The sequence below is a fragment of the Populus nigra genome, chromosome 12, assembly GCF_951802175.1.
Source record: "Populus nigra chromosome 12, ddPopNigr1.1, whole genome shotgun sequence".
Taxonomy (NCBI): Eukaryota; Viridiplantae; Streptophyta; class Magnoliopsida; order Malpighiales; family Salicaceae; genus Populus; species Populus nigra.
The window spans coordinates 14,665,000-14,731,117 of NC_084863.1; the positions used below are offsets into that span (position 1 = coordinate 14,665,000).

The window sequence follows — 66,118 nt, forward strand, 5'->3', positions numbered from 1 at the left end:
GCTTGGGAAGGACGAGCATGTGGGTTTTCTAAAAGCTAAAACCTATGTGTTTGATTTTTTTTTTGTGGTCATGCTGTTTTTTTTTTAATTCTTGAATATTTTTAATTTTTTTAGTATTTTTAAATTTAATAAGTTGATATTAAAAATAATTTTTTAATATAAAATATATATTATTATAATATATTTTCAAATAAAAAATCTTTCTAAAAAACAATTGTAACACTACCTCTCTTCCCGTGTGTCCGCGAACTGTAATAAAACTTTTCTGTGGAAGCACGAGTCCATTCTTACTATCATAAAAAGGCTTGATCTTTGTACTCATAAAGAACCCGCCTCTCTCTTTCTCTCCGAAAGTTCTTTCCTTAAACAATTCTCTACAATCTTTACTAGCTACAAACCGATTTCCATGCTTAACAAAGCAAGTGTTAAAACCCTATGACACCCTGAAAGAAACAGGCAACTGAGTTTGCTTTGGTTTCTCTCTTTCTTCAATGAGAGAGGAGAAGGTAGAGAAAGAGTGAATTTCACTTAACATTTTGGTTCTAATGGGTGTAGGAGATAGTTGGGATACAGTAGTGTCACCACCACCAACATCAGTGGTGCCCTTGAATTTAGAAAGAGATTATCATTGGAGACATTTTGATAATTCAATGAATGCTGTGTCTTTTGGGTTTGTAGCTACTGCTATATTAATATCTATGTTCCTTGTAATAGCCATCTTCGAAAGGTTCTTAAGGCCAAGATCATTGTCTTCCTCAGCTGGTGCTAATGGCAGTTCTTCTCCTAATGATCTTGAAGCACAAGTTGTTTTCCATGGAAAGCTTGATTTCCCATCTCCAAAAGTACTCTCTCTCTCTCTCTCTCTCACACACACACACACACACAATTTGATTACATTTTTGTTTTTGGATTCTGAGAAGGAAGGGATGCTATTTTCTTTTTTTTCTATTTTTGTTTTTATTGATTAAGAGATTGGAAATTAATTATTGTAGTTACAAAAGAAGCATTGATTTTTCGTTCTTTTTCTTGTTCTGTTTATGTCTTGATTCTTTTTGGGATGACCTGCAAAGTGTAATGAGTATACCTGCAAGCATGACTGTGACTGCTCCTTTTGCTTTCTTTTTGTTTGTAATGATAATTAATCTTTGGCAGTTTGACTGGCCATTATGCAAATTGCAATTTTTGTGTGTATGTGTTGAAAGCTTTCTCTCTTTTATGCTTTCTTGAACTTGTCTTTCTGAAATCACTTTTTGGTTTTGGTTTATTGTAGTAACCATTGAGATATCTTTTATCTGTGTTTAAGCTCTCAAATTCTGTTTATATTTACTTCTTTTGACAGTGATTAACATGAAAGATTAAGTCTTTATGTATAGATAAAGTATCAATTTCTTCTTGTTCCTTATTTCATTAGCATTTGAGGGAGTTCCTGTTTGAAAGAATATTATACCAAGTCACACGAGACAAAGAGGGCGATAGCTGGGACCTATTGATATGCATATGCACCGTCCAATTGATAGCTCTATCTATATGAGGACTGCCCATGTGTTGGCATGTCCTTCAGGTTCCTGCTGATTGAATGATCCCTTTCAACTTTTGATACCTGGGATTTTTCTCTTCCACTCAGTGGTAGGAGCCATCAGTTTTCATTATGTAACTACCTTCCAATTATTACTTAGCCTGCCAGTAAGTTTTCATTTTAGTTTAACTTAACCTCAAGTAGTAAATTATCTTTAGTTCCTAGTCTCAGTGAGTGATTTTCAAATCCATGATTGCATTTGGCATATGTGATTTTAGATTATGATTAAAGATGATCATTATGAAAATTTATAATTAAGCTTTAGCTAATTGAAGTTCAGTGGCTTAATTTGTGGACAGATCATGCAAATTTGGAAGATTAGTGGAATTATATGGGAGCTTCTGTAGCGGGCGGAATTATGTTAAATAATTCATCATTTGCATTATAATATAATATTACGACGGCTCTTTAACGCAACCTCATTTGATTGTAAACATATTAGAATAATAGATATTATTATCCTAATGCATATGTATTGTCATTTGAGTCTTATAATAATATTACTTTTTGTACCATTCTTATTTGTTATTTACAACAAGCAGGGTATTGCTTTCCTTGTTCATGTGTTCATTATAGAGGATTTGATACAGTTAACATTCTTTGGTGAACCTTTTGCTTACTTCATGTTGTACAAGGCAGTCATCTTGGCCAGAAACAATCATGTTTATGCTTCAAATCTACTACACCAAAGTCCAAATCTAATCTTCTAGATTTGTAATTTATGAGCAGCCAATGTTGTTGATATGGCTGTGTTATTATTCTGATATAGCTCTGTCTACTATATTATTGATCAATTTAGGTGTCTATTAAACAATCTGATGCACTTTCTGCGTGGTTAATTATGTTTAAAGCACACATGGGAAGACATTAATTACATGAATGTGTTTATCCATGCTAGTTTATCAGGCTAAAGGGTCCATTATATCTTACCAGCATGTGATTTTTGTCTTTATTGCTTCACACCATTATAGTATCAATGAGTGCTGAAGATTGAATCGTGTAAGAAAATGATCTTGCCTTGTTTACTTACAGAGAAGAATATAACAAATGATGTATGAAATTCTAATATGCATGGTGAGTTGTGTGAAGCCTTGTTAGAAGGTCTTTAGAGATTAGGGTGGCCCGAAGCTGTCAAAGAAAAATATTTATCACTGACAATCTCCCATTTTCGCCATCCCGAGATTTGTCCTATGCCATTTAAGGCAACTAAACATGTCTAGACACAATGGCCAAGTTTTTCTCTTCTGGGTTTGTTGTTTAGCTTCAACTTACAGTAGGCCAGCATATTATCATATTCACCTGATGTGATGCTGCAAGTGAGAAAATGTCCTTAGAAATATGCCTGATATCTATATTATGTGCCCATTGGTTGGTTTGCCATGTCTCATTGCTCCTTTCCTTCTACAGCTAAGACATGGTAGACCAGCTTTCTTTTTGTATCTTGGCATAGCTAGCTAATTATTTACCTTTCATATATCAACTTGTTTCAATGATATCACATTTTTTCCACACTAGATGTTAACACAGTAATTTGATTATTAATTAATCGAGACCCTTGATTTATGGAAAAGTAAATCAATGGGGATAATGTGGTAGGTATTCGTGCTTGTTAAGAAATCATTCTACTCCACTATTCCATGTCTTTATACTTGTATCTTAAGAATGATTAAAGTAAACCCTTTTGTCTCTTCTTGCATGGCTTCTATTTGCAGCTTCTCCCCGCTTGAATTCCTTTGAAAATATTATTAACCTGCGTTAGTTGCTGGACCTGTCACACTTTCCATGGCTGGAAAACTCCTATACTTATTACATTAAAGTATGTCTTGGAACTTGCACATGAGACCTTCCGCTAATATCTTGTTTCGTACTTTCGTTGTTCTAATGATTGAAAATATATGATGCCTGAAGAGTGATTCTTCAGTTTTACTTGTATCTAGTTAGTGCCAAATTTGCAGCAATCTTTGATTGCCTGTACATGTTTTCTTTGCTGACTTCTTGTTTCATATGCAGATGACAGTTTATGCGGAAGGGGTATCGGTCATCATGCCCGGTGACGATGTTCCTACCTTCCTTGCACATCCAGCTCCTGCACCCCTGCCCTCCAGAGCGCATCATTAGGCCACTTCACCATCAGAGTCTATGCTACAGCTTCACCTCAGCCTCAACTTCAAGCTAAAAAAGAAACCTAACATGACCTCAAAATAACTAACCAGAGCAACCGATTTTGCCAAAACTTTTCAATCATTGTCATCAACCAAACTTGATTTGAGCTGTGAACATTACTGATGATGAATTAGTGTACATTTGAATTCAATGATTAAATGCAAGTTGTCTTTGCTTCTGCAAGGTCTAAATCAACACAGCCAATTGTGCCACTCCTTTTAAACTCCTTGTTTTGTTGCGAAAACGATCTGGAATGTGCTTTCACTGTCATCAAATTTATATCTTTATACATGCATTGTTACATTTCCTTCCTCGAATTTGTACCAAGATGTGTATAAATATCTTGTTTTCTTTTCTTTTCTTTTGGTTTTAGCTTGAAGGGTATTTTCTCTCCTCTCTCAAAAGACCGAAACCAACAAGCCTAAAAACAACAATAGCCAAATATAGAAAGAAAAAAAAAACCTCAAGGACTAGAGTATAAAAAAACTTCGGAAACCAAATGGTAAAACACTATAGCTACAATGTTTTACCATATTCTTTCAATATTACTTATAATTATAATATAGTTGATATTTTTAAGCAAGGTATGAACCTAGTATTATACAGCTTAAGATCCTTTGGGCTTCGATATATATATATATATATAAAAGGAAAACAGAAACAGAAAAAGGATACAATTATGGCCTAGAAAACAGTCCGATGTGCTAAAATAGGTTAAGAATCGCCATGGCCCTCGGTCCATTTAAATCAATAGGCACTAGGGTCGATGCAGCTCAAATTCAATAGGTCCCGTGTAGATGGCCCAGAAAGCTTTTTGCCTATCCAAAATTGTTTCGATAAAGAGGCTGAATTCGAAGGGCTACGTGGCTTAATGGACTTGGGTGGCACAAATCTCTCTGCCAATATTGTTTTAACTTCTAGCCTTCTCAGGTCATATGCTGAAGGTGGATATCACTATTTAGTTATTTTAGATGTTTTATTTAAAATAAATTAGCTCTTTTTCTAGGTAATTTATTCTAAAAATAGATTTTATTCCTCACTTCTTTAGTTAAGGGTGATTAACTTCTGTTTTTTTATAATTAGTGATGAATTAAAATAGAAAAATAAATAAAACAACCCTCACTTTCTACTTCCATTAGACCAATTTATCCCATTTTCTTTGTTGAAAGAGTAAAATGTTAATTACATTATTTTTAGTTTTTTTCGTTCTTGTAATTGTAATTTGTTATATGGAAAACAACCCTCACTTTCTACTTCCATAATGATATCGAGTCACCTATTGAAATCATGGTTCTAACTAAAATCTAATTTAAAAAGGAACCTAAATAATTGAGTTATTGGGTTAAAGTGGATCATCGGATCAATATAAATTTATTATTTTTTTCAAAATAATATCTCTAATTTTTTTATTTTTTTTATTCTTTAATTTTGATTTAAATTAGATTTAATTAGGTTAGAGCAAGTCAATCATAAAATCACCAGAATATAACCATATCAATACGAGGACCAGTTCAAATTGAATCTCGGCACAAATTAAATTCTAAAATCGGAGGTGAGTCAACTGAACAATTTAATAACTAAGTCAAACAAGACACAGGACGTTATTTAATTACCACTTGAATTTAACTTGCAATCACTTACGTCCTTGTTGAATTTGCAACGTCAAACAAGACACCAGGCTCCACCATGTACTAAATTCTAGCCCATCTTGAAATTTCAAATCACCTATTTCTCTTTAAAAAATTCTGTTGCAGAATATTTTATCCGGTTAGTTTTTACGCTTTAAAATATTTTAGAAAAAAATTAATTTTTTATACTTTTTTATTATTTTAATATGCTAATATCAAAAATATTTTTTTAAAAATACAAAAAATATTAGTTTGAAATATTTTCTAATAAGAAATATTAATTTTCGTGTTTGACATGCGGTGAGAAAGTGTTTTTGAAAAATTTTAAATTTTTTTTTTATTATTTTGCTTTAAATTAATATATTTTTAATGTTTTCATACTATTTTGATGTGCTGGTGTAAAAAATAATTTTAAAAAAATAAAAAAATATTATTTTAACATGTTAGAATAAAAAAACTTTAAAAAATAACTGTTATTATATTTTCAAACACCTGTACGGGTCTTCGCTTTTCCTTCTCAGCAATGTAAGGTGCATCCTTTCTTATGGTCCCTAATTTGAATCACCATTGCTTGTCCAGTAAGTATGATCTGTCTGCCAGGATTGTTATAACTTCAAGTCTTCTCAAAAGTTTAAAGGCAAGAAAACCACCATCTCTTTAATTGATTGCTTTTAATTGCTGATAATTATGCTGTCCTCCATGAGATACTACAGTGGTTTTGCATGTTCAAACCAAGGATGGATGCAGGTTGAATGATATGATTTGCCATGAATCGTGTGAATGAGATTAAAGGGCTCTCTAAAGAAGAAGCATTGCACTGGAAATTGTTTAATTGTTTGTTTGTGATTAAAATGTTTTTGGTTTAGAAAGATATTAAAATAAAATATTTTTAATTTTTTAAAAACTATTTTTAACATCAGTATATCAAAACAATTTAAAAATATAAAAAAATATTTTTTAATAAAAATAAAAAATTTTAAAATTTCAAGATTGTTTTTTTAGAATACGGTTTAATCTGTATTCTCAATAAATTTAATTTTTTTATTTTAAATTAATTTTTAAATTTTTTTAATGTGTAAATATTAAAAATAATTTTATTAAAATAAAAAATATTTTTAAAAACAATATAACCGTACTCATTCTCGAAATTGTTAATTCAATTGTTTTTTTCTCAGTTTCATACACTATTCATTACGTGAAGGAAAGATGTCAGCTAAGCCACGTGCAGCAGCAGAGCAGAAGTGACCTGACGTTGGGCTAACTTGCACTTTGTGTTCACACGAAGTCCCGAGTGGAAATAGTAATGCTTTTCTTGTCTTCAGTCACTGTAACATGGAAGGAAGGAGGTGGACGCATGGTCCCGAGGGACAAACATCCAACTCTTAAATACTCCGAAAGAAGATAGTCGTGTCCTCACTTGCATTCGAAAAATTAAGGACAAAAATATTCATTACATTATTGTAATAAATAGTAGTTTATGTCTTGGGGGTACAGTAATATCACCACGGGGAGTAGTTTTTTATATAAATTCCACTACATCTCAGCTCTGCTATAGCCCACTATAAAAAAAAAAAATAGAGTTGATTTACGAGGCCTAATTGTGTCTATACCCTCGTATAATTTTATCGTTTATAAAATCCATCCAATAAAAACTATAATTTTTTTGATTTTGTAAACATGTAACAACATCAAGTAAAATATCATCAAAAATAAAATTAAGATTGCGATTAAATTCTGTAAATGTTACGTCATCAAACGATTTTCTTCTAATTTTTCAAATAAAACACGATTAAAAATAATAATAACAATTGAATTTTTTTAACCAGGTAGGACCCGGTTCAATGCATTTATCTTTAAACTAGACCCGGTCCGGTCAGAACAGTGTAGTAGAGTGACTTCAATATTCATGTGAATAGTGGAGTTTCACTCTTATTTATATGGTTTCTATATAAACAGTAAAATGTGTTTTATCATTATCAAACATTCAACATGTGCGGTTTGCTTTAAAAGTAAAAGCTACCACGTAAACAAACGGACACTAAAAAGTTCTTTATGTTGTTTTAGGTGAAAATAAATTAAAAAAATATGTTTTATGGTTTAAAATAATGAATCCTAATTTTTTAGTTATAGAAAGTGATTAAAGTCATGTTTGTTTTCCGGAAAATGGTATTCGAGAAACAATTTTCCAAACTTTCATGTGTTTACTTGCCATTAGAAAAGTTGGTCAACGGAAACACTTTTCAGTCAAGGGAAAATTTAGCTTGGTTTTCAGGAAAGTGTTTTCCTGAAAAATTTAGGCGGAAACACTTTTCGGAAGTTATGAAAATTTTAAAAATATCATATTATTTGCTGATTATATATATATATATTGATTTTAATATTTATTTTTCAATTTCATCTCTTAAAATTTAATTTTTATATTAACTTTGGTCTTCATTTTTATAATTATTATTTACTTTTCTCTTATTATTTTTTTATTAAAAATTTTATCTATCAAATTTGATCCTTATTCTTTTTATTGTTACTTATTTTATTTGAAATAATTTATGAAATGTTTATTATTATTATTTTAATTTCTTCATCTTTTATTATTTTATTATTTAGATTTGATATATATTATTTTAATTATTATTTATTTTATTTAAGATAATTTATGAAAAAAAATTTCTTCAATTTCATTTTCATTCAACTTTTTTAATTTGTAAGATTTGTTACTCATTATTTTAATAAACTACTGAATATCAGAAAATAATTCAATTTTTCAGAATTTATTTTTTTAAAATTTACTTTTCAAAAACAATTCTTTTTAATAAATAAACAGTGCAATGGGTGACAAATTATCTGCTGCAGTAGTCAACTTGTGGTCCAACTATAAAAAAAATAGAGTTGATTTACGAGGCCTAATAGTGTCTAGCCTCGTTTTTTCCAGTATTTGTTTCTACTTAAATATTGCTTAATACCATCTCTTTTAATTTTTTAAAAAAATTAGTATTTTTTAAATAGTAATTGATATTTTAAAATGTTTTTCTAATTACATACCGCTTCATAGAAATAAATGAAATGTGCAGAAAACAAATGGACACCTGGTGTCAAACAATTATTATTGCGTCTATCTTTTGTTTTTTTTGTAGAAATGCAAGCTTTTCATTTTATTATTCAGTTAACATTAACAATTTTTATTTATTTATCATTTTAATTTTTATTATTAATCATACATGTATTTTTTAATTAAAAAAATCATAATATTTAAAAATACATTCATAGCACAAAAGCTTTATTTTATTGTGTTAACTGAGTTAGAACATGTTTAAGAGTGTTGTTATGGTTGCTTTTTAAAGTGTATTTTATTTAGAAATATATTAAAATAATTTTTTTTTTATTTTTTAAAAATTATTTTTGATATCAATATATTAAAATAATTTAAAAACATCAAAAATATTAATATATTATTAAAATAAACAGGCACTAATATATAAAAAAAATAATTCTTAGAATAAAAAAAGCCAAAAATTCTTTTAAAAAAAATCCTATCTTCTCATAATTTATTTAAATAATATCAGTTAAATAAATTTCTAGATATTTTCTTCGGGAGGGGCACCAGATGGGATACCTAACAGAAGGAATTGTTAACCTCTTTTTTAATTATCGATGTCATGTCATATGAAAATTGAGGCATGCAAGCTTTAATTAAGGATGTGACTGATGTCCATAAAACCCTGTTAGTCGTGACTGGTGTGACTCTGTGGCAACCCCACCCTGGTGAGACCCAGAGGCGAGTGATGGTCCCATATGGCATCAAGTGGTTCAAGTCTGTGCATGGTGATGCTGCCTGAGCAAAGCACCGATCTGTTCTCAAGCTCCTGGCATCAAGTGGTTCAAGTCTTCTTGTTCAAGAATTCTGTCCATGGTGATGCTGCCATAGCGAAGCACCGATCTTTCCATCAGAATCACTCAGAGGCAGTTCTTGTTGGTGCAAGTTCTTGGCATGTACTTTTCAAATTAATTTGTGGTGGATGATTCTTTCCATCAGAATCACTCAGAGGCAGTTCTTGTTAGTGCGAGTTCTTGGCATGTACTTTTCTGAGTGCCCCCACAAGAATTATATATATATATATAAGCAAAAATAAATATTTATAATTTCAAGATGCAACGTATAGAAAAACACGTCTCATTATCTCTGTTCTTTCTATTCCAAGAGACTAGTCAAACACCATCCTCCTATGTTTGAAAATGGTGGACTAGAAACCCTAAAGGACATGAGATTGATTTCGAGTTTCATCACTGGACCACTCTCTTGCGGCTTGTTGTGCAATGATGTGAAACATCATGGCCATTTAAAATATATTTTTTCCAAGTCACTCTCATGTTCTTGAAAAAAATCCGAGAATACAACTACAAGTCTTCTAAATATATCCAAAAACGTTTCCTGGTCCTAATGAGAGTGACTAAGAACAGTTCTTGCTTGTTGATTTTTTGAACCCCATTGCCATTAGCAGGTTGCTATCCTTGTCTTTCTTGTGTGATTTCCACGAGCTCCCTCAATTTTCAATGAACTCTTTTCTCATGAAAATGATTTCTCGGGAAAATAATGAAATACTTCTCGGTGCAATCCTTGATACTTTTGTCTAGACGTCAAGAAAATTGTTCCAATCCATGATATTCTGAGTTTCTTATAACGATTAAATACTATTTATCAATTTTTTAAAAGAAAAATATAATTTACACGATTTAAAAAAAATTGGCTCTCCTGTTTTTTTTCTTAAGATCAAGTTCTATTTACGAAATGGTTTCTTCTGCCGAGATTAAATTTGTTAATCATGTCAATTTTAAGAAATGTTAGTCTATGTATTTATATATAAAATGAATTATTCAGTATACCGAGAACTGTATTCCTTCCTCTCGCAGAAACATGGGATACATACGTTAATTATTTTTGTAATAATTCCTTTATTTTATGAAAGGATGGAATGATATAATTAATAATTCCATCATTTAATATTAAAAAAATTTAAAATAATTTTTATTTTTATTTATTTATTTATTTATGAAGTCATTTAGTTTTATAATCCGAACTATAAATTTGATGGGTTAACTCAATTAACTTAATTTTTTTTAATTAATATTTTTTAATTTTATCTTTTAACATTTGGTTGATTGAAAATTAGACATTGTTATTTTTTTATGAGATTATCTTTATTTTATGACTCTCGGTCACAGGTTAACTTGAGTTGTTTTTTATGTTATTTTTTTAAATAATTTTTTTTTCAATTTCACCCTCTAATCAAGGATAATATTTGTTTTGTATTTCAATTTTAATTCCTATTCTTTTAACTGCTATTTTTTTTTGTTTTGAATCTTTTTGTATAATTTTTTTTTCTGTTTTATCCATTAATATTTGATTAGTCAATAATTGATTTTTATGGTTTTTTTAAATATAACACTTTTAATTTAATGACCTAAGTTTTGGTTTTTCCATCCATCAACATAATTTTTAATCAAAAAATTATAAACACCCATTTTTAAAAAAAAAAACATAAAATTTAAATCTATATCTCATTGACTAAGAGGCTCTCTTAAATGAAACCAAAATTAATTGCTAAAAAATGACTAATCAACAACTAATCGATCCCATTTTCGTCCCATCCAGTAGCATCATGGATACATGTCAAGCACTCAAGGTCTCACCGAGTCATTATAAAGTACTAATTACAAGTAAAACGTGAAGCTAATTACTTTAATTAATTAATTAATCTGGTGGTGGCGGTGATAACGAAATATAACGAATAAGAAATTAAAGCCATCATCCTTAATAATAAGGTCGGTGACTATCAAATAGATTCTTGGTAGATGACACGTTTGGTAGGGCTCCAATTGGGATAAAAAAAGAGATAAGGACTGTTTGCCTCCTTTTATTATTAATATATATACACACCAATTTTTCTCAATACTTTCTTCCTTTTGGCCGTTGGAAGAGATAATAAAAAGAAAGAAAAAATGCTTTTCCAAAAGCAGCTTTTGCTGCCAGGAATTTTCTTATGTGACGACAAACGGTGCCGTAACGGTCCTTAACCAATAACCTCTGCTGGGATTTTTTTATTTGGGTATTATTTGACTATATTTTCTTATTATTTTTAATGGGTGTATAAGAAAAAAGAAAAAGAAATTGGTGGCTTGCAAGTTACTACGAGTAGTCACCCTCGACCCACTCGATCATCGTTGGACTTGGTCAAGGTGTATGAGCAAATAGAGGCTACTTTCATTATAAAAATACATAAAAATAAAATAAAAATAAAGGCCTCTTTCAGAAATGGAAAGTTGGAAACTATAGGACAACAACAAAGAAATTATAAATTGAAATGTTTTTTTTTCTTCTAATTGGGTTCCGTTGTCATAATGAGATATTTTCGGTTTAAAGATGAAAAGGTTGCATGTAAATACATTTTTTGAAGTATATTGTTTTATATAAAATTTATGAAGATAATTAAACCTTTACATATAAAAAATAATCCAAATATATTTAATATTAAAAATCTTTACCTTTCATTTTACCAAAAAAAAAATTCATTTTAGGCATTCACAAGATATAGTTTTTTAGATAAAAATAATAAAAATAAGTTAAAGAATTATATCAATTCTAAAACTTAAGTTATAAAATGAAGTTTTAAGATATAATTTATATTATTTTTTAAAATATTATTTCAAGTGAAAGTTTTCTGGGTTTGAAACTTGCATGTGCTCATATTATTTTATACTTGATTTTTATTAAATAAATAAAAATAATTACTTTGTTATTGTCTAAAAAAAGATAAAAAAATACACGAATAACAAGAATAAAAACATGTTTATAACTGAAAAATATAAAACTAAAAATTTTTTAAATAATAATTTTAAAATGAATTTGAATAGACAAAACAGAGGAGAGGAGGATGGGTACGATGTTGCCTTCATTTGACGGGCTAGTTGCAGATTGCAAATGGGAAGATTGAAAATTTTGTCATGCTCCTTTTCTTTTTCTCAAAAATTAAGAATTTTTCAATGACAATTACCCCACATCACTCTTCTTTATGTCCTTTGTCCAGGGATACCAAGGCAAAGAACAAAGCTAGGAGGGACCATTAGCTTCATGACATCGAGATGCTTCCTTGCATTATTTTTTTTGTCCGATTGCTATAATTTTCTACTATGTTATTAAACCTCACTCCAACCCGATGCATACTAATATAAGAAATGGTATAAATCTGTAATTTAGTTAATTGAGTGAGAGTTGAATTTAGCGTGTTTAAAAATGTACTTGTGATTGTTTTTTAAAGTATTTTTCACTTGAAAATATATTAAAATAATATTTTTTTTATTTTTTAAAAATTATTTTTAACATCAGTATATCAAAATATAAGCTTTCTTATAACAATAATACAATTAGTATGGTAATAATACAATTCCCCTGTGAATTATATCATATAGTCAAAAATCCTATTCTTACTAGTATGTGTTTGAAACGTTTTAATTAGGCAATTAGGCAGTCGATTGTTGTCAAAGGTGACTCCAGCTTGCTAGGAGCCTAGGATTAAGATACTTGGTATAGGAAATAAATGGTGTGGATGATTTATTCAATATCATAGAAGATCTGATTAATATCGAATAAAAAATTAATTTTAATATGTGGAAATTGAAAACTTGGTATGAGCACGTCCTTGACTACCTTGTAAGAAAATTGTAAGTACGACCTTGACTAGGAAACCAAAAAAGAATGAAGACCTTGACTATTTCTCTTAAAACCTGATAGTTTCGGCGCCTATTTAGGCACCGTTTGGGAACGCGGCTACGGCCGCGTTCCTAAAAAATTTGAATTTTTTTTTTTTTTTTGTTAAAATTTAATATGGTTTGTACGTTTTGAATCGTTTTGATGTGCTGATGTCAAAAATGATTTTTAAAAAATGAAAAAACATCATTGGCATGTATTTTAGCACAAAAAATTATTTGAAAAGCACCCGCAACCACACTGCCAAACACGCTCTTAATATTACGATAGTTTTTATAGTCGTTATAAAAAATTAGATTTTTTAAAATATTATTAATTGTAATTTTTAAAAATATAGATCTAAAAACTATTTGTTTGTATAAAATTATTGTGAGATTGATTTTTACATGTAAAATAAATAAATAAAACATATCACTCACTGTGAATTAAAAGCATGTCTTTTTCAATAAAAACATATTATTTTAGCTTTTATGTGTGTGTTTGATACCGTGGAGCAAAATAATTTTCACTTAAAAAGTATAAAATAAATAAATAAATAAATATATATATATATATATTAATACTGATACAGCATGTTAACATTATTAAAAAACACTAAAAAAAATATCAATTTAATATATTTTTCAAGTGAAACATGTTTTTAAATGAATTAAAAAACATAAGCTATCATACAAAACTAATGTTTAAAACGCAATTACGCATAAGGCTCAATAGAGAAAAATAAAATTATTTGAATAATCAAATAACATTTTTTTTCTATAGTTATAAAAAAACATAATTTACCATCTCATAAGAAAAAAACCAATTCCTACTCATGTTTTGGTAAGAATGGATATAATTGCTACGATTAAATATGGGGCTTAGTGCATAAAAACAAAAATAATTTGATTATTAAAATAATTTTGTTTATTATTGAATAAAAAAGTAAAATAATTATAATATCAAATAATATCCTAGTCTTGACAACAAGGAAAAATAAAATAAAATCATAGTCAAGTTTTGGCGAGAATGGATATAATAGCCACGTAAGACTAGTGTCCAAATCAAACGTAACATTCTTCGCCAGGATTGGCGAATGAAGAAATACGCATAGACAAAATAAATTAATAAAAAGAATATCAACTTGATGCATGTTGAATTAGCCGGATTCATGTAATAGTGTGGTGCCCGCAAACCATTTTCTTGTAGAACATGATTGGAGTTTTGGATTGAAACTTGAAAGGAGTGATGGCATGCATCATCGTAGATGATGGGTAACAAAATTTAATATCTAATTCCACAAATTTAATTATTTGAGATAAATAATTCTTGCTTGAGAACCAGTTCGGAAATACGGGTTTTTTAAAAAATTAACTTTTTTATTAAAAATTAATTTTTTATATATTTTATATATTAATCTAAAATATATCTTTTTAAAATATAAAAAATATTTTAAAAAATAATTATAATCACGTTCACAAATATAAATCATAAATATAAATCATGTATAAGAATTAGAATTCTAACAATTATAGAATAATTATTGATTAAAATTTAAGTATTGTTGGATTTAAAATATTTTATTTTTAATTTAATAATTAGTTTTTTTATATTTTAAAAGTATTTTTAAAATAAAAAATCTTTTAATATATATTTAAAATAAAAATATTTTAAAAACAACAAATAACACCCTCTAAAAACTATGTATTATCAAGCCTGCTAAAAATAGCCTGACCTGTACCTAATTTTTCACAATCATAAAGCCTATCCTTACTTCCAAGCTACACAGATTGAAACACTCATGCACGCGCAAGTAAAGCGCGTGAAACAATATTAATGATGCCTTGTCAGCAGTTCTAGTCGCCACGCAAGACATGGTTGATGGTGCATTTGGGTTCTTCTACTCTCAATTTTAACCTATTTGGTATCTCTACTATTCTTTGTTTCAATATCACCCCTATTTTATTTATTTATGCAATTATTTGAACCTTTTGTTATTTATGACAAGAAATTGCATTAAATCCACAAACTCTAGTTGGTGCCATGTAGAATCAATGTCACAGGACTACATTTAACAAGGTATTTAAGATCATTCTTTTAAGGGTAATTAATGAAAAGATCAAATGATTACTAAAATTATACTTTTTTCTTTCGCATTAAAAAAATTGATATGATCAGTTATTAACCTCACCAATGAAATCCATAAAAAATTTTAAAAATATACATACTTCAGTTCTTATCATTTCTAAAATTAAGTTTTCTTATGTATATTTGAATAGGGTTTTCTAAGTTCGTTAAAATGTATATTTTTAGATTATTTTGATAGTTATTTTATACCAAATCCTCTTTTAAATGATTTTATAATACATCATCGCATCATCCATGCAAAAGGATAAGTTTCTTTGGATTCTAACCTTAAGGTTGGAACTTGTAAGTTAAGTGTGTTTGGTACTATTGTGCAAAGTGTTTTATAAAAATATTTTTCGCTTTAAAATATATTAAAATAATTTTTTTTGATTTTTTATATTAATATATTATAATCATTAAAAAAAATATTAGTTTGATATTTTTTCAAGTCAAATACATTTTCAAAACGTATCCAAATACATTTTCAAACACAAAATCAAATGGTGTCAAAGGGACAAACCCTTTTAATCCAATCCCTTGCACTTAGGATTTGATGGAAGAATTGGGCTAAACTAATGGCCACTTGAGCAATGATCCAAGACCCCAATTTAACAAAAGATTTAAAAAATAAATAAAGTATATTTTTTAATTATATTTCATGAAATGAAAATTACCCCGCTTAACAAAAAGCTCAAAGTACGAAATGAAAATTACCTAAAAACTTTATTTATAGTTTTGTCTGAGGCTCCCATTCACCTTAAGCCGGCTATCATTGAATATGAAAGGATCTGAATCATAAAAATCGGAAATATAGGGATAATATTAGAGCACAAAAAAGGTAGGTAAACTAAACTAAGTAAAAGTCCAGGAAGTTCCATATTACACTCTCTCACACGCACAAAGACTGTTCAACTTCAACTTATGCACAGTACTCCTCTTCTAGCTGCCTAGTTTGTATTTTTACAGAAAGAAAAACAAGAAAAGAGCCTCCCTCTCTGTCTCTCCCTCTCTCTCTATATATTATTTTTTTCTCTCCGCGTTTCGTGGTTAAAACTCTCTTTCTGCAACTTTCTCAACTGTTCTTTACAGGAGTCAGTTCCTTTTCTCCTCTCGGTTCCGTAAAAATTGTGATGTAATATCTGCTTACGTCCATTTCTGGCTCTCTATCTCCTAATTCATTGATTCTTAGCACTTAAGTTTCTTTGCGTTACTTTTAGAAAGAGCTACAAAAAAGTAAAACAGAAACTTTCTTTCGTTTGTTGGTGTCAGCAATTTGCTTCATTTAAGCTTGACATTTGTCAAGATTGTGTTTTTTGGTGCTCATTACTTGTTTTTTTGTTGTTGGGTTTTTATGCTGTCGAGTTCTCGAGCTTTGATAAGATCACTAACTGTGTGTTTCCGTGGGTATTCTTTTGAGGGGTCTGGTTGGTTTTTTTCAGATTGGAAGTGGGTTTATGGTTGGTGGTGTATAGAAAGAAGAGATAATCGAGTTCGAGAGGTTCAATGGGAGTCAAGAGATCTGGTAAAAGAGTGTGCTTGAATTTGGAGATCTATGGAAAGTTCGTTATTGGGTTTGTTTTGATTTGCACAGCAAGAATTTCTGTTGGTGTTACTAATCCAAGTGATGGTAATTAAGCTTGAACTTTTTTTTTCTTTTGCTCTTTCTTGTTTTGGGTTTCTCTCTGCTGTTTGGTTTGTGAGAAAATGTGGGATATAAAAGTAAAGTTATTAGTTAAAATTAAAATGATATAAGCTATCAAACCTAGATGGAAGAAATGCTTGGTTGGGTTTGTAAATTTCCTTTCTTGTTTAAACTTTTCTTTTTCAGCAACCAAATTCGGATTTTTACTAGTTGTTATTGTATAATTTTAAGCTGGAATAGTAGTGTTGCTTATTAATTTTGTTTTATAGTACATGGAATTTTGAATCTTATCACCTGCATTGTTTTGATTGACTTAGTTACTGCAATTAATAGCTTATACATTTCACTGGGCTCTCCTGTACTGCCCGGGTGGGTCGGCACCGGGGGAGATCCATGCGGCGAAGGGTGGCAAGGCATTGTATGTAATGTTTCAGAAATTCAATCCATGTATGGAGCTCTGCTGTGGTCTCATCATATTTATTGCCATTTGTCGGCATTGATAATGTAAAGCCTTTTAAAATGTGCTGTTTTGCAGAGTTCTTAATGGTGCGAATTTGGGAGGAGAACTTGGTGATAATCTGGGAATGTTTGCTTCTATCATATCGATGTAAGTGGCAGTCTCTCAATCTTTCCCTCTCTCCCCTCCCTGTCTCTATACGTGCATATGCCCATGGGGGTGAGCATGTGAATGATGTTTACACGTTGACTAATGGAAACATCTTTCCTTCCATCCTAAAGAGCTTTTTCACCTATTCCTTTGCTGCCATTAGAAACGCTGTTTTGGTTTTCATTTCATGTGAGAGGAACAGAACGGGCATTCTATGTGTGCCTTTTGACAGTTATTGACTACAAGAGGCATTGAAAAAATTACATGGGATTGTTTTATATTTACAGGGGCTCTTAGAAAGTGAGACGGGGTTGCTCCAGCCAACTTGGAAGACATTGCATTGTTTGAGTAAAATGCCAATGATGTGTTGCATTGTTCCGGGACATGATTTTGAAAATTTCATTTATCTACCCTACCCTTAAATGAATGGTCCAAACTTCCTGATACCCCAAGTTTCGATTTCTAGTTGTGTGCTTCACACATTAGATGAAATAGGAGGAAGTATAACCAAAGTACATAAATTGCATTTGTTTGGATTCCAGGCAATAATCTTTCTTGTGATTTTTGTGGATTCTGACATTAATCTTTGTGCACTTATTCTTCTCTTCTTCCTGTTTTTTAGAGATCTGAGCAACAACCACATAGGGGGGAGTATTCCATCGAATCTGCCTGTTACTATGCAAAACCTGTACGCATCCTGTTACATGAGATAATCTACGGGTTTTATTTTTCCCTCCATGTATTCTATTCCTGATAACTTTTTATGCAACAGCTTATGATAGTCTTTACCTTTGACAGTTTCCTTGCAGACAATAACTTCACTGGAAGCATCCCTGATTCCCTGTCCACTTTAACCTTACTGAAAGCCATGTAAGTTTTGTCTCCTCTTTTGCCGATGTTGATGCCTGCTTAGTCTCATTTTTATAATTTTTATGCTTGTATCTTAACTTTGTATGCCTTGTAGGTCTCTTAACGATAATTTTTTAAGTGGAGAGATACCGGATGCCTTTCAAGCTCTTCCTGGGTTGATCAACTTGTAGGTTATTTTTTCAAAAGCTGGCATACTTTTCCAGTTTCATTAATGTTGCATTATGGTTAGTGTAACAACTTATGCTTTTTGCAGAGACTTGTCCAATAACAATTTGAGTGGGCAGTTGCCTTCTTCTTTCATAGATTTGGCTAGTCTTACAACCCTGTAAGTTGTCACAGCAAGTCCATTTATATTGCATTCACTTCATCTCCTCAAATAATACTAACCACTTAGTTGGCAGACGTTTGCAGGACAATCAGCTATCTGGGACCCTTGATGTTCTACAAGATCTTCCCCTGAGAGATTTGTACTATTCCCAACCATGTCTCTTTCAATTTTAAATGACAGTACCTTTTTACCTCTTTCAGGAATTTCTATCTAGTTTTGTGTCCTGAAGTTTGTTGAATGATTCTTTCCCTTGTTTTGTTGTCCTTTTTGCTCCTCATAAAACAGGAATGTAGAGAATAACCTGTTCTCAGGACCCATACCTGACAAGCTGCTGGCTATCCCAAATTTCAGGTAGGAATGAAAATGTCTTTCATTTGAAATAGAACTTGATGTTTTTTCAAAAGCATTCATTTATCTCTATGAATTATGCTGTCATGATGACTTAAATTGATGAATATTATGTCAATTATACGTCATGTTCACTCAATTTAGGAATTTCTGGTATTTAATACTTATTGACAGTTGTATGAAAACTCCATTAAGCTTAAATCTTTGAGTAGACTAGTTAAGGATGATGATAATTATTATGCATTTCCATTGTGTTATTCTGACCAGAGCATGAGCAACCATTTGCAGTGTCCTTGAAAACAAGCAGGTCTTGGAAATCATACCATATTGATGTGACCAAACGATTCAGACCAATCATGTTCTTGAAGGGTTCTATTAAGAATGCATGGTTTTTTTTAAGCAGGGATTTTTTCTGGATATAATATACATGTGAAGAAACCTCTAATCCTCTGTTGGAACTTATGGGGAAGAATACATCCAATTCGTGTTAAATGTGGTGAAACACATAATTATTAGACATATTTATACCTTACAGAAATCGGAGCTGAATAATTTCTTGAATGCAAGCTAGGAATTTGCTCAATAGTATGGAAATCATTCCATGGGGACTTTCTGGTCTCCACATTCTGATGCACCAAGTTAACAACACCATGTGCTTACTATGGCTCCTACCAGAAAAAAAAATCAAATATTCTTAAATAGGATGGAGGCATTTCCTTTTACTTGCATCTGCTCTGTTTGGCATCTAAGTCCATAAACCTTTGCAATATGCTGTTTGAAATGAATAGGAAGCACTGTTCTTTGCAGTTTGGAAGATTTAGTTATCTCTACGCTCATTTGTTTGCTAATATTGATACTTGTTGCAGAAATGATGGCAATCCGTTCAATACTTCCTCTGCTCCATTACCTGCACCCACATCCCAATCCCCATCCCCACCAACACCTACACCACCACTTTCTGGGTCTCCACCATCACCGTCTTCTCGGAGAACACCCGGGAAGCAGGCTGATGGGCCGTCTTCATCAGAGAAATCGAGTTCTGGAGGAAGAAAAAAGAGAGTAGTTTGGATATCCATTGCAGGTGTATTGTTGTTTGTAATACTGGCATTAGCACTCGTGCTTTTGATTCCAAGATGTAGCAGAAGAAGGTGGGAGGATAGCAGAATTTTCAAGCGGCATCAAGTTGGAGAGAACCCAAGGGACAATGGATCCTTGGTCCAACCAACTAATCAAAATGAAAAAGGCAAGCAACTATTTAACTTGAATCATCTGCTTCCATGCAAGATTTCAATTCTTTTGATCGCTGACATGCTCTAAAATTTTTCAAACAGTTCCAAAGGAGACCACACAGAAGCCCAAAGAGGACCATCCAAAGCCACAAAATATGCATATGAGAAATGAACCCAAAATGAACCCAGCACCAAATAGGGACAATCACTTGATGGGCATTGGCAGAGCAGATCTAGATTTCATGGCTCCTCCCCCACCCCCACCCCCACCACCTCCTCCTCCTCCACCACCACCCCCTGTTGAGAATGTCATTGTTAAGCCAATTGTGCCTGTTGAAGTAAGCTCAGGGAAGCCTTCTCGTAAATCTCAGATCCCTCTCACTTCTGCTAGGTCCTTCAATATTGCATCACTTCAGCAATACACAAGCAGCTTTTCTCAAGAAAATCTTATAGGAGGAGGCATGCTGGGAAGTGTTTATAGGGCACAGCTTCCTAATGGAAAGGTGCGGTCTTTTACCATGATTGGTGTTAGTTTTGGCAATTTATTTATGGTGATTGACGACGAGCCACAATATTCTATCTGGAGATTTGCTGTATTATTATATTAATTTTGTTAGTTTTATAGCTTTGTTTCTTCTCTCTCAAGTACTTTTTTAACCAGTTTCCTTTCCTTGTGTGCTCCTTTCCACAATTGTCCAAAACTCTGGTTTTTAACTGTTGACCATTACTGCAAATCCTTAAACAGAACATATCAATGAGCTTTGAAAGGTGAAAACTTATGGTGGTTCAGTGCATTTATCTCAAACTTCTCTATTATATGGTGCCATCTATCTGATCAAGCAAGTCAATTTTGTTGTAAGAAAATTATATAGCAGAATGTCTGGCTTCTGATATTTGATGTAATTGGTTGCTTTTTTAGCTTCTTGCTGTCAAGAAACTCGATAAGAGGACTGCAGAGCAGCAGAAGGACGTGGAGTTTATTGAATTGGTTAACAATATTGATCGGATCCGACATGCTAATGTTGTTGAGCTCATGGGATACTGTGCAGAGCATGGTCAGAGGCTTCTGATCTATGAGTATTGCAGTAATGGCTCTTTGCAAGATGCACTACACTCAGACGATGAATTTAAAAAGAAACTTTCCTGGAATGCCCGCATTAAGATGGCACTTGGAGCTGCTAGAGCCTTAGAGTAAGTGAACTAGCCACTGAGATGAAACCACTTTTCCAACTTGAAAAAAAATCTTAACTAGTAAGCAACACGAATACAAAGAGTTTGCGTGCATGTATGGAGAGAGATTTGAATAGCCGACAAATACAAGCTGTCCGAAGGTATATGGGTTAAAAAGATATAACTAGGTGTCCAATATGCTAGAAATGGTTTGTAGATTCAGGTCTATAAAATGGTCAATCATTCACCAACATATTTCAATGGGGTGAAGGTGGGAGGCACGCTTCTGCACACTGATTTTGTTGTTCTATGTGTGAAGGTATTTGCACGAGGTCTGTCAGCCACCTGTTATACACAGAAATTTTAAGTCTGCCAATGTTCTTCTTGATGATGATCTTGATGTTCGTGTCTCGGATTGTGGTTTGGCTTCATTAATATCATCAGGGTCTGTAAGTCAGGTAAGTAATGATCATACAATCAGGCAGTGATCCAGGTTGAAATGTGAACCATCTTGGGAGTTGACTTTCAGATGTGTTAGATTGAGTTACTTGACTGCAATTTATTTATTCTTAAAGAAGGGAATTTTGTTGAGCTAGTTGACTGATTTGTTAAACTTCTTTCAGTATTAGGAAAAAGTACTTCAGTTGGTGTAGGGATCTTCTTGTTTCCATGTCTGCTTCCTTCTCTAAAATTATTCCCCTCATTTTCAGTTGTCAGGCCAGCTGCTAACAGCTTATGGTTATGGGGCTCCAGAATTTGAATCAGGTATCTATACCATCCAGAGTGATGTTTACAGCTTTGGTGTGGTCATGCTGGAACTCTTAACTGGCCGGAAGTCTCATGACAGGTAAAATTGTAATGCATGCTGTGTTTGTTTTCCCAAGTGCAAAAGCATATGGTGCTTGTTATCCTCAGGCAAATTTTTTACTTGTTTAATGATGTCTTCTTTTCAAATTTTGCCCAGGACACGGACTCGGGGGGAGCATTTTCTAGTGAGATGGGCAATCCCCCAGCTTCATGACATTGACACATTGTCAAAGATGGTTGATCCCGCCCTTAATGGAGAATACTCTGCTAAATCTTTATCAAACTTCGCCGATATCATTTCTCGATGTGTTCAGGTGAGAATTATATTGCTGGTTTCTTTATGATTTCCTCAGACTTGGTACATTATTAACATGTGAATGCCACCTAGTTGCAGTCCAAGATTTTGTTTTCTGCCAAATATAGGATGATTACCTTTGCCTAACCTCAAGGTTACCATGCAGTCTGAACCAGAATTCAGGCCACAAATGTCTGAGGTTGTCCAGGATCTAACAGACATGATAAGGAGAGACCGCCCCAGCAATGAATCAATTGGGGACTGAATGAAAATCGGTACATAGAACTTATGATTCCACTTTGGAATGTGAAGCTGCAAAGTTGTAATCTCCCAGAATGTCAACACTAGAAGATGCATCATCAACTGTAAACAAATGCTGCAAGCTAACACAATGACTGTTCACATCCCAGGTCCATACATTTGAGAAGTCTTCAAGCTACCTCTGGAAAGAATGTGAACAATTCATTTTTCTTCTGGTCAACAATTTGTGATTCCGTTGTTCATTAAATTATGCAAAACAAAGTCTATTACTGCTGGAAGCCTGGAATTTGCTAACCAATTGTTTTATATTATTATTCGTTTGTAATTCTTGACAGTGAAATTTTGTGGTAATGTTTCTGTACCCTGAGTGAAACTTACATTTAGCTTCAGCCAAATCTATATGATTCTACCTTTCAAATACTCTTAATTTTACCTTGTATGCATCGTTGTGGTAGCTCAAGATAATGCAGCAATCGATTCTATACGTGCTACTTGCCTAATTTTATTGACATAGGGGCGTGACAAGTAGAACTACGGTCTGCAAGGCTATCTATGAGTATTGCACAGCTCTTCCTGTCTGTAGTCATCGAGATTTTATTGCATTAAAACGCTTTCTAATTCACCGAATCTCTGGCCGAATACCTTTTCTTGCAAGGAAGAACGTTGTATGCGCAACCAAGCAAACTGGTGAAAGATGCATGCATGCATTATAAGCCAGTGAAGCTTCAGTTTCATGTTTTCGATGCATGGCCCAAAATACAAGATAGAGTTGCAAAAACGTTATATAGCCTTCTGTGCATGTAGGCTATAGCCCATAGGCACAGGTAATTGACTCAACAGACACACAGCTACTGCCATTGTGCCCATGAGTTTGGTCTTAAGTTATTTAAACTGTTGAAAATAATGATGCCCCTTCACATCTTTCCCAGCTCCTTAAATTATTTTGTTTTATGAAAAGAAAATTATAAATGACATGTTAGAACTCATCTTATAAAATCTTATATTATATTTTTTTCCCCTTCCAAATGCTTAGAAGCTCTATAGCCTCGCTGGTAAGCTCAATTTGAGTCGCTCATGAACCTAACCAAGCTTTAGCGCTCGAATTAGCTTAGCCACCCTTGAAAGAGTGTATAATAATTCCGAAGATGAACACGACTGAGTGATCTGTCAAAGCTACAAAATGTAAAAAATGCTTTGGTAGGGGAGCGTTCTGCTCAGAGGGAAACACCGGCACTAGCAAAGATTGATGATAAAGTGAAAGTGAGAATGTGGGCTTGAATAACACAAAATTGGTGAGAATCCAATGCACTCACCCTGGCCTGTCATCAACTTTAACATCGACAGGAAGTTAACATCTCATTATGCTAAGTGATCAGGAAAAAAAAAAAGAAAAAAAAATAAGAGGAAAAGCGTGAACAGCAGGATTCGAACCTGCGCGGGCAAAGCCCACATGATTTCTAGTCATGCCCGATAACCACTCCGGCATGTCCACCTTGTTGCAGGCGTTCGGATTTATATAAAATTTAGTTTCAAAACCAAAGGCACGACCTTTTCTTAAGAATGAAGCAGACGTACAAGAGCCCAGAAAACATGCACCTAGAGTGTATATGTGAAAAAGGGTGAAGTAGAAAACCAGCAATGTCTTAGAATTTATAATCTCCCATCCAATTGGTGTGGCAAGAAGATAAGAACAGTTTGGCAAAACAAGATCTAAGTAGAGAGATTTTTTTAATCAACTATATATACATAAACACCATGTCATGGTGATGACAGGAATCAATTGAATCAAAGTTAGAAGACTTTGATTATAATTATAATTTTGATCCTTCTTCGTGGTCCAATTGAAGATAGGTATATGTTTTCATGGTTAGATGGCATGCTCTATGGGACTTGATTTTGATATTTGATTATTATAATTTTGAGGTGTTGGCTAAAATGGTTGTTGATGTAATTTGATTATTTCACGTGTATTTATTTTTTATTAATATACATGCAAAAAAATTTGTCTACTATTAGAAACGACTCTACAACTATCTTATTCAAGCAAAAAGACAAATTTTAAAAAGTATAAAAACCACCAAGTAAAAGGTGGATAATTTCTTTATTATTAAAATATACATATAACACCATTTTCTCTCGCAGAATATTTATTACATACCTAAAAAAATAGTTTTATTCTTGAGATTTAATGCTCTTTTATATATTTATTATACTCTCTCACCGTAAATATATTAACTTAAGCATTGAAGAATATTTAAATCCATCAAAATGTATTGTTTTGCTGGCACTAAGCTTCCTAGTTATATTAACAATAATTTTATTCCTAAATATCTTAGAGTTTCAAAACATTTTTGTGTATTTATTGCTAACGCGTGCCTGGAGAACACCTTAACAAAAGGGTGTGAGTGTGACAAGAAGAATTACTGTCTGCAAGACCTTTATGATGCTGATAAATAAAATTAAATTAAAAAAATCACTGCTGATTCAGACATTTATACACCAGAGAACCAAGGAAAAGTTGTAGTGTTAGAATAATGGTCTGGAAAATTAAAAAAAATAATCAACCTTGTGATTTTCTACTAATTACACCTTCCCCTGCAATGAACGCCAGCATTTGAATTAAAAAGGAAGAAGAGGGTAACCTCACCTCTCTCTAAAGGGGTGTTTATGAAAACGAATCCTTTGACGACCATTGGGACATAGAGATTGTTACATACAGTGTGATAATTTATTTTTTTAAAAAATATATATTAAAATAATTTTTTTTAATATTAATACATCAAAAAATTTTAAAAATACTTAAAAATATATAATTTAAAGCATTTTTTTTTCCAAAACTTGATGAAAAATTGATTCCACCACAGTTTCAAACGAGACCATAATATTAAATTATGAGGTTAATCTTTGATTAACCACAATGTTTTTTTTTTACTGGTCTTGACCTGACTATATTTAGACCATGGGAATCATATCTTTTAAGAAGTGTTGGATTAATATTTTATTTAATTTAATTAAAAATTTAATTTTGATTAGGTTTTTAATTCTAACTTTTTTGGATTAATCAAGATAATAAATCCAGGTTAGCTTAGAATGAGTTACTTCCACACATTTTTATTCATGGGAACTTCTATTTTTGCTAATATAACGTAGGAAAAAACTGAAGAAACTATAGGGTGACCCGCATGGCTCATTGTTTATTAAATAAGCTTGAACTGACTGCAAAACTAAATTGATTGTGACATTTTGATGCAGATCATGCATGCCTTTCAATTTTTTTTTATTTAAAAAATTCCTTTCAAGGGCCGTTTTCTCAGGGAAGAAGACTCCTTTCCTGTATTTGTCTACAAGTCACACTGAGAAGGTTTTGGTTGATAATAAATAATTATAATAATAAGGTGAAATAATCTCTTATTAATTAAGACTTGAGAATCCATAACAGGAAGAGAAAGGTCAGGTTTTCCTAATTAATTAGGGAAATTGATACGTATCATTCAAACAAGAAGGTTCAAATTATCCTCTCATGGATATTGTTTACCTGGAAGCGAAAAATATTTGTGTCAAAGAAATGTTTTTCGAGGAAAAACAAATTATTATAATTAAAACTTCATTTTCACTGATGTATTAACTCATATGTGATGAAATATATATGTCTTGTATATTATATATGAATATTGATATTTCATGAAAAAACCCTTCAATTATTAAAGATTTTTTTCAATTAAGAAATCTGTGTAATTTATTGGAAAAGACTATGTCGCAGGTCAGATTATTATTTTTTAATGTAATAAAAATATTTAAGTTGTTAAAAATTATTTGTTATTGTTATTAAACACATGTTAATAAGTTTATCTTGAAATTTTTTAACCAAACTTTTTATTTAATCTGACTTTAAATTAAAATACATAAGAATTGCTTCAATATGACCAATCAATTTGTCCATATAATTTTTTAAAAATTTATCTAAATATTTGTTCAAAATTTGACTAATACCTGTCCTCATGGCTAGCAATTCGAAAATAATAATAAAAATTGAAGGAAAAAAAAAACCAAATCCAGAGTCAAACCGAGTTGACACCGAGTCAAGCACGCATATATAAGCCTCAGCACCCTCTCCCTCGCTCTCTCTCTCTTCGTTAATATCCATTTTTTTGTCTCATTTTCACCGCTTTAAAACTCTTAATTCCTCCGTTTCTCTCCATAAAATCCAATCCCTATTCAATTAATCCTCCTGCATTTCTCTCATTTTTCTGGATCTAGATTTTGTTAAGATCTGGTGATTTTTCACTATAAAATGAGTCGGTACGATTCGAATCCTTTCGATGAAGAAGAGGTCAATCCTTTCGCGGTATGTGGAAGTTATACGTTTCGTATTTATTAGATCTGTGTATGATTTGCGTATGTACATTGTTCGCGTATTTCGTTTCTGATTTTTAGATTCTTTTGTGATGTTGGTTGTGTTGTTTGGTTGCTGAGAAAACGCGGAGGATTTTTTAGAGAGAAATTTTACATGTTTGGATCTTATTTAGACTAGAAAGTTTTTGTTTATGGTTCTTTTTTCTTAATAATTTTTTGCTTAATCAAGTAGAGTTTGATTATTAGCACTTAGTATAGCAATATTAATTATATAGATTACTATTAATTTTGAGTTTAGATGAAGAAATGAAGCTTATATTTTCTCTTTGTTTGTTTATTTGTTTGGTGATGGAAGGATCAAGGAGGAAAGGGGAAAGGATCAGGGCAATCAAATTATGGCGGAGGCGCGTTTTATATGCCTGTAAGTTTTTGTTTTCTCCTAATTTTTCAGCTTTACAGAATGTAGTGTTTGTTTTGTGAAAGAAGAAGAAACTTATTTCTTTTGATTTAGGAGTTTGTAATTGGTTCACATAAACCTTGTCCTTTATATGAGTTTGGTGCTACCTTGAAGGTTTGATAGCGAAGTCAAGTCCAATGTAGGTGTAATTTGACCGTAGATTATAATTTTCAGTTGGTCAAAGGATGGTTTCTAGCGTTGTTGAAGTAAAAAAGTTTCCCTTTTTTGAAATTTGTGATTTTTTTTGAGTATTTTGTTTGTAAATTGGATTTGATTTTAAGTTCATTATTGCACCTCAAACATGAATCTAAGTTAGGGACCTGGAATTTAATCACAATGATTTGCTCAATAGGAATGGAATCCGAGAGTGAAGTTAAAACCTATAAGTGACATACAAGCACAAGGTGAACAGGATCACAAGCTAATGTGCTTAATGTTTCTCTTAAAGCAATTTTTGTTTGCCAATTTCTTGTGTAGCCACTGTGCTTTATGGATCTTCTACTTATTGCTGAGTGCCAGTCCCATGGTTGGTTTTAGTTGTTCTTGCATATATATGGATTTCATGAGCTGGTGGTACGATTCTGTTTTGGTGTCAATTTTTCTGTATTGGTGCTGTTGCTAACTTATTCTCTTGTGTTTTTCTTTTGTTGTATTCTTGTGAAATTTATAGAATCCTGGAAGTGTCCCCCCTGCAACTTCAAGGCTTTCACCCCTTCCTCATGAACCCTATGATCGTGGTGCAACCATAGATATTCCTCTTGATTCTGGAAAAGTACTATAATGATTCAAGATTTTGGTCGCACAGTTACATTATTTGAATGTTGCTTTCATATTTTTCGTTTTCGTTCTTCTGTCTCTAGGATATAAAAGCCAAGGAGAAGGAACTCCAAGCTAAAGAGGCTGAATTGAAGAGGAGGGAACAGGTGAGTGTTCTGATATAGTAGCTTATGCTCATATATTTATGTGTGTGTGTTTATAAAAGTAATTTGAAATCCACTTTCCTTTTGTTTTCCAGGAACTAAAACGGAAGGAAGATGCGATAGCACGGGGTATGTTATCATATTGATTTTCTTTTTTTGTAGTCAACGAGGCTGTGCATGGTTATATTTAATAGAAGATAATATTCTCTGTTTTGTTTTGACAGCTGGAATTGTAATAGAGGATAAGAACTGGCCACCATTTTTTCCGATTATCCATCATGACATTGGAAATGAAATACCAATCCACCTGCAGAAGATGCAGTATGTTGCATTTACAACATTGTTGGGTATGTTTTGTATTCTACTTCTTGGAAATTCTTTTCGATGGCCACTGATCATTTCCAATTGTTTGGTTCCCATTGTCCCATTGTCCATTATAGTCAATTTTGCTAGGCTGGTCCTCAAGGTTCAGTCCTGTCAGCAAGGAGAATCTGGAGACAAGATTGTCAAACTGGACAATGTATCTTAAACTGTCAGCATATCATTTTTTAATGGATTTAGGTCATTCCTGTGATCGATCATGTAGCTTGAATGGTCATAAAATAGTTTTATTTAGTTGGGTAAATGGTGGACCAGTTTGAGAAATGTTTCCAGACAAACATTTAACAGCTGTAGAGTAACCTGATGTTATGAAATTGCAGGTTTATTTGTCTGTCTTTCTTGGAATATTATAGCTGTTACCACAGCCTGGATCAAAGGAGAAGGTTGGTGCAAATCCACTGAACATATTTGATTATATGGCTATCTCACCAGTTTGTCTAAAATCGTTTTCTTTTCTAGGTCCAACGATATGGTTTCTAGCCATCATCTACTTCATAGCAGGGGTCCCTGGAGGCTATGTTATGTGGTATCGCCCCCTTTATCGTGCAATGAGGTATTATTCTGTCATTCATGGCTGAATCTCATTTTGTTTTTCATGACATGAAAGGTGGGGCCTGTGAAATTTCTCCTTTGACTATTCCGTGCTAGCATAGCAGTGCTTCCTATTCACGCCCTTTGTTTCTAAAGCTTTTCAGGATCCCATAAATATCTAAATATGATTATATAAGCTTGATTCATCTGTTTGCATCATTCACAGATGACCTTATGGATGGTGTGAAGACTTGATTTTTCATATTTAATAATAATGTGGTCAATCTAGACATGGTTGGTGAATTTTTATATGCCAATGTGTGATTTGAATTGGATATTTGTTGATCTGAAGTATCATCTTATAAAAGAATATATACTTCCTGCAATTGTGGAAAGAATCTGACGTACTCTGGTGAGGACCTGAACATGCAAGGAGGTCCAAACAAAAAGAGGGTGGGAGGGAGGTGGATGGAGCTGAAAATGCAGTAACAATAATAATAATTTGTTTTTGCAATGCTCTGCATTGGAGAGGTCATGTTTAGTTATTTTTTATTAGTTTGCCTGCTAGCATTGGAGAGAATTATCCTTAATATTCTTGAAAGCTTAATGAATTCACTAAAGAAACTGTAACTCAGAAAATTCATTAGAGAAATGAGATCAATTAGTGTTTGCATAAAAACTCAGATATTTTCCTATCCTTGGCTTTTTTGAGTCTTTGCTTTCATGCTGTATATCATTTGATTAGCATAAATAGTTCTGCTAACTGATAAAAAAGATTGCTATATGTTTTGAACTTTGCCCATGGTATGTGATTGATGAATGGGTTCAGAATAGATAGATCCTTTTTTCTGGATTATGTTCCATTAAAATACTGGTAATTCTTGAGCATTATAACTTAGCAATAATAGCCTAATGAAAAATATGGGGATGGGTTTTGAAGTACTTAAATTATGCTTTCAAGTAATAAGAAGAATGTAATGGTTTAGTTATACTCTCTCCTTGTTCATTTTTTCCATTACGTGCATTATGCTATCATAACTTTTATTCAACTCTGTGCCAACTCCTATTGCAGGACAGATAGTGCTCTGAAGTTTGGATGGTTTTTCTTTGCTTACCTGGTAATCTCATTTATGTATTCCTTCCGTATTCCTTTCCTTCTTGAAGATCCTCTAGAAAATCCCTTATTTGTTGTTCTTGTGTTTTCCATGCAGTTTCACATTGGCTTTTGCATCTTTGCTGCTGTTGCTCCCCCAATTGTTTTCAAGGGGAAATCACTTGCGTAAGTTTTTCTTTTAGATGTTGCATTGAAGATAGTTATTTTGCTAGAAAATTAAATATGACGTGGCTTTGTTTGGAAAGTGAAACAGCTATTCTGGGAAAACGAGGATTGTCCCACTCATCTGAAATTCATATTATTATGTTTTGTTGGAGTCTTTTTCTAAAATGTTTGAGATTGATAGGGTTGAAAATATATTGATTGTATTTACCTTTAATTTCTCTACTCTGCTAATGTTTGTGTGATCTTTTGTGGACAGAGGTATTTTGCCTGCTATTGATCTTATGGGCAACCACGCTTTAGTTGGGGTAAGCTTTCTACTTTTTAGTTAACAGTTTGATCCTTGATAATATTAGTGGACCTCCACTGCTATTATGGAAGTACTTTCATGCTGCATATGATATGTTACAGTTCATTTTTAGAGTGAGAATTTTGATGAAGTATGGCTTTGTAAAATTATCCGGGTTGACTTGAGAATAATGGGAGAAATGCATCTGTATATTTGATTGTGTACAGTTTTGATGCAGATGTCCAAGCAAGTCTGACTCTAGTACAATTTTGTTTGCAGATATTCTACTTCATTGGATTTGGATTCTTCTGCGTTGAATCCCTCCTCAGTATCTGGGTCATTCAGGTTGAATAAATCCTTGGACAACTTGTGCACACATCCCTGCTTACTGTTTCATTATGGTTTTGCTAAAGGTTCTTTGTTTGTTTGTTGTCCTGAATTGCAGCAAGTCTACATGTATTTCCGAGGCAGTGGGAAAGCAGCAGAGATGAAGCGGGAGGCGGCAACAAGGACCATGATGGCTGCCCTATGACATTGCTCCCACTGGACAAAGATGCTCTTCTTGGATGGTACCGAAAGACCTACTTCCTTACTAAACGCGTCTTGCTTCATTGTTAACCTTGTCGATGTGTTCATCTTTATACACAATTCTCAAACCAAAGAACTTGTCAGATTAGAAAAATTGAATAGGATTCATTTTTAGAGCTTTGTGTTCAGCTGAGGCATCAGCTTCATGAGACTGAGATTGATACTATGTTTCTCACCTTGTGATACTTTGTTTCTCACTTTGTATTTCTATAGAATGATTGTGTCATTGTATGTTAATTCATTTTTACACTTCTAGTGCTTAAAGAGAGGCGGTTGCCGAGACTACAGCAGATGGCTTCAGGCTTGAATGGTTCCCTCAAACAAGAAGTGCTTGATCCATGAGATGATGATATGTGTTATCGCACTGGTCTGGTAAACCTCAGCTAGTTGATTCATGTTAATTTTGGCCTGTTTTTTTCTTGACCTGCCATGGACATAACGTTGTGGCTCGCAAGGAGTCAAGTCTTACAATTTGCTGGTGTTGATGGAGCTTCTGATAATTTTCGCAGCTCCACAATGTTCCATCTTCCATCTGATGACTTCAGTCGTTCCATCACTAGCAAATGGGACGGCATGGACTATGCAGAAAAAAGAAAACCCATCTTCAAGTTGCGGTCAAATAAAAATGTGGTTGCAGAATGGCATTAATCCAAACATGATAATGTTTTAATAATATATTAGTCTCTGATTCTAGGGTTTCCTGGAAGTTAAAACCCCCCCAAAAGTTCTCACTTCAAAACCTTTTCCTATTTTTTTCCCCTCTTGATTCTTACAACCAGTCAAAAAAAAAAAAAAAACCATTCAAAAGAATTTTACCTGTTGGAAGGAGAAAGAAGCCAAACTCGGCCCTTATTAACATTTACACCATAAACTAAAAAATTTAGCTGATTGTAAACTCTTCAGTACACTGTTCATAGCAATATTTTCCTTTCATTGTCCCTGAGATTTTTACTTTTTATTTTATAGATTAGTCATTGAACTTAATTTCTTTTTAATTTTATTCTTCTGTATTATATTTCCATGATCTATTGTGTTAATATCCTTTTCTATTTATATTATTCTTTCGCATGCCTGGTTTGCTATAGAGTATTTTAACATTAAACTAAAGATTTTTTTCACAAAATACACTTCAAACTTATTATATAAAAAAATAAAAAAATAAGGATCAAAATTAACATGGATAAAAAATAGGTATTTTTTTCAAAACACATGAAAAAATTAAATTTCATTCCTAAAGTTTTGAATTATACATGTTTGGTCCTTTCTATTTTTTATTTTTATATTTCAATTCAAAACTTTATTTTTATCGTATTTCATTCCTTGAATGTAAAGAAAGGAGGGAGAGAGATGTTGAAAAATGATAAGGGGAGAGAGAGTGATTAGTTGACCATAAAAATAATCAAAATTTATGTTAATAAGTTTGTCTTGAATAAAAGAATTCAATGAAGGTGATTTTGCTTTTAAACATACTAAAAATATAGATTAGGCATGTTAATTTGTTTTCAATTTGATTTGATTTTGAGGTTTGATAATATAAAGTTGAGGCTTCAAAATGTGTATTGAGGTTTTTATGATGATTTAAATAAAAATAAATTGAAAAATAAATTTTAAAGGTTTCAATATTTAAATTATGATTTTCTGATTACTTTCAAAAACATAAATGAATAATAAGTTATTTATAATCTTTAAAAAGATAAAAAAAACTAGTGGAGTAAGCTCCTTCCCAAGACCAACAACTCTTGATCTTATTTTTTTAACAATGTTTTTTAATTAATACCTTTTATTTTAAAAAAAAGTTGTCTTGTTTAATTATATTTTTTAAATATTATTAATCTTTTGGATTTTTTTTAATTTCACAATACTTTAAATAAGTTATTTTAATTTATCTTTAAACTTTTTTTTATCTTAAATTTTAGACAAGTAAGTTATATTTGCATGATTTATTTATAAGAATAAAAATCATATGTATGTAGATTTGACCTTAAAGAAAAATAAAAGAAATGTATAAAATAAAAATAAAAATAAAAATAAAATATTTATAAGGGCATCTATTTTTTTTAATAAAAAAAATCAACTTCCCACTTATATCTTTACCGGTCTTAACAATTTTTATTTGATTTATTATTTTTTATATTATTCAATCTATTTTATTAAATAAAAAAATTATTTTTAACTAAAAAAATTATAATATCAAAAAATATATTTATAATATTGTCAATTTTTTATATATAAAAATTAACTTGAAATAGTGGTTCGGTAACACCAATTGAAAATACTGACTAACGTTCTCACTATTTTACCCTTCAGATTCATTCTATTCCCCTCCTGTCGTTTGCTTCCAGCCTGAGCCCACTTTCTACGGCCAAATATCAAGCAACTTGCAAGAACACTGTACAGTGTACACCCATTTCATTTCCTAACCAAATTTCTTGAACCCCAAAAACCCTAACTCAAGAAAAAAAATGCTTCACAGTGGCAGTTTCAGTTACAGTCAGAGTCACAATCAAACTTCAAGAGAATTAGGGCATCAAAATCTCCTCCAACTGAACATTTACTCTCCAAGTAAGCTCCTTTCTCTTCATTCTCCTAGGGTTTTTATAGGGTTTAATAACAACCATCTTAAAAATCATAACTTTTCAAGAAGAAAGCACTGCCCTTTACCCAACAATGCTTTACTTGGTGATAAAAGAGTTTTATATTCACAAACCCAGAAACAAAGTAGTAAAGAAAGTAAGGGTTTTTTAGGGTTTAAGCTTCAGTGTCACTCGAAGACTCTAACTTTACCGACTAAGGGTTTTTCAGTAAATGGTAAAAAGAAGAAGTATGGTGGTGTTTTGCCATCAATTTTAAGGTCTTTAGAGTCTAATACTGATGTTGAGAAAACCCTTTATTCCTTTTGTGAGAATTTGAGTCCTAAAGAACAGACTGTGGTTCTTAAAGAACAGAGGAATTGGGAGAGAGTTGTTAGGGTTTTCGAGTTTTTTAAGTCGCAGAAGGATTATGTTCCGAATGTGATTCATTATAATATTGTGCTTCGAGTGTTGGGTAGAGCTAAGAGATGGGATGAATTGCGGCTTTGTTGGATGGATATGGCGAAAAATGGGGTTTTGCCGACGAATAATACTTATGGAATGCTTGTTGATGTGTATGCCAAAGCGGGTCTTGTTGAAGCTCTTTTGTGGATTAAACATATGAGACTTAGAGGGTTATTTCCAGATGAGGTTACAATGAATACTGTTGTCAAGGTTTTGAAGGATGTGGGGGAGTTTGACAAGGCAGAGAGGTTCTATAAGGATTGGTGTGCTGGAAGGGTTGAGTTGGATGGTCTTGAATTGGATTCTATGCTTGATTCTGAAAATGGGTCTCGATCTGAACCAGTTAGTTTTAAGCATTTTTTGTTGACTGAGCTTTTCAAAACAGGAGGGAGAGTAAAGATTGGGGGTTCATCAGATGAAGAAACACTGGTTAGGAAGCCATGTCTAACATCCACATATAATACATTGATTGATTTGTATGGGAAGGCAGGACGTCTCAAGGATGCAGCTGAAGTCTTTTCAGAAATGTTGAAATCTGGGGTGGCAATGGATACTATCACTTTCAATACCATGATCTTTACTTGTGGAAGTCATGGACTTTTGTCAGAAGCAGAGTCTTTGCTTGATAAGATGGAAGAAAGACGGATATCTCCTGATACGAGAACTTATAATATATTTTTATCTCTATATGCTGATGCAGGAAATATTAATGCAGCCCTTGAGTGTTATTGGAAGATTAGAAATGTGGGTCTTGTTCCTGATATTGTATCTCATCGAACTATACTTCATATATTATGTGGAAGGAATATGGTAAGAGAAGTGGAGGCTGTTATTGAAGAAATGAAGAAGTCTTCTCAGAAAATTGATGTGCATTCTGTGCCTGGTATCATTAAAATGTATATTAATGAAGGTTTGCATGATAGAGCAAATAACCTTTTAGACAAGTGCCAGTTTGATGTTGGATTCTCATCAAAGGTTCGTGCAGCAATTATCGATGCTTATGCTGAAAGGGGGCTTTGGGCTGAAGCAGAGGCTGTCTTTTATGGAAAAAGGGATTTGTTGGGACCGGAGAAGGGTGTTTTGGAATATAATGTCATGGTCAAAGCTTATGGTAAGGCAAAGCTTTATGATAAAGCCTTTTCTCTCTTTAAGGGCATGAGAAATCATGGGACTTGGCCTGATGAGGTCACATATAATTCTCTTATCCAAATGTTCTCTGGTGGTGATTTAATGGATCAAGCTAGGGACCTCTTAGATGAAATGCAAGAAGCAGGGTTTAAACCGCAATGTCTAACCTTCTCTGCTGTCATGGCATGCTATGCCCGTCTGGGCCAGCTTTCTGATGCAGTCGATGTTTACCAAGAAATGGTAAAGGCAGGAGTAAAACCTAATGAAGTTGTTTATGGGTCTTTAATCAATGGATTTGCGGAAGTTGGAAATGTTGAAGAAGCTCTGAAATATTTTCGCATGATGGAAGAAAGCGGGATTCCTGCAAATCAGATAGTGCTGACTTCCCTGATCAAGGTTTATAGTAAGCTGGGATGCTTTGACGGAGCAAAACATTTGTATAAGAAGATGAAGGATTTGGAGGGTGGTCCTGATACTATTGCATCAAATAGTATGATCAGTCTTTATGCAGACCTTGGAATGGTATCTGAAGCTGAATTGGTTTTCAAAAATTTGAGAGAAAATGGTCAGGCTGATGGGGTTTCCTTTGCGACCATGATGTATCTGTATAAGAGCATGGGCATGCTTGACGAAGCCATTGATATTGCAGAGGAGATGAAGCAGTCAGGTTTACTGAGGGACTGTGTGTCATATAATAAGGTAATGGCATGCTATGCCACCAATGGTCAGCTACGTGAGTGTGCTGAATTGTTGCATGAGATGATTGGCCAGAAACTGTTGCCTGATGGTGGAACCTTTAAAATTTTATTCACTGTTTTGAAGAAAGGGGGCTTTCCATCTGAAGGCATAGCACAGCTAGAATCAGCTTATCTGGAAGGAAAACCTTATGCTAGACAAGCAGTCATCACCTCCATTTTCTCTGTAGTGGGTCTGCATGCTTTAGCGCTCGAGTCGTGTGAGTCTTTCACAAAAGCAGAAGTAGCTCTCGATTCCTTTGCCTACAATGTTGCAATATATGCTTATGGGTCATCAGGGGAGATTGATAAAGCTTTGAAAACATTCATGAAAATGCAGGATGAAGGCCTTGAACCAGACCTTGTTACTTCTATTAATCTGGTTCATTGTTATGGGAAAGCTGGTATGGTTGAAGGTGTGAAGAGGATTTATAGCCAATTAAAGTATGGAGAGATCAAGCCCAATGATTCTCTAGTCAAGGCTGTCGTGGATGCTTATAAAAATGCCAACAGGCATGATCTTGCCGAATTGGTTAACCAAGACATAAGATTTGGTTTTGATTCTCAACAATATTCTGATTCTGAAATTGAAGCCGGGTCTGATGAAAGTTCTCTGGGCTTTTAGAATCCAGTAATTTTGTATTTTTACCAATGATGCACACTGTACAGAGGCAAAGTTCATTTGAGCATCGAAGAATTGTATGTATGGATAGTAAAATAGTCAAAGGATAGTCCTGTCTTGATGTAGAGTCTGGTTTTGCTGTAAGATTATTTTGACTGTAAACCAGTGCTGCTCCCTTCTTAATATTTGATGTCAATACCAAATTTTGCCTGTTCTCTTCTTTTTACACAGTTGCGGTCTTTCATACACATTGATTCCTCAGAGTTGATACATCGTATTGCATTTGTAGCTGACTAGCTGTATGACATGTTATAACTTTCTGAACCTGAAATGGTTATTTTCATTGATAAACAGAAATGATGTCCTTCATTTGCCCAGGCTCTTTGTGGTGTTTCTTGTTACTTTGATCCTGTAAACCAGTGCATTTCTTACAGTTAATTGGGCTCATGCTAGAGCCTCGAAGTTGAAATGAAGTAGGGTTAAGGTACATGCACTTACATTCCCCATGCACAGTTTCTGTGCTCCTTTTATTTCCTCAGAAAATATAAGAATTGAGTTTTCAATGACAACAAGTTATTTGAATACTGCAATAGTTTTGAATAATCATCACCTGGTCACTGGATGCCAGCTTATGAACATTCGGCAAAGCTTATGAAACAACATTCAGCAAGCAAAGTTTCATCAATAGAGTTTTTGGAATAGAATGTGAAACAGCATGTTGTTCATGAACAACTAACTACGGATGAAAGGTAAAAAGTTTCAGTCCTTTTGCAATTTAACATCTTCTCTCTACATTTCAAAGCATTTTGTAGTTTTAAATCAGATTATAAAATTAATTGGAGGTTGAAAGATCTATTCAATTAAGTGCAAAGACCGCACACCTTTTTTATTCAATTGTATTTCTCGGAGATAAAAAAAAAAGAAGAAATTTACAGGACTTGGTTGTCATAATGGCTCCCAGGAATTAAACATGGAAAATAACTTGGTGTCATTTGTTTAATTCCTGATGGTGATTGTATTACAAAAAGGGCATGACAGCAGAGGAAGTTTTCGTTTAGGTTGAGAAGTTCCCATGAACAAAATTTTGGTGTCTTCTCATCTCATTGCAGGAGATTCTGTGCTGACAACTTTCCGAGTACTCATTTTAACCAAGACATTGACAGGAAATCTTCTAGTATGCCAAATGACTGGAAGCGTTCCAATTCGGTGGTCAAGGACAGCTATTGCAGAAAAATCGGTGTCCGTAGTCTGCATCTGGTTTCATCGCTCTTGATTTTTGGACCTGCATGTCTTCTGTGATTCTGGATATCTTGAGAACTTCAAGCTTTTCTTCAGCCTTCAAAATTGCTAAGATGATATACATAGAAGATTCTTTTCACCTGAGACTGTTATCTAGATATTAACAAATATTACTGTTTAAGTCTCGATCCAACTTGTGCCTGGCATTTTGCCAACACCTCTCTTCGTCATTAAATTCCGAATTTTAACAGCATCATCCCATCGGCCAACTGCTCTATAGACATTAGCTAAATATACATAGCTGAGGTGGTGGTCAGGTTTCAATTCCATTGCTTTCTTTGCAATGCGCTCTGCAGTAGCAGAGTGTGGACTGGCTGCACAAGCACCAAGAAGAACTGTCCAAAGAGATGGCTCATCTCTGCAATTTGCGTACTCTATCAATTTTTCTGCTTCTTCTAGCAAACCAGCACGGCCTAGAAGATCAATCATGCAATTGTAATGCTCAATTCCTGGTTTAATTTCATATACCTCAGTCATTGCGGCAAAATATTTCTTCCCTTGGTCAACCAAACCAGCATGACTACAAGCAAAGAGAACCCCAACAAAACTAATATAATCAGGCCTAATCCCCTCTTCAATCATCTCATCAAATAATTGAAAAACTTCTCCACCTCTTCCATTCTGGGCAAAGCCATAAATCATCGAGTTCCAAGTTATCAAATTTCTAACTGACATCCGCACAAAAATTCTGTATGCAAAATCAATACAACCACATTTTGCATAAAGATCAACTAATGCTGATTCTGTGACCACATCTCGCCAACAACACCTTTTCACATACTGGCAGTGAACCTCTTTCCCTTGTCTTACAGCTGCCAAACCTGCACAAGCACGAAGAACAGTTCCAAAACTATAGGTATCAACCTTTTTCCCTTCTCTAAAAATCTTAATAACAGATTCAAAGTCACCATTTTGACAATATCCCCCTAACAATGCAGTCCAAGAAACCAAATTCTTTACACTCATTCTATCAAAAACACATTGAGATTGGTTAACCAACCTACATTTCCCATACATGTCAACAAGGCTGCTCTCAACAAAAACATTTCCACTCAATCCTGATGTAATCACCTTAGCATGCACTTCTTTACCTTGCTTCAACCTCCCTAAATTACCACAAGCAGTCAAAACCGTCCCAAACGTAAACCCATCAGGCGACAACCCATGTTTCCTACACATCGAATAAAAGAATCCCAAAGCTTTATCATACACATCGTTCCTCGTAAAAGCTGCAATGATCGAGGTCCAACAAATAGCATCTGGTTGAGGCAATTCAACAAACACCAGGATCGCATCATCCACCGCAGAATTCCTTCCATACATATCAATCAAAGCAGTAGAAATAACATCATTCAAATCAAACCCACGAACCATAACAACCCCATGAAAGCATTTACCAAGCCTTAAGTCCCCAAGTCCCGAACACGCCTTTATCACAGCAGATAAAGTGAACCCATTTGGCTCAATACCAAGACCCAACATTTCCAAAAATAATTCAAGAGACTTCTTTGGTTTTTCTACCTTAACATAACCAGTTATCATTGAAGTCCAAGAAATCAAATCTTTATAAAACAACCCATCAAAAACCCTTCTTGCCTCAAAAAGATTAGGGCCCAGCTTGAAATAAAGTGCAAGCAAGCTATTCCCCACAAACCTATCAGTATCAAGACCAGATTTTATAGCATGAGAATGGAATTGGATACCGTGAGTAAAGGAGACAGCTTTAGTACAAGTTTGCAAGAGAGAAGCATAAAAGAATGGTTTGTTGGAGAGTCTTGTCCAGTCTATGGAGTTTAGGACGTGAATTGCTTCAAAAAGCGAACCGGATTTGCAGTACTGGATGATTTTGTATGCTTTCGATTGTGGATTTTCGAAAGTTTTGAGATTTAGAGAAGCAAGCGTGCTGTAATGGCGTTGGCTAGAGAGAAGAAGCTTCATAACTGATTTTTGAACATTTCTGGCGGTTCGGAGATGTGGTGGTTAAGTACCACATGACATGGGCTCTGAGGTGGAAGGACTGATGTTACTGTAGTCTTTTGAGTTTTGGCTCATTTGATAAATAGATTTTGTTTTTTCAAATATGTTTTCGGATTTCTACATAAAAAAATGCTATAAGGTAGATTGCTCATATGAATAAATCAGTTTAAAATGATTTAATTTGCATTTAAGATTATCATACATATTGTTTTTCAAAATATTTTTAATTTAAAAATACATTAAAATTATATTTTTATTTTATTTTTGATATCAACATATTAAATTGATTAAACAACACTAAAAAATATTAATTTAAAACTTTTACAAAAAATAAAAAAAAAATACTTCAATCAGATTTTTATAGATATTTGATAATTCTTTCAACTCATATTAGTGTCTGTTTGGTAATATTAAAAAAAGTGTAAGTAAATATAACTAGATGAAATTATATTTATTATACTTATTAAAATAATTTTTTTTGTTTTGTTAAAATGGTGGGGTTAACCTACCGTCAACTAAATGTTACCAAATCAATAGTGTTTAAAATTCAGCTTAAAACCTAGCCTGTGTCAAGCTCCACGCCGTGATTTTCTCATGTCAAGCCAAGCTGAGATGTGTTAGGAAGTAAAAAAATTTAATTTCTTATAAAAAATTTAATATGATTTATATGTTTTGAATTGTTTTTATATGTTTATGTTAAAAATAATTTTTAAAAAATAAAAATAATTTTTATAATTTTCAGTATAAAAAGTTATTTAAAAAATAATTGCTACCACACTACCAAATATATTCTTATCTTTTAATAAACTAGCTAGAGTTTATAAAAAAAATAATTAAATGAAAATAAGTCAATCATGTTAATGAATACTCCAAGATATTCTTTAGTATAAAAAAGAATAATAAAATTTAAATAGACTAACATTTATCTATGTTATTAAAGAGTGCTTGGCTAAACAGTAATTATTATAATTTTAAAAATTAACTTGGTAATCAAGGAGTTTTTTTTAGAAGATAAAATATATAGGTTAAAACAATTAAAAAATATTAAAAAACAATAATTTAATTTTTTAAGCTAAGTATATTTTTAAAATGAACTCAAATATAATTATATATATATATATATATATATATATATAAAAACAGGAAATGGCAATTACCCTTTAAAAATAATTTGTCTGTTTCGTAGCAATGCCCGAAAATCGATAGAAACCTAACAACTGCCACCCACATTCTCCCTAGTCAACGAAAGCCACCTGGCTGGTCTCAGTAATGACCTTGCTATTTTTCGCTCCTGTGTCTGCCCGCGTGTGCGGTCCAGATCATCTCAGACCACCTTCCTTGTAGTAGTAAGCCTAAACGTGCCTGACACGTGGAAATAACCCACAAGAGAACTCTTTGCACTCAAAAGGGAGCTAGACCGCCACCATTAATTCTTGACCAAACAACAAACAACTCTCCCCGTAACCTCATAAATTTTATGAGATGTTGTTTTACTTTTTTTTTTTTTTAAATGATATTATTTTAAAATTTTTAAAAATATTATCAAACCAATTTTGATTATATCAATCATATTAACTCTAGATTTTTCTTTGACAATCAATATAGGAATAGGGTCCTAAATCAATTCATTTAGCTGGGTTGTGTTTTGTAATTATGCTTAAAATCGAAAAATAAATAATAAAATTTTTTAAAAAAATTTTTAATATATTTTTTAAAACATAACTCTTGCAGCACTCCTAAAAAACCGAAAAATCTACCTGGCTGGCCTTTAGTAATGACATTGCTGTTGTCGGCTCCTGAGTCTTACCCGCGTGTACGGTCCAGATCCCCTCAGACCACCTTCCACGTTGCTGCAAGCCTAACTGTGTCTGACACGTGGTAATAAAAAACTCTTTGCACTCAAAAGGGAGTAGACCGCCACCATTAATTCATGACCAGACAACAAACAACTCTGGATCCTATGAACTCATAAACTTGTTCACAATGATCTTTATTTATTTTTAGTTGGTTGAGAGGTGAGTTGGTTGTTGTTGTTGTTATTATTCTTTTTATTATTATTATTTAAGATTTGAAAGAGATATGATTAAAAGATTTTTTTAAAAAAATCTAGTTTAAAATAAAGTTATTAAATTCAATGTGCTTATACTATGGTCTAAAATATTAAATTACTAGCCAAAGCATGTTAACTTTTGATAAATTTAAAATAATATTGTTATAAATTTTTTTTTAATTAAATTAAGTTTTGATTTGGCTAATTTAGTTATGAGTTAACTCATTTGAATTGATTTGAATTTTTTTTTAACTCAGATTAAGTTATAGATTAGATAAATAGATTATTGGATTGATACCAACCAAACTAGAACTTTTCACTTAAAAATATATTAAAATAATTTATTTTATTTTTTAAAATTTATTTTTAACATCAACTTATCAAAACAATTATAACAACTAAAAATTTAATTTAAAACAAAAAAAATATCAAAAAATAAAAAAAATAGCGAAACATTCATCTCGACTCCAAACATGCCTAATTACACGACGGGGTTAAAATTAATTGGATTAAAAAGAGTTGTAGTTTTAAAAATGCGGCGAATCTAACGGTCAAAAGACCAATGAAGTTGCTTGATCTTTAACGCCTCTCATGCGTATATAAATGCACTTGCCCAGCTACTATTTATATGCTGACTGCTTACCAGCAGTATTGCTCTCTCAAGTCTCAACTCAAAAAAACTACGGCAAGCCCAAAATATATCAAGACAAGAACAGCATGGTTTACTTTTGTTTTCTTATTGATCAGACTCGGAAAGTGAGAAGAAGCAAGCCGGCAGCTGGAACTTGTTCAAGGTGTGGTGGCGGAGCAAGTGTAGCTGACATGAAAACCTGTACAAGATTTTGCTATGTGCCATTTTACTCGAGATCTTGGAGAGCTATCATGTGTACTTTCTGTGGAGCTATTCTCAAATCTTACCACTGAATTACTGTTCTTCATTCCTTTAGCTAGTTAGCTTTGGAGGACTTCAGCATGGGTTTTTCCCTCCCTTGCTCAATAAGTTTATATATATGGTGTTAATTAAATAAGTTTTGGACGCCTTGCAGCTACTTATAAAAACATGCTTGAACCTCTAGTTTTACACGTTGCTTATTCTATTTCTTAACCTTTTTTTTTATGAGAAATCTGGGTTGGGAAATTGTAGAGAGCAGTGTTGTTCATCGAGAAAAAATTAAGAAGAAGGAAACTGTAGAGAGCTAGAGTCCTCAAAGGGAGATAGATGCTCAATGTTCTTTCTTGTTTGCAGCATAGAAAAAGGGGGGATACGTCAATGGTTTTGGGTTTGGAATCCTGCAGTTTGTGCAGCGAGTGTGATAAATTTACAGACGGGCAGCTTTAATCAGGAGGATGGACAGTAATGGCTCATCATCAAGAGGAGAGGACATGGAAGGTGGAGTTCTGTACGTGATGCCAATAACTGAATACGTACGGTCTAACTTTTACTATTAAAATTATAATTCTTTTTATTAACATACATCTCTGTGTTTCAATTTGCGTGCACCTCAAATATATTAAAATTGTAATTATATTAATGCATGCAAGCATGGAGTCTTTTTCAGAAATAAGTGAAATAATAAGAGCACGTACTAGTCTAGGTGAACCCTTTAATGACCTAATAGAGGGTACCAATTTTACACGTAGTTTTAAAAATCAATCCGGTAGTCGAGGGAAGATTTTTATAACGGGTTCAGAGGTTTATCCAGGTTAATAAAAATAATAAAAATAATATTATTTTATTAAAAAATAATTGACGGTCAACTATATATTTTATTCAACTCAAATCGATTCAAGTTTTGAATTGGTTAGGTCTTGTGTTGATCTGTCATGCCAATCTAGTATTAAAACTATGATTTAATTTACGCATCAGATAATTTTCTGTCTAGGCTAGCTGCATGCTCCAATCATCCAGCAATGATTTTTTTTTCCTTGACATTAAACTTACTTTCTTGAACCTTTTAATCGAGAAAATGCAGAAGTACGTGTTAACTTCTACGTACGAATACAAAGTATGATCATGAAAGGGCAGGAAGATGAAAACTCATGGGATTTTCCTTCTGTTTTTGTTGCTGAGGGAATCAAGGGATGGATATGGACAGCCGTGCCTGGGAAGCTGTTGAATGACGATGAGATGCATGTGAAATGCCAGCAAGAAAAAGGGTGTTTGGTTTCCCTTTCATCATCATCTACAGATATTATCACTCTCAGTGCATTTTTTATGTCTCAGCTTAATGAGTGAAGAAATTTATGAGAAAGGACAACTGGGTGTAATAAATTATGAGAATTAATGCCATTAGATTACAGCTTTCTGTATTTATTTTATTTCAGAAGTCCTTTTCATAGCCCAGCTTCTAATAAGCTTTCAATTTTGCTATCTAGCGTTTTAAATTGTGGTTCAATAATAATGAAAACATTAAAAATAGTGTTTTTTTTTGTTTTTTTATTTCAATCACGGTTTAAAACCCCGGCTACAGAGGGGTGTATGAGAATGTGATGGTGGTTTTTTCACTTAGAAATATATTAAACTAGTATTTTCTACATGTTATAATATCAGAATGATCTAAAAACACTAAAAAAATTAATTTGAAAGAAAAAAAATATTTTTTTCAAAATTACTTTTAAAAATAAAAAACAAACGGGATCTTGAGATCATACTTTAGGGATATTTCATAAAAGGGTATTTATTAAAAATTATTCAATGTTCTTAATTAATCACGGTATTTCTTTTTTATTTAGAATTTGTGGGAATACTTGAAAATATTAATATATAAAATAACATTTATTTAATGTATTTAAAAAAGTCATTAGTTTTTTTTTTAATAGTCGATTTTTTTCAAAAACAAATCAATGGTAGATAAAAGTTAATGAATGCACATTCATATAATGTTTGAATCCTAGCTTTTTCCTTCATAAAATTGGAGCAATACAGGGGAAATTAGCATGATTAGTTTTGACCAATAATGACATGAACAAATCTAGAAATTAATGATCTAAACAAATTTTAATTCATTAAAAATAACATCTATTGCTTGCATATTTGCAGAAATTATATAACCTTGGATGCCTAGGCCCATAGTATCTTGGTAGAAACCAAGGTATCAAGAACAATAATTCAAAGTTTCATTAATGGTTGAAAATATGTGATAATCTTAATTTTAATTTGAAAAACACATCAAGTCATCAATTTATTATACAATTTTTGATCCTTGTGAAAAGATCAACGTCCACTTCTTTATTTCTTAACCTATCATATGAACAAGAAAAGGATAGGAAAACAGGGGGGGTGTCTCAAAATAACAGATTCAAATTAATGGCCCAAGAGTAGCCCATCCCATTAAATAAAAAGCCTTAGCTCACCAAATCCATATAAAAAATCCCAACAAAAACCAAAACCCTAGCACCTTCCAACTAGGGTTTAAGAGGCAAACCTTTCTCCCAAACAACAGAAATCCCAGTTCTCACACACGAAAAAAAGGAAAACAGTATATATATAGTATCAATAGATTTGCCACTGTTTCAGTTATGAAATTTCACTGCACCATAAACTCTTCTCTCCAAAAATCCAATCTTAAAAATGGTGGGGTTTGTATCTGAACCCTCCACCATTAAAGAAGAAGAAGAAGAAAGCAACCAAGTTTCTAAAGCTAGAAACTTGGAAGACCCAATTGAACCTTTTGATCAAAAGCTCACAAATTTTGCTGATTCTTTTCTTGATTTTGATTCTATAGAGGAGTTTTTTGAAGGCCCAGAAAGGTTTAGTTTAGATTTTGAGAAGAGAATGGAGATGGATGATAAAGGGCTTGTTGTTAAGGACCTGGTTGTTAATGGTTCTGATTCAGTTTTCGAAGAAAAGAAGGGAATTGTTGATGGGTCTGATCTGGGGGGTTTGGTGAAGGTGAAGGAAGAAAGAGTGGAGCTTGAAAGAGGAGGGAGTCTGGGGTGCTCTATTGAGGAGGAGATGGGAAGGGTTAGTTTGGTTGCTGAGCTGAGTTTAGTTGTGGTTGATGGGGGTGCAAAAGTTGTGGGTGATGAGGCAGAGATAGGTAATGGTGGTTTGATGAATGGGTCGGGTTCAGATATTGGTGACGGTAGTGGTGTGAATGGTAAAATAGTGAGTGATGAAGAGGAGAGCGAAAGTGAAAGCGAGTCTGAATCGGAGAGTGAAAGCAGTTCATCTTCTAGTAGCAGTAGTGATGATGATGATGATGATGATGAACAAGAAGAGGAGAGTGATCAGGAAGAGGAGGAGAAGAAGGGGGGAGTTAGAATGGAAGTAAATAAAGGGTTAGATGGTTTGGGTGACATGGAAGAAGGTGAGATACGGGATGTTGATGGAGAGGAAATGGTTGCTGGGAATGATAGTGAGGATGAGGGTGAGGAGGAGGAGGTGGAGGAGGAGGACGATGGATACAAGATGGTTGAGTGGAGTGATGTTGATGAGGAGGAGGATGCTGCTACGGGAGAGCCTATTAAGTCGAAGAACGAGGTTCAGGTAAATTTTTGCTGCTTTTGCTGCTATTTTATGTGTGAATCAGTTTTATCTTATTGTACATTGTTTAATGTCCGAGGCATTGGAATCATTAGTTCTTGCTTTGTCATTGATCATGTGAGTACGATCTATGGAGTTAAATATAGAAATGCAAGGTGTTTTCATACACATTTTTTCTGGCAAGTAAATGTTAGGGCAATTTATTGTTTTATATGGCATAGTCTAGCGGTGTATTGTTTCTTCACTTTCCAGAAGATGAAGGTTTAGCAGCTTAACATGAATACTGTTTGAAAACAAATTTATTGTTGTAGTTACTGGTGCCCAGCCTAATTAACTTAAGGTTTATGTAAGAATACAATTAGAGGACTCTGAAAAAAAATAACAACAATAAAAACTAAAAAGCCTTCGTTCCTTCTCTGTTTGATATAGTCACTGATTTTTATGGTTCTACATTAACAGGTTAATTGCTATGATAATGATAATGCAATTTACTATTAATGTTAGTTTAAGAATAGGAATTTTTTGACTTGGCTCCTCTGTGTGTGACTTTCTATGGACCCAGAATAAGGCTATACTGTTATACCCATTGATGACAAGTATGCCTGAGTTAGGTTGCAGATCAAAATTTGATCCAGTGGCTCACTATTCAGGCGTTTCAATGTTTTGTTTTTATGTCATATTGCTAATCAAATAAACTTGTGCCAAATCTGCAGTTTCTCCCTCCTGTTCCTCCTGTTCATGCTTCATTGGAACTTCATCATCAGATGCTACCTGTTGGAGTTGTTTTGTCGGTAAGCCCGTATGAAGCCAAGTGTAGATCATTTTTATTGAAGTAAAGATGTCTTAAATCTAACACCAATATATGTAAATCACACAGATATGTTTGCTTTCTCTGTCAATTTAAGCTCTAGGTTGACTTTGGATTGGTGAGAGCTGTCTCAGTAAATCTTTTATTCTTGATTTTTCAGGCTATAGGTCCCCAGGTTATAGTACAAGGGGTGGAAAAGCACAATCCCTTGAATGAGGGTTCTATCCTGTGGATAACTGAAAAGAGATCCCCGTTGGGGTTGGTAGATGAGATTTTTGGACCTGTCAAAAACCCATACTACGTGGTGAGATACAATTCAGAAAGTGAAGTCCCTGCTGGGGTCCTTAATGGTACTTTGATATCTTTTGTTCCTGAGTTTGCCAATCATGTGCTCAATGTCAAGAATCTTCACAAGAAAGGGTACGATGCATCTGGTGAATACGATGAAGAGTTAACTAATGAGACAGAATTTTCAGATGATGAGAAAGAGGCGGAGCACAAGAGGATGTTAAAAATGTCAAAGAGAGGAGTCAGTGATGAGAAATCTGGAAAAAACAAAAACAATAGAAGGAAGGTGAAAAATAGGGGTGGCGGTTGGAAGAATAATAAACCTTTGGGGGAGCAAATGCCAACTGGTGTAGATCAGCTACCACCCAATCAAAATTTGCGTAATGACTCTGCTGTTGGAACATCATTGGCCCCAGTGCCTCGGACAACTGGTGTTTATGCACCTTCAAATGGTGTATGGGCGAATATGGTACCGTCTCAGCAGCCTCAGGCTTTAGCAATTCCAGGTGGTTTTCCAGCTAATAATATGCCTTGGCCTGTACAGAGTCAACTTCAGCATCCCTATCAGATACCAATGGCAAATGGTATGCCAATTCAGCAACATTTCAATCCTGGTCAGAGATCACTTCCTAATGCTTTGTTAGCAGGGGGACAACCAAATTTCTTTGCTGGACCTGCATATCCTCCACCATGGCCTGTAGTGGGAGGACACTACTTTAACCAAGCTGCATTTGGAACAGGATTTCAGGTTCAACCTAATCCTCCAGCTATGAATGTGGTAGACCAAGGAATGGTATCCACTGGACCGCCTTTAGGACAGAACTGTAGTTTCCAACCACCAGCCATCCCTCCTGGCAACATACAAGCTCCTCAGCAATTCAATGCAGGAGCCTCTTCCAGCCATGGAAGAAAACATTATCGTAGAGGGGGTGGTCGTTTTTCAGGTGGGAGAGGTAGACAGCCACCAAACTGATTTTTGTCATGTTTACGTTTGCACTGTAACATGTTGAGCTGTAACTTGAAATAGGCAATGAGTGGACCTGCAGTGCCCTGCAGGCTCGCCTCCTTTGTGTAAATTATTTTACGTTAATGGATGTCAGAGAAAATGTTTGCTACATTGCTCGTCTGGTGCTTGACTTACCTCAATTACAGTTGATGCTGCAGTATTCCCCTTCACTTTTAGTTCTTTATTATAATATAATTATAATGGTATTTAAGAATTGTTGTTTGGCTTTCGTTGAGGGGGAAGCTGGTCTGCTGGTGCAAGGGAAGTGGTGATAATGGTTGCTCATGGTTGGTTCATGGTGGTTGTGAGATTCTAAGAGAACCTTGGCATCAAGTTTTGGGCTCAATATATGCACGGATCTGGATTGTATCATGTGGTCTAGGAGATTCTTCCTTCAAATCTTAATCCGTGCAAAATTTGGTGTGCTCCCCAGGTGCTCCTTGGGAGTGGTGCTTCTTGCTGTCGTCTGTGCAAGCCAAATGCCTTCATAGGCTAGGTAACATTCAGCTCCCACATTCCTATACTGGTGCAAGCTTCTGGTATTTCAGAGGCCATGGTGTGTTGGATAAGATATTTCATAGGACATGACAGCGATGCAAATTAGAGTACTGTTTTGTTTTACGTCTGGTGAGTGTGGCCGTGTGGGATCAGAACAACATACTATAAGAACAATCGTATCCTTATAAATATAAAATCTATACATGTACTAGAAGTACAAGGTATTTTAAGGTAAAAATGTCACCATTGAAATTTTCTATTTTTTTTTTCCTTTAGCGGGTATTATAGTGGTGATAAATTTGTAATTTTTTATTTTTTGAAATAACATGGTAAAAATGACAATTGAAATTTTCTTTAATGTTTTTATCATTTTATACTTTGCCTATTAATTATTTTTTTATTATTATCTTTAATTTTTTAAATGTTTTTTTTTAGTTTTTTTTCTTTGTAATTTTTTTGAAAACAATATTATTTTTTATTCTTTACACTTTGAATATTTATTGTTTTACACTTAGTCTATTTATCTTCATTTTTTGGAATTTTTTTTCTTTTTTTTGAAAAATTATTATATAGAGACTAAGAAAATGGTGTTTCAACATAAAAATTGCAACATAATCCTAATTTTCCAGTACGTGAAAAATAAATTTGAGATTTTACATGTTTTTATTAATGCATCTAGTGTCTACTACATATGTAAGCATCAATCTTTTGATTTATAGTTATATTATTTACTCGCTGTTAAAAAACACATTAATAACATCTACACATTAATTTACTTGCATTACAAAAATTATTTGACCTCCAGCAAGGCGAGTCGAATAAACATATTAATATTTTTTTCTGCATTTATTTACATAGATAATTCTTGGTTTATTTAATTAAATGCATACATAGATTTTTTTTTATTTATAATTGGGATTTTTGTTGTAAGAAAATAGAACAACTAATAATATTTTAATTCTTTTATTTTTCTTAAATAATATTTATTTTAATTATCTTTTTTTTTTATTTCAGTAATTTTCATGAAAATATATATGAAAAAAAGTCAATAGTCCAAAAGAGGGAAATATCATTTCAAATCTTACGAGAAATTAGTATAAATTGTATATAAAACTAGTTCATTCCCGCGCTCTATCTATCTTGGATAGGACCAAAAACTTTTTAAACTTCAAAAAAAAAAAACATTAAAATTATGAAAAATATTTAGCAATGTTATTAATCCAATCAAGTTGTTCAATTTTAAAATCTCCAGATTCAATTATATATTTGGTTCAAGTTCTATATTAAATTGTGCAAAAACATTTTCAATATAAATTAATTAATTTCACATATTCAAATATAACCTTGAACAACTAGCAAAATCATAACTTAGATTTAAAAAAAAAATTAAAATGATAACTTAAAAAAAAATAAAATGATGATATATTAAATCAATTTAGATCATTTTACGATCTCGATTATGAATTTTATTGAGTTTAAAAACTTTTTAAAAAAACTATATTTATTTAATTATATATATAACAACAAATTTGATCAAAATACAATATTAAAATTTATTGATAAAAATAACATAGTTTATTGAGACAGGTTTCATATGATGTTCTATTTTCATCCTCCTATGTTATCCCGCAGACCAAACATATCCTTAAAGCCCATTTCTGTGGGCTTTATGCTTGTTCTTTCATGGGCCTAAAACCATCCATCTGCAACTTGTCTTCCAAAGTCAAAACCAGCCCTTATGTTCCCATGGGAGTGGAGATTTCCTCCAGAGCATAGACATTTTCCTCAGTAGATTCATCCACTCACTTGTGATTTCCTCCCATTTCTGACCAATCTTTGAGAAATTATCACCAATTCAATGGTGCCAAGAACTTCCACACCAGTTGACTTACAGCTGTACCTGGCTGCTTGCTTACCATCCTCAGCAAAACTAAAAGAGTAAATTTTCTTTTTAGTCCTTGATTATATGTTAGTATTCAATTTTTTTTGGGAATATGGTTTAACAACAGTTCTTCAAATTATTTATTTTTTTTTGAAAAAAAATTAAATTAATAATTGTGTCTTTTTTATCATTTTAACGTGTCAATATCAAAAATAAAAAAATATATATTATTTTACTATATTCTTAAATAAAAAATATTTTAAAAAATATTATGCATTACAATTTTAAACTCGTAAATTATTAGACAAAGTATACAAATGCAACCAAAACTAATGATGATATTTTTGCGTTTAAAAATAATTTTTGATAAAAAAATTAAATTTTTTTTGTTTCATTAATTTTTTCATATTTTTAGCTAATATTAAATATTTTTTTAAAAAAATATTATTTTAATACATTTCTAAATAACAAATATTTTAAAAAACAATTTAACATCTCAATCTAAAACCTAAACCTAGGACCCCAAAACACGATTTCACCCCAGTTAAACCATTCCTTTTTCCAAACAAACTTAACCCAACAGGGCATCCCAATGACCCAAAACTTGATTTGGACCATTATATATATTGACTCAACCACGCTTGATCTAGACCAAATTTTCTTCAAATCATTTTGTATCCATACCAGGTTTTACTTTTAACCTTTTAGATAACCTAGCAAGTTGACCAAACCAGACTCAAACGACCAGTTCCAATGAAACCTAGTCTATTCAACTCCAAGGAATTTAAAAAAAAATTATTGACTTGGATTGATTGATGCCCCAATCCTAAACTGGATGACCCTGAACAGACCTGACAACCATGCTTCCAAACAATGGTCACAAACCCTCATCTTTCAGTGGCCAGGTGAGGAGGGCTTGTGCCTGTGGCTAAGCAGATGTAAGAAATGCAGGTTTTAACATGCCAAGAATTGATGGTGGAAAAGAAACCGTCGGTAGACATGAACATGCAAAAGAAAAAAATAAATGAGATAAATTACTAAATTTCGAAGTTCTCTACCAGCCAACGAGCACAATGAATGCCTAACTCAGAGACTGGAATTTCAGGTTTAACATAAGAGAATGTTACTCATAGGCTTAACTGTGGGGGCAGGGGATTAAATAAAGCAATAATGCCATAGAAAGGCAACAAATAAAAGGGGGGATATCAGGACTGCTAAAGCATCACTGTTTTGAACTCAAACTTTTGCATTCCTAGTGAAGTCGGTGCAAGTTTGGCAGCTGCAATCTGAGAAACGACAGATTTCACAACCAAAGCACACACAGGAAGTGCAGCCCTTGCATGTTGGGGAACGGGTGCAACCCCTGTACACCCTTCGACTTGCCCGTTCTTCGTCATCGTCACATGTTATTCTGAAATAAGTAAAAAACACACATGAAACCACAACATTAGTTAAATTTCTACTAGTAGACTGCGTGCATGCATGCTAGACCATTGAACAGCTAGAAAAAGTCTAGTCAAATTTCTACACTAAAGTTGTGCAAAAGGCGAACTTCAGTCATGCATCAAGTACAGATCTGATCATTGCAAGAACCCACCAATTCATTTAAAAAATCTTCCAAATATAAAGAAACTCGAGCACCGATGGAAAAATTGTAGCCCATGAAGAAACACAGGTGCTTTTGCTTCTTCAAAAGACTTACATGAAGAAGTTCCAAATATAGATAATAAAAACAAAAGATTGAGTGGAAAAAAAATGCAAAAAACAAAAATTATACATGTTCCAAATTCTGTAAATGGGATCTCAAATAAGAACTGTCCTTAACTTGAAAATGTTCCAGAAAAGCATGGAGTAGAAAGCATGTCACTGGGACGGGATCTCAAATAAGAACTGTCCTTAACCCTCAATGTGAAAATGTTCCAGAAACGCATGAAGTAGATAGCATGTCACTGGGTTTCCTTCAATTGCATGGCACAAAATTACATCTATAAATGCAGGCTAGCAATTAGGGAAATAGAATTTGTTAAAAACTCCACTATATACAGAGTTTACTTTGTATCCCTCTATGACTATCACTTCAGAAATGCTTCCGTGCAGAGGTGCAAAGGTGGCAGCGAAAGGTAGGATGACACCTATGGCTATGTATCAAGATTGGTTCCATTGTCATAATAGAATTTTTGTTAAACTTCAGAAATTAAAATAAGCATCAATCACATGGGAATACTACTCAACTTCTAAACTAAATAAATTATCATCATATCAAGCACAATTATATCTCTGATCTTTTCATTTTTTTCAACATGCTAAAAAAAGGTGCTTAACAGATTTACTGAAACTTTGCAACTAAAATAATCAGAGGGGATATGATCTGGCAAATAAACACGCACTTCATGACAGGGCAAATAAGCAATGCTTCATGAAGAGAACTCTAGGTCAAAAAAAATGTCCTGCAAAAGATAAAATACATGAATCCCCTATCCATTTTAATAAAACATGAAATCCTTCTACAACAACACATAGGTTGCTCCTTTATTTATGATTTCTCAAGCAAGGATATCTTATTTCTTTAATCCTCTAAATGTACTTTAGCTCTCTGTGATACCTCTTAATGAGAGTAGTCTATCAATAAGGATAATTTGTTTGACCGGATACCTTGGCCTAATCAAGTGCTGTTGAATGTCTGATCGAAGGTGCTTTTATCAATCATGACCTATACCTAGCTTGCATAGAGGCTGATCACGCTGTAATCATACAAGCCTGATCATATAATATAAACTTTTGTTTTCAAAGCATCAGCATTCTTCTATCACCTAAATCAAACAATATTCCATCTTCTATCATCAATGCCCATCCGAACAAGTTATTCATCCTGGTAGTAAATGATGCACAAAATCACCCATTCTTCAATAGAAGAAAAGAAACAAAAAAGACAGCACAACAAATGAAGTTAAAAATGAATGAAAACAAAGATATTGATTGGATTCATGACCTCGTTTTGCTCTCTAAAGACAAGAAACTTCACCAACAAAGAGAACAAGAATGAATCAATGCATGGTTTACTTAAAAACTGCAAACATGTCAAAATCTCCACCATACAGGCATGAAGTGCATGATCAGAATCCAGCTTCCAATGTAAAAAGGAAACAGATTTTAGAATCATCGTTCAAAATGACTAACGACCTAAAACTTCATGAAGGTCAAAATAAGCAAATCATCAACAATCAGTGATTCAAGGGGAAACTTACTTGTCATATGGCATATCAGCACATTTCCAGTTCGCATCAGCCAAAGCATCATGGTGAATCCGACACTCCTCTTTGGACCGTAACCGAAACCTGCGTTCCTTGTTACATTTATTACAGCGAACAAACTCATCGCGATGACAAACTCGTCCATTGTGTGACCTGTGGGATCCATTGCCATTTTTTGAGGCCTGGTTGTAGTATTTGAGCAGCACTGTCTTTACCAATGGAACCTTCTCCCCATTAACTATGACCCATACATTGTTCTTCCATTTTCTAGCTGTCTCTCTTCCAGAGTGCTTCTCAAATGCAGCAGGAGTCATCTTGTCTTGCATCAAGATAACCATTCAAACAATTAAAGGAAGCACTTGATATTTCCAGGAAATAAAGCAATCAAAAGATCTGAACAAAGATTAAATTAAAGACAAAAAAAAGATCATACTTTAATACAAATATGCTATGATCACATGCACGGAACAAATGAAAGCTTCATAGGGTCAAGTCACAGAGAAGAAGACAATGCACGGGGAACATCAATCCATTTTAACATTTAGGGACACCGACTGCCATTTTTTTGAATTGCTGTGAAGTTATAAAGTGACTAAGACATTAGAAAGAAGTTTAACTGGATTATTGTACCAGACAATATACCACATTCTTCTGCAAGAGCCACAGGATAGCCAATGGAGCACAGACGAAAAGTTGCATAAACGTGGCCCTAAAAGTTATCAGGTAAGTCCAGCAGAAGGTGTTTCACTAATGAGAAATGAAGATAAACAGTGTGAATGCTTTCTCCTTTCAGTTAAGACCACAAGAGTTATTCTTGCGAACAAAATGCATTCCCCTTTCTACGAACCTAACTCTCTTTTAAAGGCTAGAAACTGCCCTTCCTGTAACAACTTTCAGTATCAAACCCTTGCAAGACTCCAGTACCGAACACTTGTTGAAACCTCCACCTATACCATCCCAAGTTATCAATTCTTTAATCGAATCTGAGGAGTCACAGGCACAGGTTAGACAACCCTTCCAGTTGCACCGTGACGGGAGAAAAAAATATTCGGCAATGTGAAAGAAGATAGATCCTGAGTTGTCAGAAGATGTATCCTAACTTAGCACTACGTAACCAGATGTACATGCACACAGAAGACCACATCCAACTTAAGCATTGGTGTGCATGATAGCCATTTAGAAGTCAGCTTCCTAGTTTGACCCCAACCAGCAGCCATCCTTGTACAAAACCATAGTTCACTTCACATAGTCAACCTTGAATTTGCACATAATCTAAAGCAATAACAGTAAAGGTAGAGAGCTGTAAGGATAGAGTGGCCAGAGAGGGTACTATAAAGTACATAGAAGAGTGCCATACACAAAGGCTTACTCTGTCCAACAGGAAGAGCAGAATTCTGGTATAAAAAAACCAAACCTTAGAACATCGAAGTCAACCATTGCAATCAAAACAACAAAAGCCATGCAGCTCTCATTGTAAAGAAGATCACTCAAAAGACCAGTTCTTGAATCAAAACACAAGCCGTAGTTCAATCTGAACCAGAAAAAATCAACATAGAAAAGTCCACAGACAAAACTGCATTATCTATTTGAGCAATGGCATGCACAACTCACTCTTTCAGACAAAACAACATACACTTAGAGACTGTAATAATAACACAAAACAAAATTCAAACCATACAACTGGCAAAGGATCTTTATCACTCTTGATTAAACAAAAGACAGTGACATCCATCAACGTCAAACCATACACACACACACACACACACAAGACCTGTTCAACATGCATAAAAATCAGACCCCGGTTCATTAAAACCCTTCATAAAAATTTTAAAAACCAAGACAAACACTTTTTAAGAAAAGAGACCTTCATCACAACCAGGAGTGCATTCACATGTGATTTCAAGTTCACCATTGATAAAAACCCTAAGCCTACCAACAGCATCACCATATCTATGGCTAGTACAGCCACACATCACTTCTATGTAATCTCCACCTCTCTTGACCCCACTCATCTCTCTCAACTCTTCTTCACTAAACAACAACACCATCTCTCTCTCAGGTCCATTAGCCATTTTTGCTCACCCTCTCAAAAGCTCTTCCTCTCCGCTTCCTCTCAGAAAAACAGCCAAAACCCAGATGCCAAAATGGGATCTTAAGGTTAAAACCACCGAACAAATCAAGAAAAGATAGGATTTTGAGTCATGGGTATTGAAAGATATCAAACCCCCAGATAACCACAAGGGTTAAAACCAAAAAAGACAGAAAGTCTCAAACTTTCTCAAGAATCACGCATCTCCAAGAGATCTGATGGAGAAAACGTTGAAAGTGTCATCAGATATATAGAGAGGAGCGGAGTTGGTGTTTTTGGTTGTTTTGGAGAGATAAATAGAGAAAGAGCGAGAGAGAAAGAGTATGAGCTGGCTAATATGTGCGTGTTTGGTAGTGAAGTTTTTTAAAAATGTTATTTTAAAACAATTATATATTAAGATAATATTTTTAAATTTTAAAAGACAATTAATATATCAAAATTATTAAAAAAATACTAAAAAATAATATTTTAGAATAAACACTGAAATGGCATTTGAAAATATAACAACGTTATTTTTTAAGATATTTTTTTCTAAAAAAACATCAAAATAATTATAAACTGTCCCTGAGAGAGAAGCAAGTGTCGTGGGGGCGTCTGTGAGAGAGAAAGGCAAGGTTGAAAAGCCCTTTTCATGTGCTAGAAAGAGTGCTATTTGCTATTCTTGCTTGCTGCATGACATGACACGAGAGAAGAAAATAAATACTTTTGTGTGTGCGTCTATATATATATATATATATATATATATTAAAAAAAAAGGGTTAGAGAGAGAAATTTGGCAGGATAGAGAGGTGGGGCGGGGAGTTGGGGTCAGCCAGGAAGGATGGTGGGGTTTAAGGGGGGCATGGGAAGGACTATAGGAGAAAACGAGGCTTATTTACCAGGCATTTGAGGAAGATTCGGCTTGTGTTGATGAGGATTCACTCTTTACTATGATTTTTATTTTTTTAATTTGGATGGCATGAGGTATTTTAAACACCGATCCTCTGATTAATTAACATGAAAACTTTGCTCTAATTGAATCTTAAACTAAACAGATGACCATTAATATGATAAAAACAGTATCTTTTTTGTTCATGTTAAATTTGATAACTTTGATTTTAAGATGATTCTGACATTATTTGAAATTAAATGTCTTCTTGAGTGTATTTTATATGGATTAAAGAAGTGAATTCTTTTAAATTTATAAAATGTAAACTCATAGAATCAAGAAAAATGGCTACCATCTCAAGACCAGAAGCCCCGCCTGTTCACTTTTACTATGGTGTACCTTCTGTTCTTATGTTAGAGTCGTGTTTTTGGTTTTCCAAGCTCTGCCTTTTTGGTGTGGTTGGCTTTGCACTGTTTCCAGGTAGGGTTTCTTCTGTTTTACTCGGGAGGTTTTGTGATTCGTGTCAAGAAACTTGTGAGAGGAGTAAATGGGTTGGAGAAGGTGACCAATGTGTTGATCTGCCCTAGAAGGGTAAATGGAAACAGTTCAAGGTGGTGATAGATGGTGTTCGTGGATTTGTTTATCGATTTGTTTGTATATTTTAAAAATATTTTATTTTTTTATTTTAAATTAATAACTTTTTATATTTTCAAATCATTTTAATAATTGATATCATTTATTTGTTTTTTTAACATGAAATTCATATTCATTATCCTTAAAAAATTCATATTCATTATCCTTCAAAACAATGATCAATTCAAACACAACTTGTAAACTTGGTTTCAAATGAATGTTTGATATTAAAGCGCTGAGTATTTTTAAAAATAATAAAATCATTTAAAAACATTGTAAAAAACATCAATTTGATTTTTTTCAAAGCAAACACATTTTTAAAATACACCGAAGCATAGTTAAAAAGGCAAATACCAAACAATCATCAACTCAACAACATCATGACTGTACATACCAATTTTAAACATATTATCAAGTTAAAAAGATTAATCGGATTAATCCGGTTACCTCGCTATCAAATTTTTTAAAAAAAATCATAATCATGAGACAATTTCATTGAATATATTATTGAATATATCTATTGATTTACCTGACCAAATCAAAAGAACTGTTTACTACAAAGTTTGGAGTACAAACTATCCACCAACACTCTTCAATCTCCTTTTCATCTCGAAAAGAAGAAATGAGAGCAATTATTATTATATGAAGACAAATATGTTGAGGCTGTAGCCATGTTAGCAATGAATTTGTGCAAGTGGAACCAACAACATAACATAGTAGTTAGTAGTCTCCATGTTTGAAAATGTTGCCCATGATGACCAGTCATCTTCTTGTTTACTCTAATGTTTGCCATTTGGTTTTATTTGTTGCGATTCGCGAGCGTGATATTTTTTATTTTTAGGTATATTTTATTTTAAAAATTTTTTAAATTAAAACTTTTTTTATGTTTTGTGATGATTTTAATATATTGGTGTTAAAAAAATTATTTTAATATATTTTTAAATAAAAAATACTCTTGAAAATCATAATATCATGTGTGGTGGAGATTTTAGTTGAATTGTCTATTGCAAGGCCAACCAGAACCTCTTTTAGTGGCCACAATATTGGGTAAGATGAAAAGGAAACCTCCAACACTACAATGACCTCAAATCACCGTGACAGGCATCCTTTCCATTTAATTTTTCTGGTTGTAATTTGAAAAAAATAAATTTTAAAAACACTTTAAATTATAATTTTTTTCAAATTTAAATTTTTACCATAATTCAAGATAAAAAGTAGATTCAAGTAATGAGAATAAAATAACTTTTAAAATTATAATCAATCTAAAAGTATTTTTAATCGTTTACTTTATCAAACAGAATTTTAATTAAAGATTGACCTTGTCTTAAAAAAAAACTTATAGTTAAGGAGGGAGTTCAAGATGTGGACTTTGATTAATTCGTTAAATTAAAAATAATAATTTAGAATGAATAAAAAAATAGAACTATTAAATTCAAATCTAATGATCAAATATAATATTAGCATAATAGCAGTCTCATGGTTGGTAGCACATTACTATAGACAAGACCGAGCTTTGCTTCATAGTAGTGTATTTAATAGTTTTTTTTTAATTAAGAAAGATTTTAAACTTAACAGTTATATTTTTTTTAATTATAATATATAATAGTATGAATAAAAATAATAGGTACGATGATGTAAGGGAGTGATGCCACCTTGCACACCACACATGAACTACTAGCTATGTGTTTGATCCTTGGTATATAATACTTTTTAAAAATAATCTTTATTTGAATATATATGAAAATAATTTTTTTAATATTAAAACATTAAAATTATAAAAAAAATAATTTAATATTTTTAAAATAAAATATACTTTTAAAATACATTAAAAAAAACAAAAGCTATCCCAATCAAGAACTGCTGAGCTTATTAAAATTTGTAAAGATTCCCAACACTCGTTTAATTAGCTAGGGAATATAATAAATAATCTGAAGAGCACTTGCTTTATATCTAAGCTAGCCTTCCCATGGTCCTTGTTAGGACAAAAAACAATAATTTTTGTATGTCTGACAAAGGACAATAATCAAATGATTATATCATATAATAAGATCTCACATATATATATATATATATATATATATATATTCAACTCTTTTATTCGTGAAGTTACTGGGCTCATTGTTCATGGTTGCCTAGTTGTGTCATCGTTGAAGCCAACAAAATTAAGTTTGTCATGAGTCATGATCAACTTGGAGCTAGCTAGCCAAGTTGGGTGCACTTCCTCTGTTCATGAGGTCATGTTTCTAGCTTTTCCCACTTTCCTTTATTTTTTTATTTTTTCCTCAAAGAAAAAGTAAACCTATAATTTAATGCAAAAAGAAGAAGAAAAAACTATAATGACAAGTTCATAATTAATCGGTGTTTGGCTATCGTCTCCAAATATATAAAAAAATAAAAACAGAGACCATTGAAACAAAGAGCGAAGACATGTTCCATGTTATTGATTTAAAAATATAAAAAATTATTTAAAATTTTTCATGAATAGATTTATTCTTACATCTTTATTTTTTTTTAACTAAATATATTTTTGTTTTTTTATATATGTTTTCTCTGTACTCAGTCTTGATCTCTCATGTTTTATCCATAGAGATTAATTAAATAATAATAATAACACGAGAATAAAAACCAGAGAAGAAAATTCAGTGGACAGAAATCTCCAAAAACATTTTGACCAATCAGCCATGTAATATACTCTCACAACCTTGTATATTTTTTTATTTATAAACACATTAAAATAATATTTTTTTATTTATAAACACATTAAAATAATATTTTTTTATTTATAAACACATTAAAATAATATTTTTTAAAAATTTATTTTTAATATTAACATACCAAAACAATAAAAAAAACATATAAAAATTAATTTTAAATAAAAAAACTTTTACCCATTTCCGTCCCAAACGGGGAACTCACACAATGATTAGTAGTCAAAGGTAGGAGGATATTTATTGTCCTCCAATGCACAAAAGGGAAGGAGAAGTCCTTCGATCACAAACTAGGGCGGTAGGGCCTTTTCTTTGTTTTGTTTGAATCATAGCTAGTTTTCGCCATGAAGATGAACATGTTCTTAGGTACAAGATATCATGTGGTAGTTTTAGGTTCGCTGAATCACACTTACGTAATAATTTTCAAACTACGATTCAATTGTAGCTAGTTAGGAAATTAAGGGCCTGATTGCATTGTTTTTGTTGAACTTTAAGCTCTTTCCATGGAAGGCTGTCAAGTGTCATGAATGGAACAGCTCGTCTTAATTTTGTGCTGCTTTGAATTTAATTTCCTGTTACCTAGACAAAGTCACTAACTCCAAGTCCTTGATTACCTACACAGGAGGCTATATATATAAAAATTCTCTGAAACGCAACATCATGATCGCTGCCAGAAATTAGTTTGCTTTTCTGTGTCCGCTGGCTAGGGTTGTCTACTGGGACACATGGTTTTACTTTAACCCACAAAAGCCTGCACATTGTGCTCGATCTCCCTCATGATAAGCCGATTTCATGTTGGTTTTACCGGGAGACACCAGGACAAACGAGGAGGCTGGAAAATGGATGGTAGATATCACCTTGTTCTGCTTTGCCTTTCTGCTTTTATTGCCATTGGCGCAAAAAACAAGCACCTTGTTTGCCCTGCTTGGTACTTTGCGTTACGCAGCGGCTCTTGAACAAAACGAAGGCATGAGAGGCAAGAGAATCACGTGCCTGATTCTTTTGTCTCGAGAATGGCATGTTAAGATTTCATGACATGACACTGTCTGATCAACTGATTTCACATACCATTGTGATTTATGACAGTGTTTGCCTTAAACCTAATGCTCTATTCTAGACACTATAGAATAATTGCTTTGACTATGCTCTAGTCGTCCTACTACAACTTTACAAGAACATTTGCATGCCAACATGTCGCGCGCCGAGCTGGCATGCCAAGAGAAAGTTGGCTTTCAATGGCAGGGATTCCTCCATGATTACCAGCCTGCATTTCCTCACTGCTGCTACTTTTCTTGCTTTTGTTCAATGCATTATGAGAACACACAACCACCCACTTGATTATTCCATTCAATCGTTTGTGAATTACTGCCGAAACTATGATCTACAGTGGTCAACTTTAGTACACACACGGTTCAAACGCAGGCCTATACACATACTAACATTTTCCTCTTCCTTTCGGTCGTTATAGAGTGCGTTCTACCGACGCATGATTCCTAGCTGTCTTAAATGAACAAACTCGGATGCTAATGTGGATCAAATGATTGGTACAATCCTGTAAACAGAGTGTTCAAACCAACTTTTTCTATCACTTAGCCAAATCATGGCCGCAAAAGGGGTTTAATTGGATGGTAATTCTATTGTTTCAACTTTTACAATACAACGGGGAGAAAGTTGAAAGCTTGACTTGATCAATATACTAATGAAAGCCTGCTAGAAATACTAATGAAATGGCCTGGTGTGATCTCCAACAGGGAGGCCTCCGTGTTCAAAAAGTTTGTACCAACCAACCCAACCTTTGACTCTTTTATTTCAAAACTTAGAATATTCTGGTCAGCTTATACGCGTTTAATTAAATGTTTACAGTTTGAAAGTAGCTTTTATACAGGATTAAAATCTTACAGCCGTAGCCCAAAAAGATTTATTACTAGTGGAATTCCAACTTGAGAGCTCAGAGACTCCTGGCTAAATACCGCTAGACCACCTTACTGGGGTTCCAACCTTTGACTCGAGAAGTGCAACATGAAATTATGAACATATTTGGAGTACTTGATAGATTTGAATATCACTGGATTCATATTATTACTTGCAATTGTTGTGTCCTTTTTCAGTTGCTACATGAATCAAACCTCAAGAACTGAAACCATCTTTTAAGCATGTTTCCTTTCAATATTATTCTTATATATTTTAAAAATATATAAGAATAATATTTTTTATTTATTAAAATTTATTTTTTACATTACAACATTTTAAAAACATCAAAAAAAATTAAGCAAAAAAAATTAAAATTTTTAAAAAACATAGCAACACCGCAAAGACAAACTGATTAATATGTACGAACACCACGAAAAAAGCTTGCTGTAATTGAATATTGCATGACTTGGTGAGTGGGGAGAATCTACTGGGCATTGCATGATGTTAGGGGAAGAACCACCTGAATTCAAACATATGATGAGCACAGCATTTACAGACATTCAGTGCTATTACTCTTTGACATTTCGCTGCTACTTCCCTGTATATGATTCGCTTGGCGCTCACCAACCTAAGCTTTGAGACTCCCTTTACTAGAATCCAAGGAGGAATACAATTTCAAAAGGTTTCAAACCCACCATGATCACCGCAGACTGCTTAATTACCCCATGTCCTTTTCTCATTCGCCTAACACACACCTCCTCGCCCTATAAAGAGAGCCTTAATAGTCCAAACAACGTAGTTTTCAACCTATGAAGATCGCCAAATACATCACTGTTCAAGGTTGTTTCTTCACATGTCCAAATACTATGTATGGACCATGCTTTTGTTGTTATATACTAACTAACTTACTGTAGTAGCCAGCCCAAAACCACATAGAGGACTTGCATCATGGAACAAATCATGACCACCTCCAGGTCAAGCCAGGCAGGCATGGGAGAGTTCGAAGAAAACAGGGAAGGAGATAGAATATTGTCTGCTGCAGAACATTGGCCTGTGACTGACTTCGTTCAGGACAGCGCAGGGTTCAGCCTTCAGGATTCCTGACTCCAGAACTCTGTATGATCTGTACATTGGTACAGCAGGATTAAGCCCATCTTGCCATTTTCGATTTTGATCTTTAGTCCCTTTGAGTATCTAGATCGTTTCAAAACTTCTGTAAACTTAGTTTGCAGATGTCTTATCATTGCTGACATGATCATCAATTTAGATATCCTTCATTAGGTATACGTGAAAAACTTGTAATGAATGTATTCAGATGAATTTTTATTTAGACTAAATTTGTTTGAGTTTTAAAAGTATTTTTATAAAAAATTAAATTTTTTTAATTTTTTATTTTTAATTAATTTTTTTATATTTTTAGATTGTTTTAATATGCTGATATTAAAATTAATTTTTAAAAAATAATAAAATATATATTATTTTAATTTATTTTAAAAAAATTATATTTTAAAAAACAATTATTATCACACTGGACATTTATTTAATCTTCATTAGAATTGCAGCTTAACTAGTGTTAGTACTTCTGGCACATGCGTTTCATAAATATCAATAAATATTTTTAAAAATATTAAAATAAATTCTTAAAAAATAAAAGAAAAACAGCAAAATATTATGGAGAAATATTGAAATATAAATAAAATTATTATGTATTACTCAAACAAATAAGGTACAAATATGTATAAAGATTTTATTCAATGTGTCACTAAATTTCAATATGATTACATTAGCATTATAGTTTTTATAAAAAAAAAAATTGTTTTGATTGTAGATACTTCCTTTTTAATATACATGAGACAAATAATAATGATATAGACATGAATAAAAATAATATAAAACAATAACAAAGGGCCTCATATATTTTTTAAAAAAAAATCAAGGATTTAAATTTATTTTTTATTTTGATGTATTTTTACTATTTTTCATAGTTTAATTATTAACTTTTGTTGATTTATTTTAAGCATATTTAGAGTTTTAATAGTAGAAATAAAGTACTATAGATTAGAGTTGATCTAGAGAAGCTTGTTTTATACTATTTAAGATTTTATATGGTTCATAAATAGATATAAAATGAAAAGGTGGGATTAATGTATTTTTAAAAAATTATATTAATGTTTCAGTCTATTTCTTAATTAAAAATAAAATTGAATTGACATATTAGTATTGACATATATTTTGTATTGTGATGTATCCAATAAAATATATTTTTTCCTTTTATATATAGTAGAAGCCATTTAAATTTCGGCATGTAGAGTTTTTATTTTTTAAAGTAAGACAATATATTTACTGATAAAATCTTCTTTGTATATATAATAACTTTTAAAAAATTAAGGATATTTTATTGAATAAAATAGTTCAACACAACATTTATTGATATAAAAAAATAGTAGTAATTCTAACATTTAAACTTTGGGTTACAAATATAAATCTATTGTTTCATTTTATGCTTATAAGTTGCATACAATATGGATTATTTTTTCTTGAACGGCGATTATGTTTGACAGTGTGGTAGTGGTTGCTTTTTAAATAATTTTTTATGCTGAAATGCATGTCAATGATATTTTTTTTATTTTTTTAAATTTATTTTTAACATCAAAACGATCCAAAACATACAAATTATATTAAATTTTAATTAAAAATATGAATTTTTTAAAAATACAGTTTATATTACATTCCCAAACAATTAAAAAAAAATTAGAGAGAGATTTAAGGTTTCGTTCAGAATCAGTGTAATAATAGTCTTTTGTCCTGTACTTTGCTCTTTGCAAGTTTTCCACATTTTTTCAAATTAAAAAAAAATGAACAGTATAATATTTTTATTTTATATACAAACTCTTTTTAACAATGTAAAACATTAAAATTATATATTTTTATATGGTTTTCATATTTAGCCAGTGTTATAAATTTACTGTAAGGATTTTTCTTGAGTTATAAGAACAGCTCTTTCATTATAATTTTTAAATTAAATTAATATTTTATGATTAGACTGTCATGAATATAAAACATTAAAATAACTATTAATTATAAATTATTGTTTTTATTTTTTTTTCTTTGAATTAATATATTTTTGATGTTTTCGGATCATTTTAATGTGCTGATGTCAAAAATAATTTTTTTTATTTTTTTTATATATTTTAAAATAAAAATATTTTAAAAAATAAATAATCGCTATCATATTCTCAAAAACCTCTTTTAATTAACTTT

At 32.6% G+C, this 66,118-nt stretch overlaps 8 protein-coding genes and 1 non-coding gene across 15 annotated transcripts; 6 read left to right on the forward strand and 3 right to left on the reverse strand.

Moving 5' to 3' along the window:
• Positions 1-222: 222 nt before the first annotated feature.
• LOC133669584 (uncharacterized) lies at positions 223-3,917 on the forward strand. 2 transcript variants are annotated; one of them, XM_062089783.1, is made up of 2 exons: positions 223-842; positions 1,876-2,266. In XM_062089783.1, exons 1-2 carry the CDS (start codon positions 546-548, stop codon positions 1,921-1,923), a joined length of 345 nt encoding a protein of 114 aa, XP_061945767.1. In that variant the 5' UTR covers positions 223-545; the 3' UTR covers positions 1,924-2,266. The 2 variants fall into 2 exon arrangements, with proteins under 2 accessions (XP_061945767.1, XP_061945766.1); XM_062089782.1 differs by lacking the exon at positions 1,876-2,266 and adding an exon at positions 3,587-3,917 and having other exon boundaries at positions 237-842.
• A 12,238-nt stretch (positions 3,918-16,155) lies between these two features.
• LOC133669947 (protein STRUBBELIG-RECEPTOR FAMILY 3-like) lies at positions 16,156-23,216 on the forward strand. 4 transcript variants are annotated; one of them, XM_062090277.1, is made up of 17 exons: positions 16,156-16,364; positions 16,672-16,859; positions 17,192-17,321; positions 17,410-17,481; positions 18,104-18,169; positions 18,280-18,351; positions 18,446-18,517; positions 18,605-18,676; positions 18,753-18,818; positions 18,965-19,030; positions 19,894-20,270; positions 20,359-20,759; positions 21,176-21,447; positions 21,746-21,884; positions 22,137-22,273; positions 22,391-22,547; positions 22,695-23,216. In XM_062090277.1, exons 2-17 carry the CDS (start codon positions 16,736-16,738, stop codon positions 22,791-22,793), a joined length of 2,322 nt encoding a protein of 773 aa, XP_061946261.1. In that variant the 5' UTR covers positions 16,156-16,364; positions 16,672-16,735; the 3' UTR covers positions 22,794-23,216. The 4 variants fall into 4 exon arrangements, with proteins under 4 accessions (XP_061946261.1, XP_061946260.1, XP_061946262.1 ...); XM_062090276.1 differs by having other exon boundaries at positions 16,156-16,859; XM_062090278.1 differs by lacking the exon at positions 16,156-16,364 and having other exon boundaries at positions 16,718-16,859; positions 17,208-17,321.
• A 983-nt stretch (positions 23,217-24,199) lies between these two features.
• On the reverse strand, positions 24,200-24,281 carry TRNAS-AGA (transfer RNA serine (anticodon AGA)). Its single transcript has one exon. It is a non-coding gene; the product is annotated as a tRNA-Ser (tRNA).
• Positions 24,282-26,899: 2,618 nt separating this feature from the next.
• On the forward strand, positions 26,900-32,652 carry LOC133670193 (secretory carrier-associated membrane protein 1-like). Of its 3 annotated transcripts, XR_009834021.1 has the most exons (15): positions 26,900-27,134; positions 27,498-27,563; positions 28,270-28,371; positions 28,460-28,522; positions 28,615-28,648; positions 28,744-28,866; positions 29,221-29,283; positions 29,360-29,453; positions 30,504-30,549; positions 30,643-30,710; positions 30,967-31,015; positions 31,276-31,341; positions 31,442-31,565; positions 31,841-31,956; positions 32,094-32,652. XR_009834021.1 is itself a non-coding variant. In XM_062090699.1 (14 exons), the coding sequence occupies exons 1-13, from the start codon at positions 27,081-27,083 to the stop codon at positions 31,526-31,528; spliced, it is 915 nt and encodes a 304-aa protein (XP_061946683.1). In that variant the 5' UTR covers positions 26,900-27,080; the 3' UTR covers positions 31,529-31,565; positions 31,841-32,652. The 3 variants fall into 3 exon arrangements, 2 of the variants coding, with proteins under 2 accessions (XP_061946683.1, XP_061946682.1); XM_062090699.1 differs by having other exon boundaries at positions 31,841-32,652; XM_062090698.1 differs by lacking the exons at positions 31,841-31,956; positions 32,094-32,652 and having other exon boundaries at positions 26,901-27,134; positions 31,442-31,833.
• A 1,180-nt stretch (positions 32,653-33,832) lies between these two features.
• Positions 33,833-37,329, forward strand: LOC133670204 (pentatricopeptide repeat-containing protein At1g73710). The gene has a single exon (XM_062090714.1). The coding sequence runs from the start codon at positions 34,047-34,049 to the stop codon at positions 37,104-37,106; it is 3,060 nt and encodes a 1,019-aa protein (XP_061946698.1). The 5' UTR covers positions 33,833-34,046; the 3' UTR covers positions 37,107-37,329.
• Positions 37,330-37,958: 629 nt separating this feature from the next.
• Positions 37,959-40,387, reverse strand: LOC133670205 (pentatricopeptide repeat-containing protein At1g03540). Its single transcript, XM_062090715.1, has one exon. It carries the CDS (start codon positions 40,338-40,340, stop codon positions 38,520-38,522), a length of 1,821 nt encoding a protein of 606 aa, XP_061946699.1. The 5' UTR covers positions 40,341-40,387; the 3' UTR covers positions 37,959-38,519.
• A 2,685-nt stretch (positions 40,388-43,072) lies between these two features.
• Positions 43,073-44,748, forward strand: LOC133669620 (uncharacterized). The gene is made up of 2 exons (XM_062089825.1): positions 43,073-43,854; positions 44,403-44,748. The coding sequence occupies exon 1, from the start codon at positions 43,147-43,149 to the stop codon at positions 43,351-43,353; it is 207 nt and encodes a 68-aa protein (XP_061945809.1). The 5' UTR covers positions 43,073-43,146; the 3' UTR covers positions 43,354-43,854; positions 44,403-44,748.
• A 1,063-nt stretch (positions 44,749-45,811) lies between these two features.
• Positions 45,812-49,126, forward strand: LOC133668952 (H/ACA ribonucleoprotein complex non-core subunit NAF1-like). The gene is made up of 3 exons (XM_062088961.1): positions 45,812-46,918; positions 47,629-47,706; positions 47,884-49,126. The coding sequence occupies exons 1-3, from the start codon at positions 46,001-46,003 to the stop codon at positions 48,982-48,984; spliced, it is 2,097 nt and encodes a 698-aa protein (XP_061944945.1). The 5' UTR covers positions 45,812-46,000; the 3' UTR covers positions 48,985-49,126.
• A 3,277-nt stretch (positions 49,127-52,403) lies between these two features.
• LOC133669406 (protein ULTRAPETALA 1-like) lies at positions 52,404-57,070 on the reverse strand. Its single transcript, XM_062089527.1, has 3 exons — positions 56,513-57,070; positions 54,643-54,967; positions 52,404-52,808 (listed from the first exon to the last, which is right to left on the reverse strand). Exons 1-3 carry the CDS (start codon positions 56,718-56,720, stop codon positions 52,634-52,636), a joined length of 708 nt encoding a protein of 235 aa, XP_061945511.1. The 5' UTR covers positions 56,721-57,070; the 3' UTR covers positions 52,404-52,633.
• Positions 57,071-66,118: the final 9,048 nt, after the last annotated feature.

Bases quoted from the DNA above. Each gene is read 5' to 3' on its own strand.
- LOC133669947 (XM_062090276.1), top strand. From the start codon at position 16,736: ATGGGAGTCAAGAGATCTGGTAAAAGAGTGTGCTTGAATTTGGAGATC. The intron at 18,518-18,604 runs GTAGGTTATTTT...TGCTTTTTGCAG, and splicing joins CTTCCTGGGTTGATCAACTT to AGACTTGTCCAATAACAATT. The intron at 19,031-19,893 runs GTAGGAATGAAA...TACTTGTTGCAG, and splicing joins CTGGCTATCCCAAATTTCAG to AAATGATGGCAATCCGTTCA.
- LOC133670204 (XM_062090714.1), top strand. From the start codon at position 34,047: ATGCTTCACAGTGGCAGTTTCAGTTACAGTCAGAGTCACAATCAAACT.
- LOC133670193 (XM_062090699.1), top strand. From the start codon at position 27,081: ATGAGTCGGTACGATTCGAATCCTTTCGATGAAGAAGAGGTCAATCCT. The intron at 27,135-27,497 runs GTATGTGGAAGT...TGGTGATGGAAG, and splicing joins AAGAGGTCAATCCTTTCGCG to GATCAAGGAGGAAAGGGGAA. The intron at 29,454-30,503 runs GTATTATTCTGT...CTCCTATTGCAG, and splicing joins CCCCTTTATCGTGCAATGAG to GACAGATAGTGCTCTGAAGT.
- LOC133669584 (XM_062089782.1), top strand. From the start codon at position 546: ATGGGTGTAGGAGATAGTTGGGATACAGTAGTGTCACCACCACCAACA. The intron at 843-3,586 runs GTACTCTCTCTC...TTTCATATGCAG, and splicing joins TTGATTTCCCATCTCCAAAA to ATGACAGTTTATGCGGAAGG.
- LOC133669406 (XM_062089527.1), bottom strand. From the start codon at position 56,720: ATGGCTAATGGACCTGAGAGAGAGATGGTGTTGTTGTTTAGTGAAGAA. The intron at 54,968-56,512 runs GTCTCTTTTCTT...TCTTGATGCAAG, and splicing joins CACTCCTGGTTGTGATGAAG to ACAAGATGACTCCTGCTGCA. The intron at 52,809-54,642 runs GTAAGTTTCCCC...TACTTATTTCAG, and splicing joins GCTGATATGCCATATGACAA to AATAACATGTGACGATGACG.
- LOC133668952 (XM_062088961.1), top strand. From the start codon at position 46,001: ATGGTGGGGTTTGTATCTGAACCCTCCACCATTAAAGAAGAAGAAGAA. The intron at 46,919-47,628 runs GTAAATTTTTGC...CCAAATCTGCAG, and splicing joins AGTCGAAGAACGAGGTTCAG to TTTCTCCCTCCTGTTCCTCC. The intron at 47,707-47,883 runs GTAAGCCCGTAT...TTGATTTTTCAG, and splicing joins CTGTTGGAGTTGTTTTGTCG to GCTATAGGTCCCCAGGTTAT.
- LOC133669620 (XM_062089825.1), top strand. From the start codon at position 43,147: ATGGTTTACTTTTGTTTTCTTATTGATCAGACTCGGAAAGTGAGAAGA.
- LOC133670205 (XM_062090715.1), bottom strand. From the start codon at position 40,340: ATGAAGCTTCTTCTCTCTAGCCAACGCCATTACAGCACGCTTGCTTCT.